Raw genomic sequence first — 64,732 nt, 5'->3', positions numbered from 1 at the left:
TTGCTAGAGGGCACAAAGAAGACGGGTGTTGATCAGGTTTGAGGAATTAGGTTAATTGAAAGGACTAGATCTCTGGAGGGAAAATGAGCCTCTGATCTAGGTCGACTCACATCTGCCAGTCCCTGGCTGCATTTAGTGGGGCCAGATCGGGGTTTGAGGGGCCAACCGTCAGCTTGTCCCCCTCCCAAACAAACGATGGTGGGTGTCGGCGCACATCCTGGTTGAAGGGTTCGGCGTTGATGGAAACCCTCTCAAGTTTATCAGCTACACACCTGAGGACCTGGTCTCCATGTGTATCTGCCTTGAGTGAGGCTGGTCCTACAGGTAAATATATTGTGATTTATTACAAATTTTGTTTTCACACAAGATGAACAATCATCTTCCCTCAGTCGCTTTATAACACCACTATGTATATAGTGACATGTGCTACAGATGATGATGATGATGCTGTTGATGATGATGAAGAACGAAGGCAAAGTGAAACAGATGTTTTAACACGTCATCACTATTCTGCAAAAGCTTTACAGTTTCATTTCTAATGGTGTGTGCAAAATAATATTTTAATTTTTTATGTGTATTTGATAAAAGTCAGTGAATAAGAATGTTTAAATATATATAATGTGGCATCTTCTGCTCTGTTGATCATGTTGATGAAGTTAAAGTGAATTAAACAAGATACAGAGAAGTTGTGCTTTGTCAATCATTGATTTTAAGTGTTTTGTTTTGTTTTTTACTGGTTGACATACAGTATAGTTATGTGCATAATGATGAGTTTCTTCTTTCCATTAAACACATTTGACATCTGTTCAGAGATTTTCTGTGAATTATCCACAGTAACGTGCAAACTGTCTGGACAGACACACTGCTGGTTAGTTTTTAAATGTGATTTTTCAATGCTGTGAGTACCACACGTTAAATCCCATCAAGATCCGGCAGCAGAAATATTAGAGAAACATTTCCAAAAACACAGCAAATAAAACCAAAATAATCTGCATGTTTACATATTCTAAGAGGTTTTCAGTGTACCAGTCCTCTAATAAACTGAACCAGTGCACATCAGCAGATGCTCTGTTAATTTTGCACTAAACTATATTATTCATTAAATTAGCAGAAGATTAAACGCTAACCTTTGAATGAAAACACATTTTCAGCACTGATTCACCATTTGAAGAGCAAAGTACAGTAATACAACACTGAACAGTTCAGCTTTTGGCCACATGAGGGCACAAGTGTCAAATCTATACTTTATTGCAGCTTGAAAATGGAAAATGAATATTGGTATTAATCCCAGTAAACCTGTGCAAAGTGTGAGACTTTCAAATGTCTTTTACTAACCTTTACAGTAGAACTTATAGTTCTAAACAGTTTGTTAATTGTGAAACTTTTAACGTTATTCAGATCAGATTGTCACATCTGTTTGTTTCACATACTGAGGCATCGTCAGCAGAGGTGTGTTTGAGTATCTGTAGTCTGCATTTACTGAACATCTCTCTCAAAAATAATAAAACATGTAACATATCCAGCTTGTTTGTTTCTGCTGTGTAAATGTACCGTCTGACATGACATCAATCAATCGATCAATCGAAGTTTATTTATATAGAACTTTTCCAACAAATCAAATGCAATTCAAGGTGCTTAACAAGAGATTGACAAACCGCAGAATTTAAAAATGAATTTAGAGTGTAATGTGCACCAAAACAACTAAAAAACAAAAAAAAGTTGATTGAATAAAACAACAATAAAAGATGGATAGTTAAGATAATACAGATAATACAAGCAATAAATAAAATTATGTAAAAAATAGATTACAGTAAAACAGTAAAATCTTGATCAAATAAAATAGAATAAAATAAATCATAATGATGATGATAAATAAGCATAAATAATAAAACAATAAAATTATAAAACACTACATGAAAGCCAGACTAAATAGATTTTAGTATTTTCAGCTGCTCTCAGATCCTCTGAAGGTTTTTGTTCTGCTTTGAGAAGCAGCTAAAAGAGAAGAACCGGAGGATCTGAGGGGCCTTCCTGGTTCATAAACATAAAGCATTTCTCAGAGGTAGTCTGGTGCGAGGCCATCAAGTGCCTTAAAAACTAATAAAAGAATTTGAAAATCAAAACCAAAACTAACAGGTAACCAGTGTAAAGACTTTAAAATAGGTATAATGTGTCCTCCTGGTCTTAATCAGCACTCCTGCAGCAGAATTTTGAATTAATTGTAGCTGATTAATTGTATTCTTCAGTAGACCAGAAAGGAGAGCGTTACAGCCGTCTAGCCTGCTGGTTATAAAGGGTCTTTCTGTGTTGCTCAGAGAGAGAAATGGCCTCACTGTGGAGAAGTTCTTCAAATGATAAAATGCTGTTTTAAAATTGATCCCTGTGGTGCCCCTCAGGTAACCTCATAGTGTTTAGAGGAGTGGTCATCTATAGAGACAAAACATTTTCTCCTGCAAAGATATGAAGTGTAAGAGAATGAGTGCCAGGTCGCTGTGACTTGTACCGATGCCAAACATGTCAGCCCACCAAACCAAACAGGAAACATCTGGAATATTGGGAAAGGGGCGAAGTATCACACACACACACACACACACACAGTGCAGAGACGTCCACTCAAATTTGGTCAAAGTCCAAGATAAGTGAAATTGAGAAATGTTCCATTCTTCTTCAGGATTTGCGATAGCCAAAGAGTCTGGTAAACAGGATGAACCTTGTCACACAACACAGACACATACACACACATACAGCCTGTCTTCAGTTTGAAAAGGCATATCATGAAAGATATCTCTGACTACGTTGTTTTTTTTTTTTTTTGTTTTGTTTTTTTTATTGGTGATATTGTTGACAAGACATAGTGGGAAGGAAAAAATAAATAAATAAAAGACAAATCAAGCAAATAGACAAACAAACAAAAATAATGACAAACAACAGCAATGATAACATCATACTACAATGAAAAAGATAGTAAAATGTAGAAAGCAACTAAGCAATATGGGTTGATTGTGGGAAAGGGGAAGGGGGGGTGAGTGAATGAAAGTGAGAGAAGAAGAGAGAGAGAGGAGGGGGAGAAAGAAAAAGTGAGAGCGTCAATAATAATAATAATAATAATAATAATAATAATAATAATAATAATAATAATAATAATAATGATAAAGATATTTAGTTTCTAAACAACAATAATTAGCCTATACATGTTGGTGATATAATAATATATAATATAATGTAATATAATATATATGTATAACTGGGATGAGGGAGGGAAAAAGTCAAACAAAGAAATAAAAACAAACGAAAAAAAAAAAAAAAACAAGGATGGAAGGAAAAGTTAATTAAATTAAAAAATAATAATAATAAAATAAGTATAAAAAAAAAAATTGTCTATTATTGGTTGGGTATGTGGTCTGATATGTGGTCATGTACGTGGCTCTGGTTTTGGTTATTGATTTTGATTGGATTCTGGGTGGAGTTTTAGGTGATTAATGAATATGGTCCATGTTTCCTCAAAGGCTGATATATTGTTTGTTTTGCAAGCTGTTATTTTTTCTATTGAGATGTGTTCTGTGACTAGATTGGTCCAGTGAGTGATATGGCAGGAATGTTTGGATTTCTAGTTTTGAAATATTATTTTCTTGGCGATAGTTAGAGAAATCAATAACGGGTTTTTGTGTTTAGTTGGGATTGTGGTATGTGTTAAGTCTCCCAGCAAGCAGAGCGATGGGGATGCTGAGATTCTGCAGCCCAAGATACTCGATAGTTTTTCTGTGACTGTTATCCAAAATGAAAGAACTGGCTGGTAAGACCAAGTGGCATGAAAATAATCATCTATGTGACCCAAGGTGCATTGTGAACAGATATCTGTATCGATCAATCCCATTTTAAACATTTTTCCTTGAGTGATGTGTATTCTGTGGATGGTTTTATATTGTATTAGTTGTAAATTTGTATTGGTTGTCATGGAGAAGATGTTTTTATTGATTTGTATCCAGAAATCGGGGTTGGGAGATAGAGCCAGGTCCTTTTCCCATTTTGAGGTTGGGAGTATTATGGAGGTGTCTGACAATGAAAGAAGTTTGTAAATTTTTGAAATTATTCTTTTGGGGTTTGTAATTTTGAGGATTTCTTCGCTTAATTTGGAAGGTTGTAATGTGTTATTGGATATGTTGATTTTGGATTTAATAATGGATTTTAGTTGTTGATATTGGAGGAATTGGTCTCTCCCAACCCCATACCTCTGGATAAGTGTATTGAATGATATGAACTGGTTATTTTCAAATAAGTGGTGGAGGTGAGTGATTCCTTTTTGGTGCCATGATGGAAAGTGAACAGAAGTGTTGTACAGTTGGAAATCCAGATTGTACCAAATCAGGGTGAACCTACATGGTGCCAGTGATGATTTGGTGATTTTGTGGGCTTTCCACCAGGCTGTCAGAGTTGAGGAGATTGTGATGTTCTTGTAGTAATCTTGTTTCTTGATTGATTGTGGTAGGAATGGGATGTCTGTGAGTGAAGTGGTTTTACATTGATTTTGTTCTATCTGTAACCATAGTGTACTGTAATTATCTTTATGGACCCATTTGAATAAATATTGTAGTCAATTTGAAAAGAAGTAATGAAGGAAGTTTGGTGCTTCTAGGCCGCCCTGTGATTTTGTGCTCTGTAAGGTTGAAAGTGAGATTCTTGGTTTTTTATTTTTCCAGTAGAATTGAGTTGTTAAAGAATTTAAAGTTTGAAACCAGTTGTCAGTGGGGGTAATGGGAAGTAATGAAAATAGGTAGTTGATTTGTGGAAGGGTTTTCATTTTAACTGTTGCAATGCGTCCAATAAGAGTAAGTGGTAACTTGGTCCAGCGTTTAAAATCATCTTCTATGTTTTTCAGCAGAGGGGTGTAGTTGAGGTTAAACAACTCTGACAGCCTGGAGGAAATATTAATGCCTAAGTATTTGATATTACCAGTGTGGAGTGGGAGAGAGGGATCTTGGGCTGCAGAATCCCAGGCATTTGCGGTCAAAGGTAGAATAGTGGATTTGTTCCAGTTTATTTTATAGTGTGAGATTGAGGAGAAGTTGTTGATTATTTTGAATGTTTCTTGTAATGATGTGAAAGGATCTTGTAGGTGTAATAATAAATCATCTGCATATAAGCTAAGCTTATGTTCTGAATCAGTATATTGTGTTCCTTTGATTTTATTGTTTTGTCATATGGCTGTGGCGAGTGGTTCAATGAAAACTGCAAATAGAGATGGAGAGAGTGGACATCCTTGTCTGGTTCCCTGGTGGAGTGTGAAGCTTGGTGAAGTGATCCCGTTTGTGGTAACTGTGGCCCTGGGTGAAGTGTATAGCGTTTTAATCCAGTGGATGAATGACTCTCCAAAGCCAAACCAGTGGAGGGTGGAAAATAGAAAAGTCCAGTTTACTCTGTCGAATGCTTTTTCTGCGTCCAGTGATACAATTACGGTTTTGTTGTGTTTTTGCTGTGATGTATTGATCAAATTAAAAAGTCTACGGATATTGTCTGAAGCGTGTCTATTTTTGATGAAACCTGTCTGGTCGGGATGGATTATAAGTGGAACGACTGTTTCTGTTCTGGTTGCCAATGTTTTTGTAATGATTTTGAGGTCTGTGTTAATTAGTGATAGGGGGCGATAACTGGAGGGGTGGGTTGGGTCCTTATTGGGTTTTAACAGTAATGTCATTACGGCGGTGTTCATGTGGGTGGGTATATTGGAGGTAGTTTTAATTTCTGTAGTTACTCTGAAGAATAGTGGTGATAATATGTTCCAGAAATGTTTGTAGAATTCTGCAGGAAAACCGTCTGGTCCAGGTGATTTATTGTTTGGCATTTTGAGTAGAGCTTTATGTAATTCTTCGAGGCTGAGTGGTGAATCTAAAAGGTGGGCTAAATCTGATGGTATTGTTGGTAGGTCCAGATTACTTAAAAAAGTGTCTATTTCTGATTGACTGGGTTTATGATTTGAGGAATAAAGGTTGCTATAAAATTTATGAAATATGTCATTGATTTCTTGTGGATTATGTGTGACTGTACCTGTGGAATTGAGTATAGATGGGATTATTGCTTTTTCTTTTTTGAGTTGTAATAGATTAGCCAAATATTTACTTGATTTATTATTGTACTGAAAGTTTTCATATTTGAGCTGTTGGATAATGAATTGTGTTTTCTTGTATATGATGCTTTCCAATTGGGTTTTAAGTTGAGCTAATTCATTTTGTTTTTGTTCACAGGGATTGCTGGTTAGTTGGTGTGTTAGGTGTTTGATTTTTGTCTCTAAGCTAGTTTCTTGTTCCTGTTGCTGTCGTTTCTTATGTGATGAATATGAAATGATTATTCCTCTGATGACTGTTTTTCCTGTTTCCCATAAGAGTGATGGTGAGATCTCTGGAGAGTCATTCATCTCCAGAAAGGATGCCCACTCTTCCTGAATTAATGTGATGAAATCTGGATCCTCCAAGAGTGATGTATTGAAACGCCATCTTGTGGGAGACTTGATATGTGTTTGAGTTTTTATTGATAAGGAAACTGGAGCGTGATCACTGATTATGATTGGATGGATTGTGTTTCCTTGGATGTGCTGGGAGAGTGAATTACTTACAAGAAAGAAGTCAATTCTGGAGGAAGACTGATGGAGAGAGGAAAAATATGAATATTGTCTGGATGATGGATTTTTCATTCTCCATCTATCGCCAAGTCCAAGTTCCTTCATGTATTGTTTAATAACTTCAGTTGAGTGCCAGGTTCTTGTGTTACCGGGTGTGCTAGAGCGGTCGGTTGTAGGATTGATAACAGTGTTGAAATCTCCGGCTATTATGATGTTTGCTGAATTGTATAGTAAGGAGAAAAAATTATGGAAAAAGGATGGATCATCATTGTTAGGGCCGTAAATGTTTGCAAATGTGTATGTTGTCTGATTAATAGATGCATTAACAATGATGAATCTTCTTTGTGGGTCAGTGATGGATGAGTTATGGATGAATGGGATGTTTTTATTGACTAAGATCGAAACTCCTCTTTGTTTTGTGTTGAGTGTGGATGAGAATATTTTATCAAATTGTTTGAGTCTAATATATTGTAATTCAGAGTTTGTAAGGTGGGTTTCTTGCATAAAGCATATATCAGCTTTTAATTTTATGAGATGATTGATGATTCTGATTCTTTTAGTCTGTGTACGAAGGCCACGTACATTCCACGTTACCAGGTTGAGTGTCTGCATGGTTATGTGTTTGGTTTATCTTGTTTTGAATGAAGCATAAAGAAGAAGCCAGTGAAGGAGTGGGGAGGAGGAGGGTTGCTATAACTGCCTTAGACTGTCTAGACATAACGGTGAATGGTGACAATAACATAACATGTGAACATTAACACACACACAAACACACACACACACACACACACACACACACACACAAACGCACACAAAAAAATGAAAATTACGAGAGAGAGGTAGATTTTTTGATTCCTCTGTAGGGGAACGCAGGCGGTTTCCTTATTACAGAGGAGCAAGGTCGGGAGTGAGGCTTTCGGTCAGATAATCAGGGTTTTTATAGTTAGATGTATGAGTCTATTTCTGTATTTTCAGAAGAGCCATGGCGTGATTTTGGATTTGCGAAATAATTGTCCGTCGATATACAGTTTGTCCACTATTATTGATGCACGTCTGTTGTTTTGTCTATTTTCTTTGAGAATGGGCTACAGTACTTTCCGGCATTCGTTTATTTCATGTGGGTATTGTTCGTTGAGTCCAAATGATGTTCCTTTAAGTTCCCTTCCTCTGCTTCTGACCAGTTCTTTTTGTTTGAAGTGTTGGGCCGGGGTCCTTTGGTTGATGGTTTTCCGAGGCGGTGTACTCTGTGGAAAGTGATGTTTTGTACAGTGTCGGGGGGGGTTTTCAGTTGACTTTTCATGAAGTTTTTTATGAGGTTTTCTGGGTTGTCGGGTGTTTGTTCGGAGATGCCAGAGAAGATGAGATTGTCGCGCATAGAACGGGTTTGTAAATCCAACATAGTTTCTTTCAGAGTCTTATTTTCTTTGGAGATGGTATGTATTTGTTCGTCGAGAGTTTTAACGGTGGTTTGTAAGTTCTGGTTGGATTTTTGTAGTGTGACGATGTTGTGGTGGGCAAACTCCAGGCTATTGTGTATGTCTTTAATCTCTTCGTGTAGTGATACTAATAAGTCCAGTTTTTTGTTTATGCTTGCTAGCACACTAACCTCAACTTCGGTGGTTTGTAGATCGTCTGTGTCCGTTGATGACTCTGTCTTTCGTCTTTTGGTGCTGGGTTTGGCTGAGTCTGGCTCCATGTTGATCTGCCGGTTGTAGTAGTCGTCGATGAATGCTTCAAGATCCGTTATGTCCTCCACTGTAAAGATGTAGTGGTCCGGGTAGGTGGTGACAGATGATCGGTGAATGTAATTTGAGTCAGGAGGTGTTTAAATCTTTTGTAAATCCTGTAAAGTTAACGTGTTTACTCAGTTCATTCAGCAACAGGTCGCCGCCATGTTAGATCTCACCTCCGATGTCCGACTATCGCGGTGTTCGCACTCACACCGCCATCCGTCTCGCCTCACCTGACCACGTTGTTAGTAGGGCCGCTGTGAATAAAGAGATTCCCCATCTGACACCTGTGTCTCGACCATCTGATTCCTCTGTTATCCTGCTCTTTCTGCCACAACAGAGTAAAACCAGTTAAAAACTATTCCAGACAACCCAACATGCTCACTTAATCTATCTAAAAGAATCTGGTGGTCCTCAGTATCAAAGGCAGCTCTCAGGTCAAGTAGCATCCAGAAACCTTTATCAGGTCTTTCTCTGTGCTGTAATGTGTCCTAAAACCTGACTGAAACATTTCTAATCTAGTGTTTGAGTTTGAAAACATACTTAATTGATTAAAAACTAGTTTCTTTTTTTCTTTGTTTTAAGACATACTTGAAAAAATATGAGACTATCATTGAATGTCAGGAGATAAAAATCACAAACTAATGTGGAAACTGAAAGGTCTTTCTGTCAGATGAATGTTTGCTAACACACCTTTGATTTTGTTCTTTTAAACGACATTGTTTCCACCAACAAGTTTCTCTTGTATTTTTTCAGTCAAGGTTGGTCTCTGGAAACTTAAGGACGTGTCAGATAAGAATAAGAATATTATGTAAAGTCAGTTTTAACCTGTTTGTTTAATCCAAATTAATGTTGTATTTTAAAGAAATAATTCCAACATATATTGGTATTAATCCCAGTAAACCTGTGCAAAGTGTGAGACTTTCAAATGTCTTTTACTAACCTTTACAGTAGAACTTATAGTTCCAAACAGTTTGTTAATGGTGAAACTTTTAATGTTATTCAGATCAGATTGTCACATCTGTTTGTTTCACATGCTGAGGCATCATCAGCAGAGGTGTGTTTGAGTATCTATGGAGTCTGCATTTACTGAACATCTCTCTCAAAAATAATAAAACATGTAACATATCCAGCTTGTTTGTTTCTGCTGTGTAAATGTACCGTCTGACATGACATCAATCAATCGATCAATCGAAGTTTATTTATATAGAACTTTTCCAACAAATCAAATGCAATTCAAGGTGCTTAACAAGAGATTGACAAACCGCAGAATTTAAAAATGAATTTAGAGTGTAATGCGCACCAAAACAACTAAAAAGCAAAAAAAAGTTAATTGAATAAAACAACAATAAAAGATGGATAGTTAAGATAATACAGATAATACAAGCAATAAATAAAATTATGTAAAAAATAGATTACAGTAAAACAGTAAAATCTTGATCAAATAAAATAGAATAAAATAAATCATAATGATGATGATAAATAAGCATAAATAATAAAACAATAAAATTATAAAACACTACATGAAAGCCAGACTAAATAGATGGATTTTAGTATTTTCAGCTGCTCTCAGATCCTCTGAAGGTTTTTGTTCTGCTTTGAGAAGCAGCTAAAAGAGAAGAACCGGAGGATCTGAGGGGCCTTCCTGGTTCATAAACATAAAGCATTTCTCAGAGGTAGTCTGGTGCGAGGCCATCAAGTGCCTTAAAAACTAATAAAAGAATTTGAAAATCAAAACCAAAACTAACAGGTAACCAGTGTAAAGACTTTAAAATAGGTATAATGTGTCCTCCTGGTCTTAATCAGCACTCCTGCAGCAGAATTTTGAATTAATTGTAGCTGATTAATTGTATTCTTCAGTAGACCAGTAAGGAGAGCGTTACAGCTGTCTAGCCTGCTGGTTATAAAGGGTCTTTCTGTGTTGCTCAGAGAGAGAAATGGCCTCGCTGTGGAGAAGTTCTTCAAATGATAAAATGCTGTTTTAAAATTGATCCCTGTGGTGCCCTTCAGGTAACCTCATAGTGTTTAGAGGAGTGGTCATCTATAGAGACAAAACATTTTCTCCTGCAAAGATATGAAGTGTAGGAGAATGAGGGCCAGGTCGCTGTGACTTGTACCGATGCCAAACATGTCAGCCCACCAAACCAAACAGGAAACATCTGGAATATTGGGAAAGGTGCGAAGTATCACACACACACACACACACACACACACACACACACACACACACACACACACACAGTGCAGAGACGTCCACTCAAATTTGGTCAAAGTCCAAGATAAGTGAAATTGAGAAATGTTCCAATCTTCTTCAGGATTTGCGATAGCCAAAGAGTCTGGTAAACAGGATGAACCTTGTCACGCAACACAAACACTTACACACACATACAGCCTGTCTTCAGTTTGAAAAGGCATGTCATGAAAGATATCTCTGACTACATTGTTAGTAGGGCCGCTGTGAATAAAGAGATTCCCCATCTGACACCTGTGTCTCGACCATCTGATTCCTCTGTTATCCTCCTCTTTCTGCCACAACAGAGTAAAACCAGTTAAAAACTATTCCAGACAACCCAACATGCTCACTTAATCTATCTAAAAGAATCTGGTGGTCCTCAGTATCAAAGGCAGCTCTCAGGTCAAGTAGCATCCAGAAACTTTTATCAGGTCTTTCTCTGTGCTGTAATGTGTCCTAAAACCTGACTGAAACATTTCTAATCTAGTGTTTGAGTTTGAAAACGTACTTAATTGATTAAAAACTAGTTTCTTTTTTTCTTTGTTTTAAGACATACTTGAAAAAATATGAGACTATCATTGAATGTCAGGAGATAAAAATCACAAACTAATGTGGAAACTGAAAGGTCTTTCTGTCAGATGAATGTGTGCTAACACACCTTTGATTTTGTTCTTTTAAACGAGTTTCTCTTGTATTTTTTCAGTCAAGGTTGGTCTCTGGAAACTTAAGGACATGTCAGATAAGAATAAGAATATTATATAAAGTCAGTTTTAGAAAAAACCTGTTTGTTTAATCCATATTAATGTTGTATTTTAAAGAAATAATTCCAACATATATTGGTATTAATCCCAGTAAACCTGTGGAAAGTGTGAGACTTTCAAATGTCTTGTACTAACCTTTACAGTAGAACTTATACTTCCAAACAGTTTGTTAATGGTGAAACTTTTAATGTTATTCAGATCAGATTGTCACATCTGTTTGTTTCACATACTGAGGCATCGTCAGCAGAGGAGAGTTTGTCAATCAGGACTTCACTTTTAATAATTCTTGCAGTATTGTAAATCACATCTTGACAGGACCATGTGATATTATGTCATCAAAACAATACGACAATATAAAACAGCAGAGTTAAGAAAAGCAGTTTAATCGTCAAGATAATTACACTTACAATAGAGTCCACGCTCATGACCATAGGCACCTGAGCAATGGAGCAAGTGGAGTAAATGCATCCCATTGTTCATTTAGGCAGAGCAAAGTTGTGGTTTTGTTGTCCCACTTTTTGTCTTTCTAAAAATAAACTCATCATCATACAGTCCACGCACAAAGTGATTATATTTAAGCAGTTTATATCATTGGTCATTTCACTATTTTCAGCAACTAACAAAAACAAGTAGAAACAGAAAACAACATACAGAAAACAAAAAGTCAAACATTTTTGGACCATTTGAGTTGGTTCAGTCCAACCTGTCACTGATTGATTGAGCAGACAGACAGAGAGGAGCTTTTCTCACAGCTTTTAAGTGTCTGAATTAACAGTCAAATGTTCAGCTGTGGATAGTGACTTATTTAGACTCCTACAGGCTACTCTGCTTTAGTTTTAGTTTTAGTCGTCAGATGAATGGAACTATTATTAACAAGGATGCATCATGTATGATCATGTAATGATCTCTCCTTTCATACAGCTGCTCTGCTCTGTGCTTCCATTATTATGATTATTTTCTCATTTTTCTCACACAGGCTAAATGAGAAGTGAAGGTTTACTCCAATCTTCTTCAGGATTTGCGATAGCCAAAGAGTCTGGTAAACAGGATGAACCTTGTCACGCAACACGAACACATACACACACATACAGCCTGTCTTCAGTTTGAAAAGGCATGTCATGAAAGATATCTCTGACTACATTGTTTTTTTTTTTTATTGGTGATATTGTTGACAAGACATAGTGGGAAGGAAAAAATAAATAAATAAAAGACAAATCAAGCAAATAGACAAACAAACAAAAATAATGACAAACAACAGCAATGATAACATCATACTACAATGAAAAAGATAGTAAAATGTAGAAAGCAACTAAGCAATATGGGTTGATTGTGGGAAAGGGGAAGGGAGGGTGAGTGAATGAAAGTGAGAGAAGAAGAGAGAGAGAGGAGGGGGAGAAAGAAAAAGTGAGAGCGTCAATAATTATAATAATAATAATAATAATAATAATAATAATAATAATAATAATAATAATGATAAAGATATTTCGTTTCTAAACAACAATAATTAGCCTATACATGTTGGTGATATAATAATATATAATATAATGTAATATAATATATATGTATAACTGGGATGAGGGAGGGAAAAAGTCAAACAAAGAAATAAAAACAAAAACGAAAAAAAAAAAAAAAACAAGGATGGAAAGGAAAAGTGAATAAAATTAAAAAATAATAATAATAAAATAAGTAAAAAAAAAAAAAATTGTCTATTATCGGTTGGGTATGTGGTCTGATATGTGGTCATGTACGTGGCTCTGGTTTTGGTTATTGATTTTGATTGGATTCTGGGTGGAGTTTTAGGTGATTAATGAATATGGTCCATGTTTCCTCAAAGGCTGATTTATTGTTTGTTTTGCAAGCTGTTATTTTTTCTATTGAGATGTGTTCTGTGACTAGATTGGTCCAGTGAGTGATATGGCAGGAATGTTTGGATTTCCAGTTTTGAAATATTATTTTCTTGGCGATAGTTAGAGAAATCAATAACGGGTTTTTGTGTTTAGTTGGGATTGTGGTATGTGTTAAGTCTCCCAGCAAGCAGAGCGATGGGGATGCTGAGATTCTGCAGCCCAAGATACTCGATACTCTGTGACTGTTATCCAAAATGAAAGAACTGGCTGGTAAGACCAAGTGGCATGAAAATAATCATCTATGTGACCCAAGGTGCATTGTGAACAGATATCTGTATCGATCAATCCCATTTTAAATATTTTTCCTTGAGTGATGTGTATTCTGTGGATGGTTTTATATTGTATTAGTTGTAAATTTGTATTGGTAGTCATGGAGAAGATGTTTTTATTGATGTGTATCCAGAAATCGGGGTTGGGAGATAGAGCCAGGTCCTTTTCCCATTTTGAGGTTGGGAGTATTATGGAGGTGTCTGACAATGAAAGAAGTTTGTAAATTTTTGAAATTATTCTTTTGGGGTTTGTAATTTTGAGGATTTCTTCGCTTAATTTGGAAGGTTGTAATGTGTTATTGGATATGTTGATTTTGGATTTAATAATGGATTTTAGTTGTTGGTATTGGAGGAATTGGTCTCTCCCAACCCCATACCTCTGGATAAGTGTATTGAATGATATGAACTGGTTATTTTCAAATAAGTGGTGGAGGTGAGTGATTCCTTTTTGGTGCCATGATGGAAAGTGAACAGAAGTGTTGTACAGTTGGAAATCCGGATTGTACCAAATCGGGGTGAACCTACATGGTGCCAGTGATGATTTGGTGATTTTGTGGGCTTTCCACCAGGCTGTCAGAGTTGAGGAGATTGTGATGTTCTTGTAGTAATCTTGTTTCTTGATTGATTGTGGTAGGAATGGGAGGTCTGTGAGTGAGGTGGTTTTACATTGATTTTGTTCTTTCTGTAACCATAGTGTACTGTAATTATCTTTATGGATCCATTTGAATAAATATTGTAGTCGATTTGATAAGAAGTAATGAAGGAAGTTTGGTGCTTCTAGGCCGCCCTGTGATTTTGTGCTCTGTAAGGTTGAAAGTGAGATTCTTGGTTTTTTATTTTTCCAGTAGAATTGAGTTGTTAAAGAATTTAAAGTTTGAAACCAGTTGTCAGTGGGGGTAATGGGAAGTAATGAAAATAGGTAGTTGATTTGTGGAAGGGTTTTCATTTTAACTGTTGCAATGCGTCCAATAAGAGTAAGTGGTAACTTGGTCCAGCGTTTAAAATCATCTTCTATGTTTTTCAGCAGAGGGGTGTAGTTGAGGTTAAACAACTCTGACAGCCTGGAGGAAATATTAATGCCTAAGTATTTGATATTACCAGTGTGGAGTGGGAGAGAGGGATCTTGGGCTGCAGAATCCCAGGCATTTGCGGTCAAAGGTAGAATAGTGGATTTGTTCCAGTTTATTTTATAGTGTGAGATTGAGGAGAAGTTGTTGATTATTTTGAATGTTTCTTGTAATGATGTGAAAGGATCTTGTAGGTGTAATAATAAATCATCTGCATATAAGCTAAGCTTATGTTCTGAATCAGTATATTGTGTTCCTTTGATTTTATTGTTTTGTCGTATGGCTGTGGCGAGTGGTTCAATGAAAACTGCAAATAGAGATGGAGAGAGTGGACATCTTTATCTGGTTCCCTGATGGAGTGTGAAGCTTGGTGAAGTGATCCCGTTTGTGGTAACTGTGGCCCTGGGTGAAGTGTATAGCGTTTTAATCCAGTGGATGAATGACTCTCCAAAGCCAAACCAGTGGAGGGTGGAAAATAGAAAAGTCCAGTTTACTCTGTCGAATGCTTTTTCTGCGTCCAGTGATACAATTACGGTTTTGTTGTGTTTTTGCTGTGATGTATTAATCAAATTAAAAAGTCTGATATATTGTCTGTAGCGTGTCTATTTTTGATGAAGCCTGTCTGGTCGGGATGGATTATAAGTGGAACGACTGTTTCTGTTCTGGTTGCCAATGTTTTTGTAATGATTTTGAGGTCTGTGTTAATTAGTGATAGGGGGCGATAACTGGAGGGGTGGGTTGGGTCCTTATTGGGTTTTAAGAGTAATGTCATTACAGCGGTGTTCATGTGGGTGGGTATAATGGAGGTAGTTTTAATTTCTGTAGTTACTCTGAAGAATAGTGGTGATAATATATTCCAGAAATGTTTGTAGAATTCTGCAGGAAAACCGTCTGGTCCAGGTGATTTATTGTTTGGCATTTTGAGTAGAGCTTTATGTAATTCTTCGAGGCTGAGTGGTGAATCTAAAAGGTGGGCTAAATCTGATGGTATTGTTGGTAGGTCCAGATTACTTAAAAAAGTGTCTATTTCTGATTGACTGGGTTTGTAATTTGAGGAGTAAAGGTTGCTATAAAATTTATGAAATATGTCATTGATTTCTTGTGGATTATGTGTGACTGTACCTGTGGAATTGAGTATAGATGGGATTATTGCTTTTTCTTTTTTGAGTTGTAATAGATTAGCCAAATATTTACTTGATTTATTATTGTACTGAAAGTTTTCATATTTGAGCTGTTGGATAATGAATTGTGTTTTCTTGTATATGATGCTTTCCAATTGGGTTTTAAGTTGAGCTAATTCATTTTGTTTTTGTTCACAGGGATTGCTGGTTAGTTGGTGTGTTAGGTGTTTGATTTTTGTCTCTAAGCTAGTTTCTTGTTCCTGTTGCTGTCGTTTCTTATGTGATGAATATGAAATGATTATTCCTCTGATGACTGTTTTTCCTGTTTCCAATAAGAGTGATGCTGAGATCTCTGGAGAGTCATTCATCTCCAGAAAGGATGCCCACTCTTTCTGAATTAATGTGATGAAATCTGGATCCTCCAAGAGTGATGTATTGAAACGCCATCTTGTGGGAGACTTGATATGTGTTTGAGTTTTTATTGATAAGGAAACTGGAGCGTGATCACTGATTATGATTGGATGGATTGTGTTTCCTTGGATGTGCTGGGAGAGTGAATTACTTACAAGAAAGAAGTCAATTCTAGAGGAAGACTGATGGAGAGAGGAAAAATATGAATATTGTCTGGATGATGGGTTTTTCATTCTCCATCTATCGCCAAGTCCAAGTTCCTTCATGTATTGTTTAATAACTTCAGTTGAGTGCCAGGTTCTTGTGTTACCGGGTGTGCTAGAGCGGTCGGTTGTAGGATTGATAACAGTGTTGAAATCTCCGGCTATTATGATGTTTGCTGAATTGTATAGTAAGGAGAAAAAATTATGGGAAAAGGATGGATCATCATTGTTAGGGCCGTAAATGTCTGCAAATGTGTATGTTGTCTGATTAATAGATGCATTAACAATGATGAATCTTCCTTGTGGGTCAGTGATGGATGAGTTATGGATGAATGGGATGTTTTTATCGACTAAGATCGAAACTCCTCTTTGTTTTGTGTTGAGTGTGGATGAGAATATTTTATCAAATTGTTTGAGTCTAATATATTGTAATTCAGAGTTTGTAAGGTGGGTTTCTTGCATAAAACGTATATCAGCCTTTAATTTTATGAGATGATTGATGATTTTGATTCTTTTAGTCTGTGCACGAAAGCCACGTACATTCCACTTTACCAGGTTGAGTGTCCGCATGGTTATGTGTTTGGTTTATCTTGTTTTGAATGAAGCATAAAGAAGAAGCCAGTGAAGGAGGGGGGAGGAGGAGGGTTGCTATAACTGCCTTAGACTGTCTAGACATAACGGTGAATGGTGACAACAACATAACATGTGAACATTAACACACAGACACACACACACACACACACACACACACACACACAAACGCACACAAAAAAATGAAAATTACGAGAGAGAGGTAGATTTTTTGATTCCTCTGTAGGGGAACGCAGGCGGTTTCCTTATTACAGAGGAGCGAGGTCGGGAGTGAGGCTTTCGGTCAGATAATCAGGGTTGTTACAGTTAGATGTATGAGTCTATTTCTGTATTTTCAGAAGAGCCATGGCGTGATTTTGGAGTTGCGAAATAATTGTCCGTCGATATACAGTTTGTCCACTATGATTGATGCACGTCTGTTGTTTTGTCTGTTTTCTTTGAGAATGGGCTACAATACTTTCCGGCATTCGTTTATTTCATGTGGATATTGCTCATTGAGTCTAAATGATGTTCCTTTGAGTTCCCTTCCTCTGCTTCTGACCAGTTCTTTTTGTTTGAAGTGTTGGGCCAGGGTCCTTTAGTTGATGGTTTTCCGAGGCGGTGTACTCTGTGGAAAGTGATGTTTTGTACAGTGTCGGGGGGGATTTTCAGTTGAGTTTTCATGAAGTTTTTTATGAGGTTTTCTGGGTTGTCAGGTGTTTGTTCGGAGATGCCAGAGAAGATGAGATTGTCGCGCATAGAACGGGTTTGTAAATCCAACATAGTTTCTTTCAGAGTCTTATTTTCTTTGGAGATGGCATGTATTTGTTCGTCGAGAGTTTTAACGGTGGTTTGTAAGTCCTGGTTGGTTTTTTGTAGTGTGACCATGTTGTGGTGGGCAAACTCCAGGCTATTGTGTATGTCTTTAATCTCTTCGTGTAGTGATACTAATAAGTCCAGTTTTTTGTTTATGCTTGCTAGCACACTAACCTCAACTTCGGTGGTTTGTAGATCGTCTGTGTCCGTTGATGACTCTGTCTTTCGTCTTTTGGTGCTGGGTTTGGCTGAGTCTGGCTCCATGTTGATCTGCCGGTTGTAGTAGTCGTCGATGAATGCTTCAAGATCCGTTATGTCCTCCACTGTAAAGATGTAGTGGTCCGGGTAGGTGGTGACAGATGATCGGTGAATGTAATTTGAATCAGGAGGTGTTTAAATCTTCTCAGTTCATTCAGCAACAGGTCGCCGCCATGTTAGATCTCGCCTCCGATGTCCGACTATCGCGGTGTTCGCACTCACACCGCCATCCGTCTCGCCTCACCTGACCACTTTGTTAGTAGGGCCGCTGTGAATAAAGAGATTCCCCATCTGACACCTGTGTCTCGACCATCTGATTCCTCTGTTATCCTGCTCTTTCTGCCACAACAGAGTAAAATCAGTTAAAAACTATTCCAGACAACCCAACATGCTCACTTAATCTATCTAAAAGAATCTGGTGGTCCTCAGTATCAAAGGCAGCTCTCAGGTCAAGTAGCATCCAGAAACTTTTATCAGGTCTTTCTCTGTGCTGTAATGTGTCCTAAAACCTGACTGAAACATTTCTAATCTAGTGTTTGAGTTTGAAAACGTACTTAATTGATTAAAAACTAGTTTCTTTTTTTCTTTGTTTTAAGACATACTTGAAAAAATATGAGACTATCATTGAATGTCAGGAGATAAAAATCACAAACTAATGTGGAAACTGAAAGGTCTTTCTGTCAGATGAATGTTTGCTAACACACCTTTGATTTTGTTCTTTTAAACCACATTGTTTCCACCAACAAGTTTCTCTTGTATTTTTTCAGTCAAGGTTGGTCTCTGGAAACTTAAGGACATATCAGATAAGAATAAGAATATTATGTAAAGTCAGTTTTAGAAAAAACCCTGTTTGTTTAATCCAAATTATTGTTGTATTTTAAAGAAATAATTCCAACATATATTGGTATTAATCCCAGTAAACCTGTGGAAAGTGTGAGACTTTCAAATGTCTTGTACTAACCTTTACAGTAGAACTTATAGTTCCAAACAGTTTGTTAATGGTGAAACTTTTAATGTTATTCAGATCAGATTGTCACATCTGTTTGTTTCACATGCTGAGGCATCATCAGCAGAGGTGTGTTTGAAGTATCTGTGGAGTCTGCATTTACTGAACATCTCTCTCAAAAATAATAAAACATGTAACATATCCAGCTTGTTTGTTTCTGCTGTGTAAATGTACCGTCTGACATGACATCAATCAATCGATCAATCGAAGTTTATTTATATAGAACTTTTCCAACAAATCAAATGCAATTCAAGGTGCTTAACAAGAGATTGACAAACCGCAGAATTTAAAAATGAATTTAGAGTGTAATGTGCACCAAAACAACTAAAAAACAAAAAAAAGTTAATTGAATAAAACAACAATAAAAGATGGATAGTTAAGATAATACAGATAATACAAGCAATAAATAAAATTATGTAAAAAATAGATTACAGTAAAACAGTAAAATCTTGATCAAATAAAATAGAATAAAATAAATCATAATGATGATGATAAATAAGCATAAATAATAAAACAATAAAATTATAAAACACTACATGAAAGCCAGACTAAATAGATGGATTTTAGTATTTTCAGCTGCTCTCAGATCCTCTGAAGGTTTTTGTTCTGCTTTGAGAAGCAGCTAAAAGAGAAGAACCGGAGGATCTGAGGGGCCTTCCTGGTTCATAAACATAAAGCATTTCTCAGAGGTAGTCTGGTGCGAGGCCATCAAGTGCCTTAAAAACTAATAAAAGAATTTGAAAATCAAAACCAAAACTAACAGGTAACCAGTGTAAAGACTTTAAAATAGGTATAATGTGTCCTCCTGGTCTTAATCAGCACTCCTGCAGCAGAATTTTGAATTAATTGTAGCTGATTAATTGTATTCTTCAGTAGACCAGTAAGGAGAGCGTTACAGCCGTCTAGCCTGCTGGTTATAAAGGGTCTTTCTGTGTTGCTCAGAGAGAGAAATGGCCTCACTGTGGAGAAGTTCTTCAAATGATAAAATGCTGTTTTAAAATTGATCCCTGTGGTGCCCCTCAGGTAACCTCATAGTGTTTAGAGGAGTGGTCATCTATAGAGACAAAACATTTTCTCCTGCAAAGATATGAAGTGTAGGAGAATGAGTGCCAGGTCGCTGTGACTTGTACTGATGCCAAACATGTCAGCCCACCAAACCAAACAGGAGACATCTGGAATATTGGGAAAGGGGCGAAGTATCACACACACACACACACACACACACACACACACAGTGCAGAGACGTCCACTCAAATTTGGTCAAAGTCCAAGATAAGTGAAATTGAGAGATGTTCCATTCTTCTTCAGGATTTGCGATAGCCAAAGAGTCTGGTAAACAGGATGAGCCTTGTCACGCAACACCAACACATACACACACATACAGCCTGTCTTCAGTTTAAAAAGGCATGTCACGTAAGATATCTCTGACTACGTTGTTAGTAGGGCCGCTGTGAATAAAGAGATTCCCCATCTGACACCTGTGTCTCGACCATCTGATTCCTCTGTTATCCTGCTCTTTCTGCCACAACAGAGTAAAACCAGTTAAAAACTATTCCAGACAACCCAACATGCTCACTTAATCTATCTAAAAGAATCTGGTGGTCCTCAGTATCAAAGGCAGCTCTCAGGTCAAGTAGCATCCAGAAACTTTTATCAGGTCTTTCTCTGTGCTGTAATGTGTCCTAAAACCTGACTGAAACATTTCTAATCTAGTGTTTGAGTTTGAAAACGTACTTAATTGATTAAAAACTAGTTTCTTTTTTTCTTTGTTTTAAGACATACTTGAAAAAATATGAGACTATCATTGAATGTCAGGAGATAAAAATCACAAACTAATGTGGAAACTGAAAGGTCTTTCTGTCAGATGAATGTTTGCTAACACACCTTTGATTTTGTTCTTTTAAACCACATTGTTTCCACCAACAAGTTTCTCTTGTATTTTTTCAGTCAAGGTTGGTCTCTGGAAACTTAAGGACGTGTCAGATAAGAATAAGAATATTATGTAAAGTCAGTTTTAACCTGTTTGTTTAATCCAAATTAATGTTGTATTTTAAAGAAATAATTCCAACCTATATTGGTATTAATCCCAGTAAACCTGTGGAAAGTGTGAGACTTTCAAATGTCTTGTACTAACCTTTACAGTAGAACTTATAGTTCCAAACAGTTTGTTAATGGTGAAACTTTTAAAGTTATTCAGATCAGATTGATTTATCTGTTTGTTTCACATACTGAGGCATCGTCAGCAGAGGAGAGTTTGTCAATCAGGACTTCACTTTTAATAATTCTTGCAGTATTGTAAATCACATCTTGACAGGACCATGTGAGTTAAGAAAAGCAGTTTAATCATCAAGATAATTACACTGACAACAGAGTCCACGCTCATGACCATAGGCACCTGAGCAATGGAGCAAGTGGAGTAAATGCATCCCATTGTTCATTTAGGCAGAGCAAAGTTGTGGTTTTGTTGTCCCACTTTTTGTCTTTCTAAAAATAAACTCATCATCATACAGTCCACGCACAAAGTGATTATATTTAAGCAGTTTATATCATTGATCATTTCACTATTTTCAGCAACTAACAAAAACAAGTAGAAACAGAAAACAACATACAGAAAACAAAAACTCAAACATTTTTGGACCATTTGAGTTGGTTCAGTCCAACCTGTCACTGATTGATTGAGCAGACAGACAGAGAGGAGCTTTTCTCACAGCTTTTAAGTGTCTGAATTAACAGTCAAATGTTCAGCTGTGGATAGTGACTTATTTAGACTCCTACAGGCTACTCTGCTTTAGTTTTAGTTTTAGTCGTCAGATGAATGGAACTATTATTAACAAGGATGCATCATGTATGATCATGTAATGATCTCTCCTTTCATCCAGCTGCTCTGCTCTGTGCTTCCATTATTATGATTATTTTCTCATTTTCTCACACAGGCTAAATGAGAAGTGAAGGTTTACTCTAAGGGGGGGTTTACAGTAAGGTCTGGTCCTCAACTAAAATGGCCCTTTTCAGTCTTGAGGAGCAACCATCACCTTCTTAGTTGGGCATTAAAATAGTCCTTGATTTGAGATAATATCGGTTAAATTAATCTGCTTTTGAAGTTATGATTATTCATTCCTGTATAATGTCACAACCACATCAGCTAGTGGTGCTAATAGCTCCCACTAGAACCTGTGCGTAAAATAAACTGGTGGGACTGGAATTAGACAGTTGCTATGAGTCCATATCATTTGGGTTTTTTTTGCAGTTGTTAGATTTTGAAGATGCCTCGTGAGTTTTGAGAACAGCAGCTGTCAGGTTTAACATTGTTTAACCAGGTTTAATTATCCAAATCATATCATGATGTGTTGTAAGACTGTTTCATTTATATTAATTGTTTGTCCTTGTTTGACCTTGAAGATGGCCTAGTAGCCTGCAACCTGCTAACATTTTAGGCTACATAATGTTTTTATAAATATAATTTCAAATATGAAATAGTCATTCTTTTAATAATCATTTCCTGATCCACCAAATTATAAACTGTTCTTGATGTATTCTTGGTTTGCATAGCAGCCTCAATCTAACTAATCTAGACTAGTGCAGGTGGCTGTTTCTGGACTTCATCCAAGAGGTTAGGTGGTATAGAAATGCAGGAAATTTGTTTTAAAAATTTTCATTTTAAAATTACAGTTTTTTCTCAAACTCCCCTGCTGAATATGTCTCTTTTCGAGTTTGCTCCCCCATTTTAACACATAACCAGGCGGCCATGTCTCTGACCACAGTTGAGAGCTCTGGGAACATAACAGGACAAAAGCTGCTCTAAAATGAGAAATAATGAATGGAAAACACAAACTATTAAAACATTTAGATCAACTCTGCTGCTCAAAATCTGATCCTGCTCAGTGTGTGATTTAAAAATTCATCATAAGCTTGTGAAGTCAGTGGCCACATTTTCAATCAGCTTTTATACTGGGCTCATGTGTGATGAGTAATAAACAAGAAACTGTATATTAGTGTAGTTACTTTTTGAATACAAATCATTACACCAAGAAATAAAATAAAACATTGCAGGTTTTGGTTCATGTTGCAGTAAAATGTGATTCCTGACAAACACATTGAGCCTCTAAAATTAGAAAGACTTTCTGATTCATTGCTGAATTTTCTTTTTACTTGTCAGCAGCAGATGTGATGTCGTGTGGGAAAATGTCCCAAGTGTCCATCCCAGGACGGTGATTCTCCCAGTCCGGGTGAAGAGGAGGATTGTTTAAAGCCATCAAACAACCCAACCAGCAGCACTCAGAGGCCAGATGTGTGAAATCCACCCTCACATGCTGGGGGACTTGATCTTCATATGCAGGGAAATAAGTCTATGTGGGAGAAAGTGTAACTTTAAATGTTGAGTCCTGCAAGTTAAAGATCAGACATCTCGTTGTCCCATTGTATCTACAGATGTACTTGTGTACTGTCTTGTTTCAGAAGATGTAACATCTATCAAACATACCTTCAGAACATCTTCTTTCCTGCTGTGGAACAGAGCCATTTGAAGGTTCTGAACTGTTAATTGTCTGTATTCTTTAACCTGGAACAAAAGAAAAATGCTGCTTACACAAGAACAGTAGCACAAGCTTAATGATCCACTTTTAGACAAAAGTCTTCCAGTCCAATACCTGCTGAGGTGTCCGTCCACTGCTGGGCTCAATCAGTCCAAACACTTCATCTATCTGCTTCTTCTTTTGCTCCATTTGGTTTGATGCATCTTCAAACACTTTCTATAATTATCAGTTTAAATTTTAGCCACGTAAATACACAGAACAACCAAAGGAACTTGAATTCCAAGTTTGTGAAATTGAACAGGAACTGAGTAAGTAGACTACAGAGTGATGTCACTTCAACAGACTGCACTGTACCTGAATCAGAGCTTTGGTAGACCCTGACCTCTCATCTTCGATCTTAGGCCACTGCTGCACTCTCAGCTCGTTATACGTCTCTGTCAGTCTGGTTTTACTAACTGGGTTGTTCATGCTCTCTGTGTCTCCTGTTTTTATTGAAACAGCCAGATCTCCTGCCGTTCTGTACAAAGATTAAATGTGATTTTCAATCTTTCTAAGTCAACATAAACAGCATATTAGAATCATTGATTTCAGCTCTTTGCATGTACAGTACCTGTCTTTGAATGACTTCAGTTCTTCCTCTTTTTGTTTCAGAGCAGATCTGTGGGGTAAAAATGCAGCATGTGAAAAGCCTCATGTTATTATTCAACAAATAATGAAGCATCAACTGCAGTGACGTTTGCATTAATGATTTAACAGTCTGAATCACCAGGAATAGTCAAACTACAGTGAATTTAAAGGACCAATGTGTAGGATTTAGTGGCATCTAGCAGTGAGGTTGCAGATTGAAACCAACTGAATACCCCTCCCTCCCCTTCCAAGCATGTAGGAGAACCTACGGTGGCTGTGAAACTCACAAAAAAATGCAAAAGTCCCTCTCTAGAGCCAGTGTTTAGTTTGTGTGTTCTGGGCTACTGTAGTAACATGTCAGGCTCTGTGGAAGAGGATCTGCTCCCTCTGTAGATATAAAGTCTCATTCTAAGGTAACAAGAACACAATGATTCTTATTTCAGGTGATTATACACCAATTAAAACATAAGTATGAATATTATATTCCATTTCTGCCAATAGAGCCACCTAAGTTATACATATTGGTCCTTTAAAGCCTGTTTCATGTGTGAATAAAAGGAAGTTCAGAAAAATACTTTAAGTAGTGCTGTTGGTTGAAAAGTGCGTTTGAACTTTATGAGGTTCATGTTGGAGAGACTGAACTGAACTTTTCTGTCACAACAGCTCAATACTGACAAATTACTGTAGAACACTATAAAAAAGATGGTAGGAGATCATATGTGTTATGTTTTATCTATTGCTATTAGAACAAAAGATAATGCAGGTGACAGACACTGGGAGAGGTGGGGTGTAACACGACAGAAGGAAACAAATACAAATGTATCTCAGCTGCACCCTCACCCCCCCAAAGCAGCTGATCCTTGTGTTGTGTTTATCACCACAATTGAGAAATAAATCTATGGTTACGACAGTGTCTCTCCACAGACATCATTAAAGACTTAACATTACCAGTATGTTACCGTAAGCTAGGCTAAGTTAGCTTCAACCCAAAGGTCTCTGACCACAGTTGAGAGCTCTGGGAACACAACAGGACAAAAGCTGCTCTAAAATGAGAAATAATGAATGGAAAACACAAACTATTAAAACATTTAGATCAACTCTGCTGCTCAAAATCTGATCCTGCTCAGTGTGTGATTTAAAAATTCATCATAAGCTTGTGAAGTCAGTGGCCACATTTTCAATCAGCTTTTATACTGGGCTCATGTGTGATGAGTAATAAACAAGAAACTGTATATTAGTGTAGTTACTTTTTGAATACAAATCATTACACCAAGAAATAAAATAAAACATTGCAGGTTTTGGTTCATGTTGCAGTAAAATGTGATTCCTGACAAACACATTGAGCCTCTAAAATTAGAAAGACTTTCTGATTCATTGCTGAATTTTCTTTTTACTTGTCAGCAGCAGATGTGATGTCGTGTGGGAAAATGTCCCAAGCGTCCATCCCAGGACGGTGATTCTCCCAGTCCGGGTGAAGAGGAGGATTGTTTAAAGCCATCAAACAACCCAACCAGCAGCACTCAGAGGCCAGATGTGTGAAATCCACCCTCACATGCTGGGGGACTTGATCTTCATATGCAGGGAAATAAGTCTATGTGGGAGAAAGTGTAACTTTAAATGTTGAGTCCTGCAAGTTAAAGATCAGACATCTCGTTGTCCCATTGTATCTACAGATGTACTTGTGTACTGTCTTGTTTCAGAAGATGTAACATCTATCAAACATACCTTCAGAACATCTTCTTTCTTGCTGTGGTACAGAGCCATTTGAAGGTTCTGAATTGCTAATTGTCTGTATTCTTTAACCTGGAACAAAAGAAAAATGCTGCTTACACAAGAACAGTAGCACAAGCTTAATGATCCACTTTTAGACAAAAGTCTTCCAGTCCAATACCTGCTGAGGTGTCCGTCCACTGCTGGGCTCAATCAGTCCAAACACTTCATCTAACTGCTTCTTCTTTTGCTCCATTTGGTTTGATGCATCTTCAAACACTTTCTATAATTATCAGTTTAAATTTTAGCCACGTAAATACACAGAACAACCAAAGGAACTTGAATTCCAAGTTTGTGAAATTGAACAGGAACTGAGTAAGTAGACTACAGAGTGATGTCACTTCAACAGACTGCACTGTACCTGAATCAGAGCTTTGGTAGACCCTGACCTCTCATCTTCGATCTTAGGCCACTGCTGCACTCTCAGCTCGTTATACGTCTCTGTCAGTCTGGTTTTACTAACTGGGTTGTTCATGCTCTCTGTGTCTCCTGTTTTTATTGAAACAGCCAGATCTCCTGCCGTTCTGTACAAAGATTAAATGTGATTTTCAATCTTTCTAAGTCAACATAAACAGCATATTAGAATCATTGATTTCAGCTCTTTGCATGTACAGTACCTGTCTTTGAATGACTTCAGTTCTTCCTCTTTTTGTTTCAGAGCAGATCTGTGGGGTAAAAATGCAGCATGTGAAAAGCCTCATGTTATTATTCAACAAATAATGAAGCATCAACTGCAGTGACGTTTGCATTAATGATTTAACAGTCTGAATCACCAGGAATAGTCAAACTACAGTGAATTTAAAGGACCAATGTGTAGGATTTAGTGGCATCTAGCAGTGAGGTTGCAGATTGAAACCAACTGAATACCCCTCCCTCCCCTTCCAAGCATGTAGGAGAACCTACGGTGGCTGTGAAACTCACAAAAAAATGCAAAAGTCCCTCTCTAGAGCCAGTGTTTAGTTTGTGTGTTCTGGGCTACTGTAGTAACATGTCAGGCTCTGTGGAAGAGGATCTGCTCCCTCTGTAGATATAAAGTCTCATTCTAAGGTAACAAGAACACAATGATTCTTATTTCAGGTGATTATACACCAATTAAAACATAAGTATGAATATTATATTCCATTTCTGCCAATAGAGCCACCTAAGTTATACATATTGGTCCTTTAAAGCCTGTTTCATGTGTGAATAAAAGGAAGTTCAGAAAAATACTTTAAGTAGTGCTGTTGGTTGAAAAGTGCGTTTGAACTTTATGAGGTTCATGTTGGAGAGACTGAACTGAACTTTTCTGTCACAACAGCTCAATACTGACAAATTACTGTAGAACACTATAAAAAAGATGGTAGGAGATCATATGTGTTATGTTTTATCTATTGCTATTAGAACAAAAGATAATGCAGGTGACAGACACTGGGAGAGGTGGGGTGTAACACGACAGAAGGAAACAAATACAAATGTATCTCAGCTGCACCCTCACCCCCCCAAAGCAGCTGATCCTTGTGTTGTGTTTATCACCACAATTGAGAAATAAATCTATGGTTACGACAGTGTCTCTCCACAGACATCATTAAAGACTTAACATTACCAGTATGTTACCGTAAGCTAGGCTAAGTTAGCTTCAACCCAAAGGTCTCTGACCACAGTTGAGAGCTCTGGGAACACAACAGGACAAAAGCTGCTCTAAAATGAGAAATAATGAATGGAAAACACAAACTATTAAAACATTTAGATCAACTCTGCTGCTCAAAATCTGATCCTGCTCAGTGTGTGATTTAAAAATTCATCATAAGCTTGTGAAGTCAGTGGCCACATTTTCAATCAGCTTTTATACTGGGCTCATGTGTGATGAGTAATAAACAAGAAACTGTATATTAGTGTAGTTACTTTTTGAATACAAATCATTACACCAAGAAATAAAATAAAACATTGCAGGTTTTGGTTCATGTTGCAGTAAAATGTGATTCCTGACAAACACATTGAGCCTCTAAAATTAGAAAGACTTTCTGATTCATTGCTGAATTTTCTTTTTACTTGTCAGCAGCAGATGTGATGTCGTGTGGGAAAATGTCCCAAGCGTCCATCCCAGGACGGTGATTCTCCCAGTCCGGGTGAAGAGGAGGATTGTTTAAAGCCATCAAACAACCCAACCAGCAGCACTCAGAGGCCAGATGTGTGAAATCCACCCTCACATGCTGGGGGACTTGATCTTCATATGCAGGGAAATAAGTCTATGTGGGAGAAAGTGTAACTTTAAATGTTGAGTCCTGCAAGTTAAAGATCAGACATCTCGTTGTCCCATTGTATCTACAGATGTACTTGTGTACTGTCTTGTTTCAGAAGATGTAACATCTATCAAACATACCTTCAGAACATCTTCTTTCTTGCTGTGGTACAGAGCCATTTGAAGGTTCTGAATTGCTAATTGTCTGTATTCTTTAACCTGGAACAAAAGAAAAATGCTGCTTACACAAGAACAGTAGCACAAGCTTAATGATCCACTTTTAGACAAAAGTCTTCCAGTCCAATACCTGCTGAGGTGTCCGTCCACTGCTGGGCTCAATCAGTCCAAACACTTCATCTAACTGCTTCTTCTTTTGCTCCATTTGGTTTGATGCATCTTCAAACACTTTCTATAATTATCAGTTTAAATTTTAGCCACGTAAATACACAGAACAACCAAAGGAACTTGAATTCCAAGTTTGTGAAATTGAACAGGAACTGAGTAAGTAGACTACAGAGTGATGTCACTTCAACAGACTGCACTGTACCTGAATCAGAGCTTTGGTAGACCCTGACCTCTCATCTTCGATCTTAGGCCACTGCTGCACTCTCAGCTCGTTATACGTCTCTGTCAGTCTGGTTTTACTAACTGGGTTGTTCATGCTCTCTGTGTCTCCTGTTTTTATTGAAACAGCCAGATCTCCTGCCGTTCTGTACAAAGATTAAATGTGATTTTCAATCTTTCTAAGTCAACATAAACAGCATATTAGAATCATTGATTTCAGCTCTTTGCATGTACAGTACCTGTCTTTGAATGACTTCAGTTCTTCCTCTTTTTGTTTCAGAGCAGATCTGTGGGGTAAAAATGCAGCATGTGAAAAGCCTCATGTTATTATTCAACAAATAATGAAGCATCAACTGCAGTGACGTTTGCATTAATGATTTAACAGTCTGAATCACCAGGAATAGTCAAACTACAGTGAATTTAAAGGACCAATGTGTAGGATTTAGTGGCATCTAGCAGTGAGGTTGCAGATTGAAACCAACTGAATACCCCTCCCTCCCCTTCCAAGCATGTAGGAGAACCTACGGTGGCTGTGAAACTCACAAAAAAATGCAAAAGTCCCTCTCTAGAGCCAGTGTTTAGTTTGTGTGTTCTGGGCTACTGTAGTAACATGTCAGGCTCTGTGGAAGAGGATCTGCTCCCTCTGTAGATATAAAGTCTCATTCTAAGGTAACAAGAACACAATGATTCTTATTTCAGGTGATTATACACCAATTAAAACATAAGTATGAATATTATATTCCATTTCTGCCAATAGAGCCACCTAAGTTATACATATTGGTCCTTTAAAGCCTGTTTCATGTGTGAATAAAAGGAAGTTCAGAAAAATACTTTAAGTAGTGCTGTTGGTTGAAAAGTGCGTTTGAACTTTATGAGGTTCATGTTGGAGAGACTGAACTGAACTTTTCTGTCACAACAGCTCAATACTGACAAATTACTGTAGAACACTATAAAAAAGATGGTAGGAGATCATATGTGTTATGTTTTATCTATTGCTATTAGAACAAAAGATAATGCAGGTGACAGACACTGGGAGAGGTGGGGTGTAACACGACAGAAGGAAACAAATACAAATGTATCTCAGCTGCACCCTCACCCCCCCAAAGCAGCTGATCCTTGTGTTGTGTTTATCACCACAATTGAGAAATAAATCTATGGTTACGACAGTGTCTCTCCACAGACATCATTAAAGACTTAACATTACCAGTATGTTACCGTAAGCTAGGCTAAGTTAGCTTCAACCCAAAGGTCTCTGACCACAGTTGAGAGCTCTGGGAACACAACAGGACAAAAGCTGCTCTAAAATGAGAAATAATGAATGGAAAACACAAACTATTAAAACATTTAGATCAACTCTGCTGCTCAAAATCTGATCCTGCTCAGTGTGTGATTTAAAAATTCATCATAAGCTTGTGAAGTCAGTGGCCACATTTTCAATCAGCTTTTATACTGGGCTCATGTGTGATGAGTAATAAACAAGAAACTGTATATTAGTGTAGTTACTTTTTGAATACAAATCATTACACCAAGAAATAAAATAAAACATTGCAGGTTTTGGTTCATGTTGCAGTAAAATGTGATTCCTGACAAACACATTGAGCCTCTAAAATTAGAAAGACTTTCTGATTCATTGCTGAATTTTCTTTTTACTTGTCAGCAGCAGATGTGATGTCGTGTGGGAAAATGTCCCAAGCGTCCATCCCAGGACGGTGATTCTCCCAGTCCGGGTGAAGAGGAGGATTGTTTAAAGCCATCAAACAACCCAACCAGCAGCACTCAGAGGCCAGATGTGTGAAATCCACCCTCACATGCTGGGGGACTTGATCTTCATATGCAGGGAAATAAGTCTATGTGGGAGAAAGTGTAACTTTAAATGTTGAGTCCTGCAAGTTAAAGATCAGACATCTCGTTGTCCCATTGTATCTACAGATGTACTTGTGTACTGTCTTGTTTCAGAAGATGTAACATCTATCAAACATACCTTCAGAACATCTTCTTTCCTGCTGTGGAACAGAGTCATTTGAAGGTTCTGAATTGTTAATTGTCTGTATTCTTTAACCTGGAACAAAAGAAAAATGTTGCTTACAGAAGTATAGTAGCACAAGCTTAATGATCCAGTTTTAGACAAAAGTCTTCCAGTCCAATACCTGCTGAGGTGTCCATCCACTGCTGGGCTCAATCAGTCCAAACACTTCATCTATCTGCTTCTTCTTTTGTTCCATTTGGTTTGATGCATCTTCAAACATTTTCTATAATAATCAGTTTAAATTTTAGCCATGTAAATAAATGAAACAACAACAAGAAATTAAAGTCTGCAACTTTGAGCAGGAATTGAGTAACTAGACTTCAGAGTAATGTCACTTCAATAGACTGCACTGTACCTGAATCCAAGTTTCGGTACACGTTGCGTTCCCATCATGTGATTTCAGATGATCTTTGATTGTAGGCCACTGCAGCAGTCTCAGATCGTTATACGTCTCTGTCAGTCTGGTTTTACTAACTGGGTTGTTCATGCTCTCCGTGTCTCCTGTTTTTATTGAAACAGCCAGACCTCCTGCCACTCTGTACAAAGATTAAATGTGATTTTCAATCTTTCTAAGTCAACATAAACAGCATATTAGAATCATTGATTTCAGCTCTTTGCATGTTCAGTACCTGTCTTTGAATGACTTCAGTTCTTCCTCTTTTTGTTTCAGAGCAGATCTGTGGGGTAAAAATGCAGCATGTGAAAAGCCTCATGTTATTATTCAACAAATAATGAAGCATCAACTGCAGTAACGTTTGCATTAATGATTTAACAGTCTGAATCACCAGGAATAGTCAAACTACAGTGAATTTAAAGGACCAATGTGTAGGATTTAGTGGCATCTAGCAGTGAGGTTGCAGATTGAAACCAACTGAATACCCCTCCCTCCCCTTCCAAGCATGTAGGAGAACCTACGGTGGCTGTGAAACTCACAAAAAAATGCAAAAGTCCCTCTCTAGAGCCAGTGTTTGGTTTGTCTGTTCTGGGCTACTGTAGTAACATGGCGGTGCGACATGGTGGGCTCCGTGGTAGAGGACTCACTCCCTCTGTAGATTGTTAAGACCGGCTCGCAGGCCACAACAAAGGAAGGAGACGCACGCCCAATCTCAGCAATAATAAACTGAAGTGTATTAAAGTAAATAACAATAATTGGAATGGGGTCAGTATCAGTGGTGTTTGAAAGTGTCTGGATGTGTTGTAAAATGTGAGGCGCGTGCTGTCAGTGCAGAACAAAACCAAAAAGGCAACGCAAAAAAACAACCACAGCGTGGTGAGTGGAGAAGGGATCAGAGAGAGACTGGAATCAGGGCAGGTGGGTTTAAATACTTTCTGGGGCACTGGCCAGGTGTTCCCAGTTAGTACTCGAGTGACATCGGCTCCACCCATCCAAGGACCTACAAACACACACAAACCACAGGACCAAAGGCAACAGGCTCTGGGGCCGTCACAAGATATAGAGGCTCATTCTAACAGAGGAGGTTTGTCAGGACCTTCTCTGCAGGGTCTACCATTTTTGGGAGGTGTAATTTTTAGTTCATAAAATATTAGGAATAATTAGACTGTTATTGCTAAAATAATTTTATGTAATTAGTTATTAAAATTATTTATGTGATTTTTAAAAATAGTTTTGTTTTGATTTCAGTTACTATCATAACTATAAACCTATTTGGAGCTGGAACTGGATGTGTCTGCCTGTGCTTCTCCATACGGCTATCTCTCAGGGCCTGCTGGGTCCTTGGCTGCAGGCTCTGCTCATAGAAAGCATACATGGCACACATATAGAGTGACATCAAAATTAACCAATCAAAATTTAATTTGTAGTGACTGGGACACCCCTAGGGCCTGCTAGCAGGCCCCAGGTGATGTCATCATATCAACTAATAAGCGCAGGTGTGTCTTTGTGCCGTGGGGCATGCAGCGCTCACGCAGGCAGCCATTACAGAAAGGAATGAAGGATGGATTTTGTTTTCCAGTGACTGTTGAGTCCTGCTGGATTAATTATCTATAGAGTTGATTAAGATTGTTGTTGGTGATGCTGGACTTTGCTGCTGTGAGAAATATGACCCAATGTCTATCTTCCAGAAAATCTTTCCTTTAGTGTTGATGGATAGTTGAGCAACATGAGTGAACGTTTACCATCGGAAGACCAGGTTGGCAGTTTAGCTAATGCATGTGTGGGAGAAATAACGAGGTTAGCATAGTTTCAGCTTGTTGAGCCGGTGGTTTGAATACATGAGTTAACACGTGTTGGAGGGTGATTTTGTGATGGACTTATTTTTGATGATGTAGTTATAATACTGTTTTGATTTTAGTCGTTGGCGATGAGTGCACTTTAGCCCCTTTTACACAGTCTGTTCAAAGCGGGAATACTGCGCCTGTAATCCGCCTCTCTGTTCTGTGTGACAGCTGGCACGGCGAGACCGGGAGCTAACGCTGTTTTTTAGCCCGTATTCAGACCACATCAGGCGGTGCAGCATACAGCTGCAGGGTTGAGGAGGTGTGTGGGGATGTGGGTGTGTTGGTGCTTTAGAACGTAACCGCTGTGACACAATCAGAAAACAGCCTTTTAATGATCTGATTCATCAGCTTCCTCACTAACTTTACTAGCAATCCCGCTCTTCATTCACTCTCTAGCTCACTCGACCACAGCTGCTCTCTCTCTCTCTCTCTCTCTTTCTCTCACCTTCTTTAAAATGAGTTGGGAAGTCAACAGAAAAGTCTTACTTAACTCTTGACATTATCAAATGAAGAGAAATGTCCTCCGCTTGTCCTAGTAACACCTTTGTACTCGCTCATGGCTCCATCACACCTCTGAATCAGGAACGCCAGCATGCTGTTAAAGCACACAGGGAGGCGGCTTTATGCCAGCTTTGTGTGGTTCAGTATATAAAAACAAAGGCGGATCCTCTTTGTGGCCATAATGCAGGTTCTCTGTATAAAAGAGGCTTGTGTGTGTGTGTGTAACCATTGAAGGCCCAGTACAAGACCCCATGGTCCGCTACTGCATTGTAAGGTAACAAAAACAAAACGATTCTTATTTCAATGGATTGTACACTAATTAAAACAGACGTATGAATATTTTATTCCATTTCTACCAATAGATCCACCTAAATTCTACATACTGGTCCTTTAAAGCCTGTTTCATGTATCATTAAAAGTAAGTTCAGAAAAATACTTACCCTGCCTCATGAAGTTTCTTTTTGTAAAATGCATCCATCTTAGTCATACTGTGTTAAAAACATCATAAATGAGTGTGTGGTTAAAACACTTCAGAACAAAGATTAATGATTAAAAACACATTGGGTGAACATTCCTGACTAATTGGATGACTGATTTTCAAGCTGTCTGTCAGGTCCATTCATCCAATATTTTTAGAAACAAACCTTTGTGTTCAAATTCATGTTCACACAGCTGGCAGCTGGATTTGAATAAACAGTAATAATAAAAATAATAAAAATGTTAGATAGACTGATAATGTAATAACTAAATAATGTATGAAAAATGTGTTGTTAGCTGTGTGTGTTTCTTAGCACCTGTGTTGACCAGTTAGCATGTTAGCACGTATTCCCAGGCCTATACCCATAGTAGTAGCGGTACCCCGGGGGCCTAGTGTAGACAATGAGCCCCTTTGAGGGAGCCCCTGTAGCTCATGTTGAAGGTTTGTGACTTGTTTATTAAGAAATATGGTGTATAATATGCAAACATAATTTGTATTGAGATATTGAAGGCTGAATAACCTCAAATGAATGGTTGAGAACATGGTTTGGTATCTCCGTGACTGCCCTCTAGTGGTTCCCTTCATACTTTTCCAGAAGAATATTCATTGTGTCTACTGATGCTTTACCTCCTCTCAAGCATTGTCTATGTATGGGGTGCCACAGGGCTCCACTCTAGGACCAGTTTAATTTCTCTTCATTTACTCCCTTTGGGCCACATTATCAAACAGCATGATGTTTCATTTCATTGCTATGCTGATGATACTCAGCTGTATTTATCCTGCACAATCTCTGAATCAGCTAAGTTATCTTTCCTACATAATTGTCTAGTTGCGGTTAAGGATTGGATGGCAGAAAATTTAATTCCTCCAAAACAGAAATCTTCATTATAGGCCATGAGCACACTGACGGCCAAGTTGTGCCTGCTCTTGGCTCTCTAGCTCAGCATGCTGTACCCACTGTTAAAACCCTTGGAGTTATTTTGGATCAGAAGCTCACTCTACAGTCTCATGTTACCAGTCTAACTCAGTCCTGCTTCTCCCAGTTGAGAAATATCGGTAGAATTAGATCTTTCATGTCTTTTAATGATCTTTAAAGAGTGATTCATGCATTTATCACTTCTCGTCTGGATTATTGTAATGCAGTGTTTACATGCCTCGGCCAAAACATGACTGCACAGCTTCAGGGTGTCCAAAATCAGCCGTCAGACTTTTAACCAAATCACGAAAGCATGATCATATCTGCCCTATGTTAGCGTCTCTTCACTGGCTGCCTGTCCGTTTTAGAATTGATTTTAAAATTTTACTCTTGACTTTTAAGGCCTTGAATGGTATGACACCGAACTATTTGGCTCAGATTCTAAATCATTACTCACCAGCCCATAGCTTGAGATCCTCTGATAAGGCCCTGTTCACTTTTCCCTAGTTGAGGGTGAAGATGAAGAGTGACAGGGCCTCTGCTGTCAGGGCTCCAACCCTTTCAACAGCTTACCAGAGGAAATTAGACTAGTAAATTCACTGCCTTCTTTTAAATCGTCTCTCAAAACTTACTTCTACCATACGGCGTTTTCTTAATTATTTTATCTGTTACTTATTTCATGTTACTTTCATGTGTCACTTTTATCCATTATTTTTAACTTTACTTGAACTGTTTCATTTGTCATTTAGTTTGTTGACTGCAATTTTGTATTTGATTGTTTTCCTGTTTTCTTTTATTTGTTCTTGTTCGTGAAACACAATGGTTGTTTTGACAGGTGCTATATAAATAAAGTTTATTATTAATGTTATTCATATTATTATTATATTTTGCTGTATAATGAAATATATTTGCTGTCATTTTTTATAGTTTGGGGTGACCTAATTATTCAGTCGAGAAACACACTGGGATTATTTCACAAATGTCTGTTTTTAATGAGAATGAGATCTCTCACCATCCAAACAAAGAAAAAACATTTTTTGAAAAACTGTGCATTAATAAAATTCTACACCCTAATTTGATTGTTTGATTTTTCTGTGTCAACATATAAAGCTAATTAGAATAAGTAGATTCAGCTCTTTGCATGTACAGTACCTGTCTTTGAATGACTTCAGTTCTTCCTCTTTTTGTTTCAGAGCAGATCTGTGGGGTAAAAATGCAGCATGTGAAAAGCCTCATGCTATTATTCAACAAATAATGAAGCATCAACTGCAGTAACGTTTGCATCAATGATTTAACAGTCTGAATCACCAGGAATAGTCAAACTACAGTGAATTTAAAGGACCAGTGTGTTGGATTTAGTGGCATCTAGCAGTGAGGTTGCAGATTGAAACCAACTGAATACCCCTCCCTTCCCTTCCAAGCATGTAGGAGAACCTACGGTGGCTGTGAAACTCACAAAAAAATGTGAAAGTCCCTCTCTAGAGCCAGTGTTTGGTTTGTGTGTTCTGGGCTACTGTAGTAACATGGCGGTGCAACATGGTGGGCTCCGTGGTTTGAATACATGAGTTAACACGTGTTGGAGGGTGATTTTGTAATGGACTTATTTTTGATGACATAGTTATAATACTGTTTTGATTTTAGTCGTTGGCGATGAGTGCACTTTAGCCCCTTTTACACAGTCTGTTCAAAGCGGGAATACTGCGCCTGTAATCCGCCTCTCTGTTCTGTGTGACAGCCGGCACGGCGAGACCGGGAGCTGACGTTGTTTTTTAGCCCGTATTCAGACCACATCAGGCGGTGCAGCATACAGCTGCAGGGTTGAGGAGGTGTGTGGGGATGTGGGTGTGTTGGTGCTTTAGAACGTAACCGCTGTGAAACAATCAGAAAACAGCGTTTTAATGATCTGATTCATCAGCTTCCTCACTAACTTTACTAGCAATCCCGCTCTTCATTCACTCTCTAGCTCACTCGACCACAGCTGCTCTCTCTCTCTCTCTCTCTCTTTCTCTCACCTTCTTTAAAATGAGTTGGGAAGCCGTCAGAAAATGTAATGTGGGTTCTCTGTATAAAAGAGGCTTGTCTGTGTGTGTGTAACCATTGAAGGCCCAGTAGAAGACCCCATGGTCCGCTACTGCATTGTAAGGTAACAAAACCACAATGATTCTTATTTCAGTGGATTATACACTAATTAAAACAGACGTATGAATATTTTATTCCATTTCTACCAATAGATCCACCTAAATTCTACATACTGGTCCTTTAAAGCCTGTTTCATTTATCATTAAAAGTAAGTTCAGAAAAATACTTACCTTGCCTCATGAAGTTCCTTTTTGTAAGATGCTCCCATCTCAGGCATACTGTGTTAAAAACATCATAAATGAGTGTGTGGTGAAAACACTTCAGAACAAAGATTAATGATTAAAAACACATTGGGTGAACATTCCTGACTAATTGGATGACTGATTTTCAAACTGTCTGTCAGGTCCATTCATCCAATATTTTTAGAAACAAACCTTTGTGTTCAAATTCATGTTCACACAGCTGGCAGCTGGATTTGAATAAACAGTAATAATAAAAATAATAAAAATGTTAGATAGACTGATAATGTAATAACTAAATAATGTATGAAAAATGTGTTGTTAGCTGTGTGTGTTTCTTAGCGCCTGTGTTGACCAGTTAGCATGTTAGCACGTATTCCCAGGCCTATACCCATAGTAGTAGTAGCAGTACCCCGGGGGCCTAGTGTAGACAATGAGCCCCTTTGAGGGAGCCCCTGTAGCTCATGTTAAAGGTTTGTGACTTGTTTATTAAGAAATATGGTGTATAATATGCAAACATAATTTGTATTGAGATATTGAAGGCTGAATAACCTCAATTGAGTCTGAGAGGAGGTGTAATATTTTATTTTGGAGTATCTGTGATATTTTGATATTGTTTAATGTGCATTAATCAGACAACAAGAATATCTGTGTAGGAATTGGAAGCAGAAAATACTGTGTAGTGATTGTCAATTTAAAGTACTATTTTCACATTTTGCAGGATAACTTTATCAAATATGTAGCCACATATTGAGTCTACAAGAAATCATTCTGTTGATCGCTACACTAGCCTGGTTTTAGACTCTTAGTTTGATGCAAATTTAGTCACACTGGATGGTACATATATAGTTCATATAGTTCATTTGATTCTAAAAAGAATCTTTTGAAACATATTTTTCAAACATGAGATATTTTGAAGTTAGACCAACAAAACCAAATGTAAATTATAAGCAGTGATGCTGAGTGAAGACAGACTGCAGTCTGTGTGTGAAGATATTTGTTCAAATGGTGAACTGTGAATCTAAAATGTTGATGAACCAAACCTTTTCTTTGACTTGCAAGGCTTCAGGTGGCTAGACCTCACTTGAGAGCAGTAGGGAGCTGACCGCCGAGCTGAGGGGCCAGAGGAATGTCGTGCCCCCTTGCCTGGCTCCGGTTGATTTGGTTCAGATTGAGGCCCACTGATGTTGGGGGAAGAAGAAACATTGATATCAAAGGTGTTAGGATACTGTAGAGACTAACAATATAACAGTGGATAGATCATAAAAATAATATAATAACTGTGGATAATGTAAGAAAACTGTGATATTAACTGATAATGTAATAACTGGGGAAAATGTATAAAAAATGTAGTAAATGCTCAAAAACTCACCAAATTCGGCACGCATATCACATTTGGTGAAAAAATGTGATAACATGTAAAAATTAACCCCCAAAGTGCCAAAATGTGCTCTCTAGTGCCACCTATGTAGCTAAGATGGCCGCGAAGGCCTGTAGGAATGTCGTAGAGAGATCAAAGCAAAACGGACTTATTCATCTCATCAAGACTTACAAATCATATTCTGACACCCCTGACCTGAATCCAACAGGAAGTCCGCAATTAGCCTTTATAAATAAGGCTTTTCCTCAATTTTGACCTCCGAACAAACGCTATCTCCTCCGAGGGCGTTAATGGTATCGGCTTCAAACTTTAATAGATGACTTATGACACTGTGCTGAAAAAAAGTTGTTAAAAACTTTGTAATAACTTGAATGGTTTAGATTTTATAAGCCCTGAAAGTTGCAGTGCCACATCACATCAGATGTACCCCTTACAATGTAAAACAATGGAGGAGGCCTGAACATTGTGTGTCAAACAGAGGCTTCTGATGTCTAAACCATATTTACATGTGTTTTCTATCTTTTATTGTTTTTGAGATATTAGAGTGTGAGTTTTAAAGTATCTTCTTTCTCCTCCTGTGATTTTATAATGATTGTGTATTGCGAAATGTGTCAGCACTGACGAGGAGCAGTTGGAGAGGAGTACACTTCTAGTGAAATATCCTCATAAATCACATTACTTTGGCCAAATCTTACATTAAAAATCATATTTAAAAAAAAATATTCATGGCGAATCCATTGATACAGGTTTGAAAGTGGTCAGACTTATAGTTTAGACATCAGAAGCCTCTGTTTGACACAAAGTCCATGCCTCCTCCATTGTTTTACATTATAAGGGGTACATTTGATGTGATGTGGCACTGCAACTTTCAGGGCTTATAAAATCCTAACAAAGTTTAGTTATTATTGGTCAGTGGAAGTGTTATTACAAGAGTTATTACAAAATGATGATGTGTGGCAGTAAAACTGCTGTTTTACCATCAGTGAGTTCTGTGACATGTTATGATTTAAATTTATTAATGCATAAGTCACAACTTATGTTATTATAACTAAGTTTGAACTTACACATAGCTGGTGCAACAGGCTGCAGCAGTTATTTGTCCTACTCTGCACACTCTATAACTGTCCAGATGCTCTCAGGAAACATTTGCAGAAGCCTCCAGCTGCTGGAGAAGTTACTCCTGATCTCCCATCTACACCACCCTCTGAAGCAGGTCAGTTCAGACAATTATTTGTGGTCTCTGTGTAATTGATAATACACTGCTATGTTGTCATTATTTTTAGAATTGTTGTTGTTGTTATTGAATGTCACAGTTACACCTTGTTACTATTTAAATGTAGGTCTTAGTCAAATGAAATAAAGTTTATTTGTACGGTGCTACTTTACATGCAGTAGAATGACACAAAAGACTTGGTGCAGTGGTGTAACAGTCTGGATGTTCTGTATGTTTGAATCATATAACATCATATCAAGCACTGTAGCTACCTGCAGTGAAACACAGCCTACAGTAGGTGAGTTCTGTTCATTGTATGTTACAGCTGCAGTTATGTAACTAATGTCAATATGGACAAATCCAGACACATTTTACTATAATTCTATCAAATATTCACAATCAGTTATGAACATCTGTAACTCATCCTGTACATCTGCAATGTTTTTTCCATTTGTCCACAAATGGATGTTAGAGAGTCTATTTTTATTATGTCAGTACTTTGGCCAAACCAAAAACCATTTTCTAACCCTTCACAATGACAGAAATCTATGAAAACTGCAGCTCGCACACACACATTTCATTTCTTTCATTTTCATTTCTTTTTCATTTTTATTATCTATTATTAAATGGTTTCTTACATACTTGCATTATCATGGTGACACTGGTGCAATAAAATATAATGAATCACAAATATAATATCTATATTAATAAAGGGAACATAGTAACTTAAATACTAATCAATATTGGACTGCAACCATCTATACTTATTCACGTTGTCTACAGGACACATTAAAGCTAGAATAACTTATTCCCATCAAAAAATAATTTAAACCTGGATTCTTGACCTTTTTTCACTCATGTAATTGAACAGTTCTGGTCAACCGTTATCTATAATTTATGCTTCAGGTGTGTTTATTGCCTGATGTGTAATTTATGAATCATCGTGTGTTCTTACTAACTATAACTAACTATATTTGCATGTATATTTAGACTTGTCTGCAGGTGAAAGAACAACAGACACAACAACCACTGCTATTCTACAGCCTGCAGACACCATCAACTGGAACATATCCTGAAGTATGTGAGTCCATTAAGGCAGCAGCTATAGATCCTGTCTGACATGGTGATGATGCAGTTAGTCAGCAGAGGCCATATGAGGTAAAATAAGACTCTACATTTCCAAAAGGAGAGGATGGGAGAAGTTCCCATCACCACCACTTTTACGGAAAATTAGTGAATGGAGAGAAAATCAAGAGAAGATGGGTGGTATATTCCAAGCAAACAAACTAATCAGTAATGGACTCAATGACTGGAAACATTGCAGTAAAAACTCAAAAGCCATGAGAACAGTCCAGAACATTTTAGACACATGACATCATGGAAGGAGTCATCTATCGAGTGTAATCTATGAATAACCAAGTGCCAGTGTCTTATATGTTACTAAAAGGTAAAGTTTGTTGGTAAATTTTAATATTTCAATCCCCATAGACCCCCATGTTAAAATGCCCAACTTTACAGCAGAAATAAACATGTTTACAGCCTGGTACAAAAAACGGTTTTGGTCTCTGTAGCTAATTTCCTCTTTCATGACAACTGGACGGGGGTGAATTTTTTTTATAACTCACCCGTTTAAGTTTTATTAAGCCATAAAGTTATGCATAATGAAGGACATGGCTGCTTTGAGTGACAGGTCTGCCAGCCGCAAGGTGGCTTGTTTCAGCCATTTGGCCCGCCTCTTTGCCCATTTTTGATTGGCTGGGAGTTAGGCAGCGTCACTCACTGCCAAGGTGGCGACTGCCGGAGCAGCTCACTTTGAGCTTCAAAACCTACGGGCCGTGGTGGCCATTTTAGTGACATAGGTGGCGCTCTCAAGCACATTTTGGCACTTTGGGGGATAATTTTTACATTTTATCAAATTTTTCACCAGACCTGATGTGCGTGCCAAATTTGGTGCATGTTTAGGGGGTCAAATTCAGGGTTTAAGTGGCGTAATAATAAGAAAGAAAGAAACAAACAGAACAGATACAAGAGGGTCTTCGCCCCTTTGGGGCTCAGGCCCTAATAAAAGATGGCCGATGTCTCACTAAAAGCACCCGGTTTTCTCGCCAGAAAAACAGCTGCAAATGTCCTGACGTCTCACCAAAAAAACTTGCTTTTGTCAGTTGCAAGGGGTGAAGACCCTCTTGTGTTACATGTGAGATTTGATCTCTGACCTCACCGTTACTTTTTCACTGTACCAGATCAAACCTGCCTTGCTCTAAAAACTATGTACTGTGTTTATTTGTGGGAAATGTTGTATTGATGGTTTTGGCATTAATAAGGGACCAAGCCTAAAAGGCCTCGTCTAAGGCAAACAAACAAACACACAAAAACAATAGGGTCTTTCTTCCTTTCTTCCTTCCTTCACTTCAGACCTAAATTTGACCCCTTAAACATGCTCAAAAATTCACCAAATTTGGCACGCACATCAGGTCTGGTGAAAAATTTGATAAAATGTAAAAATTAACCCCCAAAGTGCCAAAATGTGCTCTCTAGCGCCACCTATGTAACTAAAATGGCCGCCACGGCCCGTAGGAATGTCGTAGAGAGATCAAACCAAAACTCAGTTATTCGTCTCATCTCAAGACCTACAAATCACACACTGACACCCCTAAACTAAATCCAACAGGAAGTCCGCAATTAGCCTTTCAAAATAAGACTTTGCCCCAATTTTGGCCCAATGGATTCACCATGAAATTTCCTATTAGTATGACTTTTTAATGTAAGATTTGGCCAAAGTAATGGGATTTAAGTGTTCTCTAAAATCCTCCTCTCCAACTGCTCCTGGTGATGTCACTCCCTCAGTGCTGTGAAACATTCCGCAATACACACTCATTATAAAATCACAGGAGGAGCAAGAAAAGACTTTAAAACTCACACTCTAATATCTCAAAAACAGCAAAATGATCTGATCCTGACGGGCCAGAGTGCGAGTTCCCGACCAACGCTGCTTGCAGCTTTAATTCAAATTGTGATGTGTGAATACAAAATGTTGATGAACTAAACATTTGCTCTTGATGTTGCTTCAAGTTGTTCTTTACAGACAGAGAGTTGTCAAGCTCACTTAAAAACAATGCAATGGCAATGATAAAATCTGCAGGCAGTATTGCACTACATTCAACATTCCTCCTTCTACAATATAGAATATTAAAAATCAAAGTTGTTTTTTTTCTTACCTCCAGTCGTCCCCCATTTTTGCTCTTCTCCCTTGTCTTGTCAAAAGTGAAAATGTTTTGTCAGTCTGGCAGCAGGACTCATATAACACTCAACAGACCAGGAGGCGGGACTTACTGAGAGAGAACAAATGAATGCACCGTGACTGCTGCTCATTGGCTCTTCTTCACCCAAACTAACAGAACCTGTCTGTACAATGAGTGACTCATACATCATCAAAGTAGTAGTTTTCTTTATTCAGGAAGTCTCATTGAGATCAAGATCTTTCTACAAGACAGACCTGAGAACACATGACATATTACAAAACAGTTCAGTCATACATAAACACTCATACAGTCACAGGTGTGTTTATAAACTGAATATTAATTAATTCCTTTTGTGTGATCATTTTTATCATCATTTAAATGACATAGGATGCATCATTTTATTTCCCTGTTATATTATTTTCATGTTATCCTTAATTGTGACACCTTATAAAGTTGGTTTAGATATGAGTTACATTTCTGATGTTAAATAATGATGATGAGAAATCACAGCCAATGTTGGTTACAGTTACATGTGATGAATTAATGATATGGACATTATGTGTAATGACAGCTCAACTTCTTTTGTTGTAAGGTGTAAAGACTGGTGGAGCAGGCAGCATATTGATATGAAAACAGCTGATTTAAGGAGTGTCATCCATTCCAAATTTCATTCTACTATTGTCAGCATGTTTGGAGTGATGTATATTAATATCTGGGGTGTCTTGAATTTGTGTTTGTGCTTTTCTTTCCCTTCTCTCTCCCCCGTTGTTGTTGTGTTTAAAGGGGATGAGAGGAGCTCATGTGATCAATGATCCTCATTACTGAAATTTGCTACAACTTCATCTGCTGATGCTGTATTCCTCCCACTAATGATGTATTTAGCCTTTCCTCCACGGTGCACCTGGTTGCACTTCGTTTGTGCCAACACTCATGGTCCGGAAAATTGCAACGACAGGTGTTGGTCATACCCACATGCACCATGCGGCAAGAATTAAGACTTAAGACTCTGTGCCTATTTCAGATAATAGTGCCCTCAGTGCATAATAAAGGGGACAGCCATGTGTTTAAAGTGAATGAAAATAGCGAATGTCATTGGCTGTGATTGTCAAATAATCTTTGATCTCAATTTACCACGTATTCCTCTTGTCCACCCTGCTCTTCTCTGCTCCTGCATCCTAAATTCGTCCACTGTCAGTAGATTTGCAGAAGCTTTTAGAGAGATCTCCTCTATGAAGACCTCTGTTGTGGATATTTTTGAGCGATGGTCAGCACCTCAGTGGAGAGAAGCACACACAAGCTTTTGATGTCTTAAAGCTAAAAATGTTTATTGAAATACTTGATCAAGGAGAACTGAAATAGCGTACATCGAAGCCATGTGCAACTCGGATACTGTCTCTTTCCATTCTGTCCTCTGAAGGTCTGAGTCCTAGTCTTCATCAGCCTACAATATGAAAAATTAGTCTAATCGGTTCACTAGTTTCTAAACAAGGAACTACATTTTACCCGTCACAGTTTAGGTCATGTTGTGTGGTAATCATGGCAATGCTGATATACCCTCTATCACAGAGGTTCCTGCTATCCCCAAAACATCACAGACAGCTGGAGTCTCAAGGAGAGGAGACAATGGGTACGTCTCAAGTCTCTTATTTTATGGCTCCTCGCTCCTCACCTGAACCAGAGGTTGTTCCTGATGCGCCATTTTGACGAGGAAACACGAGAGCGGCCTTCACGGAAGTCTTTTACCAGCTGACATGCCCCCTTATTGGATATCAGTTATTGATTGGACGCTGCAGCTGATCAGACTGATCTGATACATCACTGCAGTTTCATACCGAAGTGGAGACAGATTATAGATTCAATTTAAATGTATCACTCCTAAGTTTTATGCTTTACTTGTTTTCTGATTCATCATATAGTATATCGTCATTTCCATTCAGTCACATGTGAGGCTGAAAATTCCTGAGCGTCGGGTTTGATATGAGTTACATCATTTCCATTTTCCCTGAAACATTTAGCCTAATACATATTTCCCAGTGTTCAGAAGAAATGATCATATTCTGGGTTATTGAATGATGAATTCACTATCAGGATTATCAAAAAATGCAGATACAAATAATCAATAAATAGTATAAACGTATTCCGTGAGTAGAAATGGTTCCTGTGCATCTGAGCAGGACACAGTATAAATGCAGAATGCAGGTTTTTATTTAGGTGTTTGTTAAACAGGTAACAAGCTGCAGAAAGAAAACAGCTGCTCTAGCGGTGATAACTGTGAACCTTTATTAGTGTCAGCACACTGCACACGTGTGCAGACAGAAACTCCATCAGAAGTTTCTACAGCTGTTAAAGCTGAATGACAGCTGATCCAGCTGTGATCAGCTGTCGCCGTCATCAGAAACGGACGTCGCTTCACGTGACGCTTCAGAGGAGAGGACGTCTCATGTCTCTTAAAACAAATTTCCTCGTTTCCTCTCCTCGCTTGGTTTCCTTGCGTCTCTCCTTGCATCCACGGTGGGAGGGACTAAGACGCAAGGAAAAGACACCAGTGAGGGAAACGTGGATGCAATTTAAGAGACTTGGGATGCAGCCAATGTCTCCTTCCTGCTTAAGAATTACATTGTGACCTCAAGGCCCAGGCTTGACCCAGTGTAACCCAATTTGTAACCCCTAAAGACGGAAAATTCCATAACAACCTACACCTGCTCTCTCACTATATTTCCAACTAAACTCTTTAAAGAAGTTATTGGCAGTGTTGGCTCCAGCTTTCTTTCAATCATTGATAACTCTCTGGTTACCAGCCATGTTCCCCCATGTTCTCTTTCAAACATGCAGTTGTCCAGTTTAAAAAAACAGAACCTAGATCCTTCAGTCCTCAATAATTACAGACCAATCTCCAAACTCCCATTTATTTCTAAATTTTTTCTAAATTTTATATTTACACAACTGTTGTCCCACTCAGGTCAAAACTGTACTTTCGTTTTTGAATTTTGAATTTTCCAATGTAGTTTCTGAGCTCTGCAGTACTGACAGTAACTAATGGTCTCCTGGCTGCTGACTCGGGTAACTGCTCTGTCCTCTTGCTTTTTAGACCAGTCCAGCCTTAAACCAGTGGGTGGAGGTCTCCAGTTCTGCCATAAACAAGTTCTCCTCATATTTATCCAACAGATCCTTCAGTGTTTCAATTGGCAACTCTGTCATTAATCTAAAGAGTGCTTATATATTGATCTGACTTTAAAAAACCTGTTTGGACCTTTATATTTCAGTTTGATTAAAAGCAAATAGCAATTCCACCAGTAAAAATCAAATTAATCCTTTCATTCAAAAGATATTTCCACCTTGATCCAGAGGTTTGGTTATCACGTGACCTTGTGACACAACATCAGACTGCTCTGATTCGGTGTTGCTAACCACCATTACAGTTTCCCTCACCTTCAATGGGAACTCCATGCTTAAATGTATGATTATTAGCAGGAACGACAATTTTGTAGTTTGTCTCTTTTGTGTCTCTGTTTGTTCTGTCTGCTTGCTAGCACAAGCTAACATTAAATCACGTTATTTTAAAAAACTTCTGAATCTGTAAGTTGGCTAAAATTGTTATGCTGAACTGCCTAATGATTTTACATTTAAAGCAATGTTGGTCAGTGAAGCAAATGCTAATGCGATTTAAATGCAACACAAACTAACTTTAGTGGAGTAATATGCTTTTTTCCGCAGTGGAGCTGCAGGCTTAAGTCCTGTGGGGCTCACTATATTTCTGATATTTTAATGAGAATATTAAGGCCAGTTTTACTATAGTGCTTGAACAAGGGATGGAGTGACCCTCTGTTCTTTATTTGTGTTTTCCTGAATTCCTCCACCAAACGCACACCAACACAGAGCAGCAGAGCAGAGAGACCACTACAGTGCTGGTGGATAAGTTGCATTTTCTCGAGTTGACGACAACTATACATGTTACTGTAACTGCAAGAAACCCGTTGAGTAACAAGGAAACAATATGGATGTAGTAACACCTGTTGAACAAGAATTTATTGACAGAGGTGCCTCATGTTCGTCTCCTATGCTCACAGTTTCCCATCCATACCACATGTATGTTTCATATAGTCACCCTACTGGCCATGAAGACCACCGGCTAGTGATCAGTTGACAGCTCTGCTCCTCTCTTTACCCAAGTGTCCAAGACATGCGGCTGTCAGTCAGTCTATGTTCCAACCCTCACCTATTGTCACAAGCTTTGGGTAGTGACTGAAAGAATGAGATCATGGATACAAGCAGCTGAATTGAGTTTCCTCCAGAGAGTGTCTGGGCTCAGCCTTAGAGATAGGTTGAGGAGCTCAGACATCCGGGGAGAGTGAAGAGTAGAGCCGCTGCTACTTTGCATCGAAAGGAGTCAGCTGAGGTGGTTTGGGCACCTGGTTAGGATGCCTCCTGGACGCCTCCCTCTGGAGGTGTTCCAGGCATGTCCAACTTTTAGAATTGAGGGCAGAACCAGAACATGCTGGAGGTATTACCTATCTCTCCTGTCCTGAGAATGTCTAGGGATCCCCCAAGGGGAGCTGGTTGTTGTTGCCATGGAGAAGGATGTCTGGGTTTCCATACCTGGTCTGATGCCACCGTGACCCGCTCCCGGATAAGTGGCAGAAAATGAATGGATGGATAGATTCAACTGTGGAGCTGTGTGGAAACACAAACTGATTGTTGAGTGTGTTGAGTATTGGCATATTTGCAAAACATTTAATAGTTAAAAACAGACTGGGACTCGTAGAGAAACAGAAAAGTAAAAAGATTATTCATAGCCACCATTGGACTGGCCATTATGATGACAATGAAATTTACCCTCACCAATCCAATAAGAAAATATTTCTCTCTATATTAAGTTACACTTCATCTCTGAAAAACCAGCCAGTTTCACACTCTCAAGTGTGTTGTTTCAATAATTACATAGTTTGAGGATCAGCTTGCATCAGTGAAACTGTGTGTGTTGATTAAATAAATGTCTGTACAGTACACACACATCAATAGCGATGGGCAGAGAGAGGGCATAACAATATAATATATCCTTTTCCTTTCTCTCTTGCTTTCCTTCCAGAGTCCACAGAGGTTATTATTGACTGAGTGGTCACATGTGCTATGACAGAGCCCACTCCTTGGCTATGATCCTCACTATCTTCAGCTCCTGCCAGGAAATGTTCACGGCTTGGTTTTTATGACCTTTATTGTCAACAGTAAATGAGCAATGAATTTATTGTGTGTCATTTGGTTTGTAGCAGTGTGATTAACTGCAATTTTGCTGGGGAATATCCACCACCAAAGCACAATGTCAACTAAAAAGTTAAGCACCTGCATCTGGGTCCTGTACCTACTGTATTTTGAGAACTAGGGTCCTGTACCAGAAATAGTGCTTTTATCAAAAAGAGCAGCTCTAAACCTCCGTTTATGTTGTGGAATATCTCTTACTGCCAAGAATGTGGACACAGCTCTCACTGCAGTTATATATAGGGTTTTTTATTTTTCCAATTTTATCTCCACCAGTAAGCGCAACCCAAAAGTCCTGTTTGATTCTATTAACGTCACTCCAGCACCTCCGGATGTGCCGGTCAAATAAGGACTGCAGCAATTTTCTTTCCTTCTTTGTTGATAAAATTAGAGATGTCAGAGCTAGCATTATCCCCTCATCTCTTCCCTTCTCCACTTATGCTTTCGGCCATCAATTTTGGACAGCTTCTCTCTTATTTCCATGCAAGAACTCACAGATCTGGTGAGTAGTATGAGATCCTTCTCCTCCCCTGTTGACATTTTACCCACTTCCGTGCTCAAAAATGCACTTGACTAAATTGGGCCATGCCTGGTTTCTATTATAAACAGCTCCCTGCAATCTGGTTGTGTCCCAGCTTACTTCAAATATGCAGTTGTTCAGCTCTTCCTGAAAAAAACTAACCTTGATCCATACAGTCCCCATAACTACAGGCCTATATCCAAGCTGCCTTTTATTTCTAAAATTTTAGAGAAGGTTGTCACCGAACAGCTCACTGCTGTCTTGACTGCACACAACATTGTTGATATGTTCCAATCAAGTTTCCGTCAGAAGCATTCCACCGAAACTGCTCTTCTCAGAGTTTCCAATGACATATTGATGTCATCAGATGTGGGTGAGTGCTCCATTTTAGTGCTGCTGGATCTTAGCACGGCTTTTGGCACTGTGGATCACAGAATAATGACTGAAAGTCTCAGGCAATGTGTGGGTGTCTCAGGGAGCGCCATGGACTGGTTCTCCTCCTACCTCACAGATAGGAGTTTTTCTGTGTCTCTTGGTCCTTACACATCCGAAACTGCTTCTCTTTCCTGTGGTGTGCCGCAAGGTTCCATTTTGGATTCCATTCTCTTTGCTTTATATATGCTCCCCCTAGGTCAGGTTATCAGCAAATTTAGTGATGTTTCTTATCATTGTTACACTAATGATATTCAGCTCTTGTTGGTTCATAACCCTGATAAACTGTCTGTGCTGCACAACTGTCTGACTGCTATTAAGGACTGGATGTCAAACAACTTCCTACAGCTTAATACCGACAAGACAGAGGTTCTCATTATTGCTTCTGACAGTATAGCTCCCAAGGTAGCTAAGAGTATTGGGTCCCTTTCATCAGCTGCTAGGTCAAACTTAAGAAATCTTGGTGTCATATTTGACCAGGCTTTGCATTTTGATCAGCATATTAAATCATTGACCCATACATATTTTTTCCATCTATGAAATATCGCTAAACTCAAGTCCATCATATCACAACCGGAACTAGAAATGATCATCCATGCATTCATTTCATCCCGTTTGGACTATTGTAATTCTATTTTCACTTGTCTCAGCAAAGCATCTGTGAACCGGCTACAAACGGTCCAAAATGCAGCTGCAAGACTGCTAACCAGGTCCAGCAGGATGACTCACATCTCTCCTATTTTAAGTTCTTTGCACTGGCTGCCCATTCATTTTAGGATTCATTTTAAGGTTCTTGCTATTACATACAGAGCCATGCAGGGACAGGCTCCCGAGTACATCATGGACTTATCCATCCCTACGTTGCCAGTAGGTCACTTAAGTCATCCAACCAGGACCTACTGGCTGTCCCTCGCTCGCAGCTGAAAACTAAAGGTGATTGTGCCTTTGCATTTGTGGCTCCAATGCTATTGAACTCTCTTTCTGTATATATATGGTCAGCAGTCTCTATAGAAGGTTTTTAAAAAACTATTGAAGACCCATCTTTTTAAATTGGATTTTGTGTCTTCTTGAGTTGTCTGATTGGTGTGTGTGATGTGTAATGATCATTTGTTCATGTGTTTCTACTAAATAAACTTATTAGGGCCTTCACACCGCTTGGTGCGAAGAAGAGAATTATTATTTCTCTTCTCTATTATTATTCTTCCAAAACAAATGCATTTTGAAGGGCCTAAACATGTACGAAAAGTTGTTAAACTTTGCACATACATCAGAAGTGGTGAAAAATTTAATATTTTATGGGTCTTACAAAATGTCTCGACAGTGCCCCCTAGAAAATTAAGAAAATTGAGCCCCTGGACACAGATTGTCGTAGAAGAACAAAATTCCGTATGCATATGTATCATGACCAGACACACCAAAAAGTCTCTTGGAGACATAACCTAAATTCAAGTCAGCCATTTTGGATCAATTCTGTGATTTTGACGCCGATTTTGCCATTTCCAGGCCGCATACTTTAACAAACTCCTCCTAGAGATTTGACCCCAGTGACCCCAGTCAGTATCATCTACAGGCCTTGGATATTGAAAGTTATCAAAACGGTGAGTTTTCGACATTGCTAAGGGGGTGTGGCCGGGTGGTGAATTTCGATCCTTCACCATGAAAATTGAAACGGCCATAATTCCGGCATACATGATCCTAAGAGACCCAGTTGCATTACGTAACTGAGGAAAACCTCAACCCTATCTTGTTGGGTTTTTTCAGAGATGCCTGTGATCTTCCTCCCAGTGAAACGGGACGCAGTAAGTGCATATAATTCTTGGTGGATTATAGAGATTTAATTGGCATGTTAAATTTTTGGAAATTGTATTTTGATATATTTTCAAATTCTAAAATTGGATCGGTGTAGTTTAAAGCACACACTGATTGTGTTTTTTTTCCGTTGATGTTGTTTGTCTTGGTTCTAAGCTTAGAAAGGGAATTCCTTGGGGGAATTTGCCTGGGGAGAGAATTGGTTTCTCTTGCCTGCAGGGTCCCTTTGGGCAAAGCCCAATAAAAGTGCTAAGTGTGTTGGGTACACACTGCTGCGGCACCAGTCCTCGTTAATATCTTGAAAGTAGGCCTGTGTTCTATGTGTTTGTATGTTGTTGTGCTCTTGAGCTGAATTGGTGTGTGTGTGAATGCCCCCCCTTGAAAAAAAAAGTGAGCTAGATGTGTGTGTGTGTGGAGTGCAGCCCACACCCTTCCCTTTTTTGTCTGCTGTGTCCAAGCTCCCTGTGTCTCTTATGTCTGTGTATGCTGGCTGCTGTTGTGTTTTAAATTAGATATATGTATGTATGTATGTTTATGTGCAAGCTCATCTGAGCTCTGGTGGTAGCTATGCTTTTCTGGTTTGTTATCCTCCACAGCTCCTCATTTGTGGTTTTGGTGGGCCAGCACAGCTTGAGGATGTAGCGCAGGCATTTGTTAACAAACACTTGGATCTTGCTTGTGAGGCCCTCGGTAGCCTTCCACGTTTCGGAGCCATAGAGCAGGACTGTCTTCACATTGGTATTGAAGATCCGTAGCTTGGTGTTGTTGGAGAGTTGTTTGGACAACCAGATTGGCCTGAGTATCTTGAATGCTACCTGTGCTTTGCTGATGCGTGCCTCAATGTCCCTGTCTGCTCCTCCATCCTTGCTGATGTTACTCCCCAGGTAGGTAAAATGCTCCACGTCCTCTATGGTCTCTCCCCTGAGTGTGATTGGATCATGTGTTTTCGGATTTAACCTCATGGTCTTGGTTTTACCACTGTTGATCTTGAGTCCAAGCTGGTCACTATTAGTCTGTAGCCTATCTGTCTTCTGTTGCATGTGTGTGTGGTTTTCACAGACTAGTGCAGGGTCGTCTGCGAAATCAAGGTCCTCGAGCTGTGTAAACAAGGTCCACTGGATTCCTGTCCGTTGATTTTCAGTTGTTCTTCTCACGATCCAGTCAATGGCAATGAGGAAAATCAGAGGAGAAAGAAGACAACCCTGCCTCACCCCTGTTGTGATGGCAAAGGTGTCTGACAGTTTCCCCTTGCAGATCACCCGGCCATTGAAATTGATCTTAGAGGGTAGGCCATAGTGACCTAAGAGCTTCCAGAGCACTTCCCTATCTAAGCTGTCAAAGGCTTTTTCAAAATCTATAAAATTTATGTACAGAGGGCCCTGCCACTCCACACACTGCTCAATGATAATTCTTAAAGTAGCAATATGGTCTGTGCATGACTTATCCTTCCTAAAACCTGCTTGCTCTTTCCTCAGCTGATGCTGCTTGTATCCTATCTAGGATAATCCGACAGAGAACCTTGCTAGGGATGGACAGGAGCATTATGCCTCTCCAGTTGTTGCATTCACTAAGGTTTCCCCTTTTAGGAATGGTGACCATTAAGCCTGTTTTCCACTCTGTTGGGATTACCTCTGTATCCCAGATCTTGTTGAGGAGGTGTTACATAACCTCTGTGGTCGCTTTGGGATCAGCTTTCAGAATATCAGGGGGGATGTTGTCAACTCCTGCTGCTTTTCCAGCTTTCATCTTTTTGATGGCTCTGGTTATTTCTTCCTTAGAGATCCTCCTACAATTGACCTTCGGGGTTTCCAATGATACACTGTTGATCTCTGTTGTTGTTTCTGGGGGAGGTCTATTTAGGAGCTCCTGGAAGTGTTCCCTCCAGCAGTCCAGCTGTTGGGCTTCCTGTGTAATGAGTTGTCCTTGTTTATTCTTCACTGGTCGGCTGGTGGTTCTGTTCTTCCCCGCTAGTTGTCTTGTTATTCTATAAAGGTCTTTCATGTTCCTCTGTCCGGCTGCAACCTCTGCCTCACATGCTAGATTGTCAACATATCTCTTCTTGTCCCTTCTCGTCTTCTTCTTCACTACCCTGCTCTTTTGACGGTATTCTTGCCTACATTCTTCTTTCTTTGTCAAATCTGAGTCCCTATTGCACTTGTTTTTAAGGTTCCTCCTCTCCTCAATGTCTTGCCAGGCGTCATCCGCAATCTAGTCCCTTCTTTCCCCTTTCCTATAACCCAAAACCTGTTCACAAGTGTCAATTAGGGCCTTCCTGCAGCTTCCCCACTGTTCCTCAACATCTCCTTTTCCTGCTAGTACTTGAAATCTGTTTCTAAGTGTAAGCCTTGCTTCCTGTCTAACCTGGTTTTCTGATGTTGAATATTCTCTGTGCCCTACTTTCTTCCTTTGTCCTTACAGTTAGTTTAAGTCTAAACTCTCCTATCAGCAGGTGGTGGTCAGAGTCAATGTCTGCTCCCCTCTTTACCCTAACATCTAAGAGTGGTTTTCTCCATTTTCTTGTTATTGCTATATGGTTGATCTGGTTCTCTGTGTTTAGATCAGGGGAGATCCACGTAGCTTTGTGTGTGGGCTTGTGTGGGAATAAAGTCCCTCTGATGATCAGTTCATTGAAAGTGGAGAAGTCTGCAAAGAGGGTTCCGTTCTCGTTCATCTCTCCGAGACCCTCTGTTCCCATGGAGTTCTTCCAGTGCTTGTTGTCCCCTCCAACCTTGGCATTCATATCTCCTATGACCATCTGGATATCTCTCCTTGGGGTCTTCTGTACTTGTGCTTGCAGTTGGTGGTAAAACTTCTCCTTTTCTTCAGTTTCAGCCGCGTTTGTCGGTGCATAGCACTGAATGATGGTGATGTTACGACCCTTAAATAAGAACCTGGCGCTGATTATCCGTTCCGAAACTGGTTCCCATTCAAGGAGGCTTCTTGCAGCAGCTTTAGAGAGAATTAGGCCCACACCCTGCCTATGTGGATCCTCTTCGTTTTCCGTCCCTGAATACAGAAACCTCTCGTCTGTGGCTGTGGTGACTTCCCCAAAGGTGTTCCATCTGCACTGACTCCTATTACACTGACATTGTACCTTCTCATCTCTTTTGCTAGTTGTGCTAGCTTTCCTGCCTGGTGTAAGGTTCACACGTTCCAACATCCAATTCTGGTTTTTGTCTTGAACTGGAGCAGGCCTTTCCTCCCTTGGGCTTCCCTCAGGGTTTGGCCTGGTGTCGGTTTCTATAATCGATTTTTACAGCTGGGTGGGCGATTGGCCCAAGCAGTTGGTGGAGTTGGTCTGTTAGTCCCCTTCCCCTGCTTAAGTCTTCCAGGCAAAGGATTACAGCCCCACGCCACATGTGGCCAGACAATTCTTAGCAATGAGTCGAGTACAAGCTTTCCCGGCACGTCAAGCCTGGCCAACTCCTGCCACTGTATGATGAAGGCATGAATGCCAACACCACCAGCGCACAAGACGAGTCATATGGAGACTGTTCTTATTGCTTGTTTGTGAAGTGCTCTCTTCGATACCCCAAGAAGCACTGGCTCTGTTAAGTGAGGACAGTAGGTGTCCTTTGGTGGGCGGAGCTGAAACGCCCCAGTGTTTGATTTCTGGAGCACTTTACTCTATGTGTGAAGTACAGCACATACAGTACAGTGTCCTCACTGCTTGCTTTGGTTAATTGAATCTGATTGATACTTTTTTACAGTATTCATATTATTTCAGGTCTTCTATTTTAAGTGAAAATAATTTATTATTTTTGGTTTTATTTTTTTATGAATAATTATATTATTCATTTTGATCAAGTTTTAATTTTATCTTCTTCTTTTCACCTTAGTCCTACAACAAGCCGTTGTGCTGTAAGAACAGTTTGTTGATATTGCAGGATTATTATTATTATAAAATAATGATTAATATATATTCAGTTGGTATAACAATAATTAGTTTGTTGATATTGTAAGACTGTTATTAAACAAATAAAATAAGTTATTACTTAAAGAACTTAAAAATTATATATTTGATTGTGATAGGTTTGCCATGGGTGCCAATAACAGCGTAAGAAAAATCTTCAGGGCCCAGCTGAAGTTATGTATGAAAAACATGGCAGTACAGCCATACAGTTCTTGCCAAAGTGGCATGAACATTTAGAGTTTCCTCAATGTCGGAGTTTCAATCATACCTCACTCCAAACTTTGAGAAAAAAGATGGTGCTATGCCCCACCCTTAGTCGGCCCTATGAGGCGAACAACAATCCTCCATTTACCCAATTTAAAACTCCAACACCTTTTTAAGAAAAAAACCCCAAGCCATGGGATTTATGAACAAAATGATACAAAACAACAAGGACACTAAATAAGTGCAATAAACAATCAAAATACAACAGAAAAACAGAATAACACAAAATCCTGGGCTGAGAGGCAAGACCAGCAGTCCACAATCCAAGAGCTTCTCACTGCCACAGGAACATGGAACATTTAAGCTCTTCCTCCCTGAAAAGGTGCAACTTGTTGTAAGCTGATGGTTGACAACCTGGGTGGAGCAACAGACAAATGAATGAAGGAGACAAAAAATACACAGGCAACACATACAGCCGTAACAGATGGGGAAAAAGGTTTGAAGTTAAAATTAAGAAAGTACGTGCTTGCAAGAAAATTAATAACAAGTGGTCGAAGCAACTTAACAGCCTGAAGTTGTGGGAGAAAGAAGCAGATACCTTGGTGAGGTAGTTGGGCAGGGGATCGTGCATCTGGTACAAGCAAAAGTGACTGCAATCGAGAAGTATCCAGTGCCCACAACCAAGAAGGAACTGCAGCGGTTCCTGGGTCTTGTGGGTTATTACCGCAGTTTTTGTAAAAACTTCTCGACGGTGGTAGCTCCTTAGACAGATTTGCTAAAAGGAAAGGCAAAGTTCGTTTGGTCAGCTTCTTGTCAAAAAGCTTTTGAAAATGTTAAATCTGTTCTTGCAGCTCCATGCATGGAGCTTTAAGCTGCATGTGGATGCGAGTGATGTAGGAATCGGTGCTGTTTTGTTTCAGTGCAATGACAGTGGTGTTGAACGTCCCGTGAGTTTTACTTGAAAAAATTTAACTCTTTTCAGTTAAATTATTCTGTTATCGAGAAGGAGACGCTTGCGCTTATTTGGGCATTTCAACATTTTGAACTCCACAGCAAACAACCCAATAACTTTTTTGAGTTCTTTGCGTTGCCCGAACCGCAGCCTTTGTTTTTACAGTCTTATTGTTTGGACATCCACCACATTAAAGGCTTTGAAAATATTGTGGCAGATGCCTTATCCAGAGCACCTTGCTCCTCTTAAATGCTTATCCACGCGATGGAGTTGCTGGGTTGCAGGGTGGAGTTTGGTTGGCTGGCTGGGGGAGACTCTTTAGGAAACGGTCAGTACAGAACATGTACACAGTTAGGGAGTTAAAGTTAAGTTAAAGCAGTTAAGCTATATTATTAAACTATGTAGCTGCCTATGTATGCCTAGTTAAGTAGAAGTACACAGTTGCATTAAATGGAAACATTGAAGTACATGTACCTCATAACTGTTAATATAATACTTGAGTAAATGTACTTGGTTATTTTTTACCATATGGTATTCAGGAGGTTGATGATTTCTATAACTTGCAGTCATTTCCTCTGCTTCTCTGACATGAACTGCTCAGTGAACCAGCCAGTGAAAAGTGATGAAATTTATTTACTCAACTGAGGAAGGCTGCTTGTACTTTAGACTCCTCAAAGTAATATTATCATAATATAATATAATTATCAAACAAATATTATAATTTTAGGCTGCTTTATATTTCTACTCCACTACATCTGCAGATTAAGACTTTTGATACAAAATATATGAACTGATAAAATATGATTCATCGTTACAGATTAACCCTCTGGGCTCTTTGCTGGTCATTTGTGGCCACTTCGCTTTTTTTGGGACCATTTTAGCTGTGTTAATGTATGTTACATAAAATGTCCCATGGGTGTGGATTTTTTTTCTGATTTTTCTATCTTTAACTTCAGCTCTTTAAATATGTCTATAATATGTTGTATACATCCAATACTACTATACTACTTTTGGCCAATTGAAACCCATTAAAACTGCACTTTTTAATTCCATGTTATTTACAGCATAAAATCATGCAATTTAGGTAAAATGGGTTTTCATTCTGAACTCAACACTTGAAATTGATCATTTTTAATGTTCTTCATTAGATAGTGTCATTGGTCAATTTTTGGCCCAGGGAGCAAATTCATGTAATATATTAGTTTCCACTAGGGCTGTACGATGGCTTACTGCACTCCACTGAAGCAAATGAATGACACAATTTTGACATAGGTGTATTTTTAAGGATGTCAGATAATGATTTTTGTGTGTGAAACTGCAGCGCAAATATGTATTTACAAGACAGAGTGAAATCAATTATGATGCATCCTTCCTCCAAGTTGCAGTGAATTTCTGTTGATGCAGGCTATTCAGCTTTGAGGGTTTCCCAGGTAAACTTGCCTTTGATGTACATGTTGAAAGCACCTGTAGCTTTGTTCCTGCCACATGCAACTACACAATATCCCTTACACACCCAAATACCCCCCCCCCCCCAAAAAAAACAACAACATAGGAGGTCATGCAAAGATGCTGTGAGGGAAACAAAAATAAACTCTGGAAAAGTTCATAAACCTTTCCCAGAGTTTATGTACTAATGCTATAAGTAAGCCTAACAGCTCCCAGATCATTTTTTCTCTGTCAGGCAAGAAGGTCATATTCAGTGCTTCAAGCACAAAATTATGTTATGTGCTCAGCAAGCAAGGATGAGGAGAAATCTTCGGCCCTTGATGAAGAGACATCGTCCACCCATGGTGAGGACACATCCTCGTCAGAGGATGACAGCATCACAGGTGATGTTGAAGAGTACCAGTGCCCAATTCCTCTTCCTCAGGGGGTGAAGAGGATACAGACATAGCAGTGGAGGCCAAACAGCTAATGGCGGAAACAGAAGGAGCAGTGGCGGAGCAGCCTGGTTACCAGAATAAAATGTTGGCTGTTTACGTTTTGATACGTTACGTATCATATCAACATTTTTACAAAACGTATCATCTCAACATTTCAACAAAATGTAGCATATTAATATTTTAACAAAATGTATTATGTCAATATTTCCAAAATACAAACCATCTCAACATTTATAAAGTGACATAATTCACACGAGATCTATATGAGTTGATCTTTCGGTTTGAGACCACCTCGAGACCAATGTCCGCTCCTTGTTGCAACCGACAAAAGCAAGTTTTTTTAGTGAGACGTCAGGACATTTGCAGCTGTTTTTCTGGCGAGAAAACTGGGTGTTTTTAGTGAGACATCGGCCATTTTTATTAGGGTCCAAGCCCCAAAGGGGCGGAGACCCTCTTGTATTTCCTGTGTTTGTTTGTTTGTTTGTTTGTTTCTTTCTTTATTATTCCGCCACTTAAAGCCTAAATTTGACCCCCTAAACATGTTCAAAAACTTTTTTTACCAGACCTGATGTGCGTGCCAAAACAAATTTGGCATGCACATCAGGTCTGGTAAAAAAATTTGATAAAATGTAAAAATTAACCCCTAAAGTGCCAAATTGTGCTCTAGAGCGCCACCTATGTAACTAATATAGCTGTCACAGCCCGTAGGAATGTCGTAGAGAGATCGAACCAAAACTCAATTATTCATCTCATCAAGACCTACAAATCATACACTGAAATCCCTGACCTAAATCCAACAGGAACTCTGCAATTAGCCTTTCAAAATAAGACTTTGCCCCAATTTCTGCCCCCGAACAAACGCTATCTCCTCTTAGGGCGTTAATGGTATCGGCTTCAAACTTTGATACATGACTTATCACACTGTGCTGAAAAAAAGTTGTTAAAACTTTGTAATAACTCGAACAGTTTAGATTTTATAAGCCCTGAAAGTTGCAGTGCCACATCACCCTTACAATGTAAAGCAATGGGGAGGCATGAACTTTGTGTCAAACAGAGGCTTCTGACGTCTAAACTATTAGTCTGACCACTTTCAAACCTATATCAATGGATTCTCAATGAAATTTCCTACAAAATTATGTGATTTTTAATGTAAGATTTGGCCAAAGTCATGGGATTTATGAGGATATTTCACAAGAAATGTTCTCTAAAATCCTCCTCTCCAACTGCTCCTGGTGATGTCACTCCCTCAGTGCTGTGAAACATTCCGCAATACACACTCATTATAAAATCACAGGAGGAGCAAGAAAAGACTTTAAAACTCACACTCTAATATCTCAAAAACAATAAAAGACAGAAAACACATGTAAATTCAAGATTTGTAGGTCAGAGTCTCGTGACTCATTTAAAGTTCAATTGAAGTTTGTATCTAAAACTATGTGGAAGCAGTAAATGTTCAAAATGTGTGGGTTCTCTCACACTCTATTATAGTATTTTTCTGTGTCCAGCTGCAGTTACTTATTGTCTCTACACACCTGACAGTACACATTTCAATCAAACTTTGACCAGGTCATGTGGGTTAAAAGTCTTTACTTTTCTAAAAATAGACATGATGAAAATTAGGAAATTAATTTCTTTTACACACAAACTCATCAAGAGTTTTCAATTTACTAATTGAAATTCAAGTGAATGGGCCCAAAACCTGCATAATTTTGATGACACAGGTGTGAGCAAGGTAGACATGTCTCACCCTGCAGAAAATTCTCATCCTCACACCGTTGAGATTTGATGTTTCGCCATGACAGAGGAAGTTGCTATTACTTGCTCCAGTTTGCACCGAACTTTACATGTTTGTAAAGTCAGACCTGTCCGCCCAGGTCTGAAAACATCTACATGCCTGTGATAGAAGACCTTCGACTGCGCCACGCCCCGACGTGCGCAAGGGTGCGAGGGCCCGTTCATCGCTGTTTGCAGCTTCGATTTTATTTTTTATTTTAACCCAAACCATGATCTTTCCCTAACCCTAACCAAGTGGTCTTTGTGCTTAAACCTAACCAGACCTTAACCACAGCGTTGTCACACCATAAAACATCAGTATTCAATGGGTAGAAATGTTAGTATGGTACGTTTGTAGAAATGTTGATATGATATGTATTACACGTGTTGAAACGTATATATTCAACATTTCTGTGGTTTGCAGAAATGTTCAATGCCAACATTTTCTTCAGGTGATCTGGTTGCGTGGAAACTGGGGAGCTTTCGGCTGGGTGGATGTCTCATAATGGGAAAATTGTGTGGGGAGACCCTGCGCTACAATCCAGTACCTATTGGTACCACCCCAGGGCCCACCCTGCATGCAGTTGCCCGCATCAGCAGCCTGAGGTCTGCTTTTGACCTGTTTTATAACAGAGGAGATGGTTCAGCTACTGTGCACCCACACAAACCTGCATCGGAGGCGAAGGTATGAGGAGTGGATGGATGTGGATGTGGTATTTCAAGGGTTAAAATTCTGGCATTGATAAAATTTTGGATTCCATGATCAGGAATAATGCCAATAGAAAAAAAATAACCAGTGAAAGTAGAAAATAATATTAATATGTAGTGTTTCTATAGCATTTTGGGAATGTAAACAAGAAGTGGCCATTTGAGTGGGAGTTTTAACCTTTTTTTGTCGCTGCTCATAAGAAGTAATTATGCAAAAAAATCATTTTTACTGCTACTTATTGATAGGTATTGACCTGCGCTGATTGAAAAAAATATCCATGTGCATCAATTATATGGTAAAAAATGACAATTTTCTGTTGTTTTTACTTGAAAGGTAAGTGACAATATGTTATCTAACAGGTATTTAAAGGGTTAAAATTCTGGCATTGATAAAATTTTGGATTTCATGATCAGGACTGATGCCGATTAAAGAAAAATAACAAGTGAAAGAAGAAAATAATATTAATACATAGTGTTTCTATAGCATTTTCAGAATGTAAACAAGAGGTGGCCTTTTTTGGCCACGGACAAGCTGAGTGGGAGTTTTGTCTATTTTGCTTTCCCTGCACAAAAATAACAACGCATAATTAAAGCTGCAAGCACATTGAACGGGCCCTTGCCCCTCCGTGCACGTCAGGCCACAACACAATCGAAGGGCTTTTGTCACGGGCATGTAGATGTCTTCAGACCCGGCTGTTTTCAGACAGTGCAAGAAGGAGATAAACATCACTTCCTTTGTCCACTATTTTGCCTGCTGCTGGGGCTGCTTCGCTGAAATTTTGTAGGGGGCGCTATTCAGCCAGTTTGCATCACTGATGGAATATTGTCATGTAGACGTGTTCAGGCCGGGACTCTTATCAAACATGTAAAGTGTTGGATTTGAAATTTAGTACATTTAGTTATTAGCAATAATTCCTAATTACCTGAGAAAATTATGAATTATGAAATTGAGAAATTATTAAATTTAATCAATAATGTGGGGCACCACCTGGAAACCGGGACCAATAACTAAACTGCAGAGTAGTCTCATAAACAAGTTGTTCAATTAGAGGATCTAATACCTGAAATATCAGTATCACTAAGTCAACAGTAAAGGTGAAAGTCCGAGCTCTGACTCTCAATCAGCCACTTATCACAATAAAATATGCACAACAATGACAGAAAGACTTCTCTTTAAAGCTATAAACAGTATTTATTAATCTCCACAAGAACCAACAAAGTCAACAATTGTTTCAATTAATAAACACTATGCTACCAACTAATACTAAGTGAAAACACACATAAAACAGCAGCGGTGTAAATTCAAACAGGTAAACAAAGCGTGTGGGAGTAAGTGTGTGTGTGTGTGTTTGAGTGTGAGAGAGTGTGTGTGTGTGTGAGTCACAAGATGGCCGTCGTGATCGAGCCAGGTGACGATGCACATGATTCAAGATAGTGCGGCTTCTGGGGGAAGTCACGTCACGCGAGAAATACCCGGCGGAAGACGCCGCAGAGTTCCCATTAACAATAGCAGATAGTGCCGACCGGTGGTCGGTGGCGTTTCTGCACACACGTGTCTGATGGCGGATAACACAGAAACAAAGGAGGTGATAGTTCTACGTTATCTGACCATCAGATGTGTAGAAAACGTGTGTAATTGGGTGGATGTGTAGGTGTGTGAGTGTGTGTTTATGTTAGTAAAAGAGAGAGGGAAAGAGAAGGGGGAAGACAGACTCTCCATCCCGCGACCGTGAGAGGAGTGCAGTGGTTGCTTTATCTACAGAGAACATGCGTACGGACGGTAGTCTGTACAAACGTTGTCTGGTTGTGAACTGACAAAGCAACACTCGCGGTGGCACAAACACAAAAATCCCGAATGGGATAACACAAACAGTCTGGTGTGGTGAACACAACAAAACAGACAACAAATTAAAATATACTCCTCAGAGTATATCAGCAATATATATATATATATATATATATATATATATATATATATATACACACATATATATATAATGAGTTGTGGGTAGTTTGCTTGTTGAAGTCACAGTAGTCACTGTCTGGACTCATTCATGTGGAATTGATCTCGTTTTTAATTGAGTGGTTGTTCAGTCACTTGTTGATGTTCTATGATTAGTGTGCAGGAGGTCTGGCTGCTTGCTTCTGACAGTTTCTTTAGTTTGTTTTTAAGCTGAGCCGTATATTGAGTAATAAGCTTAAAGTAACTAGAATAACAAGTGTTAACTAGTGCTGTAACTGATAGTAGTTGATCCGTGATCCATACGGATCGCCCCCCCACGGTTCAGCAGGCATATGAACTGCAGATTAATTGCAAAATTTAATGTCTCATTTAAGACAAAGTAAACCAACTGCTGTAAGTACAAGTCATGGACAGACAGTGTGTCACTAACAGGGACTTTGAAGGGTAACGATCAAACCAGCATCTAACGGGTCTGAAGTGACATCTGTAGGTATGTTTACACGCTGTTTAATGTGCTGCAGCTGAGCAGATAATTAGCATCTAGCTGCTAACTGACATTAGCGGTGAATGTTTGTTTGGTGGCTCGTTCAACAAGCTGCAGGAAAAGACGTGTGTTCATGTTTCTAAGTTATCATTAAGTTTTGATGATGTGGACAGAGGCTGTTTCATTCACTACCGTCTTTAAAAGAGGAAGGTATCATGCCTCATATTGCAATAATTGAGCATTGAATATTTCATATATTTTATTTTATTTTATTTAAACATTGGACATCTTAAATGTTGTTTTCATTTAAGACCATGGGCAAAAGTTCCTTGCTGTTTCTTGCTGTAAGTGTGTTATAGAATAAATGGAAAACATTTTTTTGACTGAAATTCGTGATACGATCCAAACCGAGTTTTGTGATTCATTGCACCCCTAGTGTTAACATATCAGCTTTGTAAACTATATTTTGTATGTCGTGCACATAGATCAGAGTGTGTAAGTCAAGTATTTGATACATGCATTCATACTTTCTGATGTGAACCTACACTTTTAGATCTGTGAATGTTTTTAGTGTTCAGTCTTTCTAGTATTCAGCACTGATCTGTTCCTGTATCACATTATAAGCTCTGTGGTTTCTGTATACTAAGAAAATACATAGGAAACACATGTAAATCATGTGATATCTTGTCTGTTTTTGATGAGAACATAAATCTGTTGGCACAATAGAACAATACTATAAATTTGAATTTCACTTTGTTGGTAAAATCACACATCTGAACCACTCCACGGCTAAAATGAGCTCTTCTTTGTTTAGAAACAATATGTATATGCTAAATGTCTTTAAAGAAGCAGCCTTTACACCACTCAGAGGTTTTTGTTTTTAAAAGCAAATTGTTTTATTGGCATATAAAATTGCCCCCCACCTCCGATTTCATCAGATGGGGGACAATGATATAGTTTGATGCGGTATGTTGGTTTTCCTCCTGTCCTCCCCAATTTTTTGAGTCACCAGCCGCCACTGGTGTGGGGGTTGAATGCAGCTCATTTTTGTAGGATACAGCAGAAAGGCCTATATACATACAGTACATGATATACAAACTTTGTATGAAGTTTGGTGTTATTATCATTTATTTTACAATAATTATAGGTCTTATATTTATAATTCAGTAGTGGGATGACCTATGAGGGAAAAGGAGAAAATGGAGTGAGGGTGACAGTTTAGTGATAAAGTGCTGTAGAAAAATACCATAAAAACTAAAATTTGTAGCTCTGTACTGCAGTTTTTCCTTTATTAGGGCCCGAGCACCTAGCAGTTCGCTCACACTCTCCATTCAAATATATGAGTATTTTTCTGTGTCCAGCTGCAGTTACTTATTGTCTCTACACACCTGACAGTACACATGTCAATCAAACTTTGACCAGGTCATGTGGGTTAAAAGTCTTTACTTTTCTAAAAATAGACTTGATGAAAATTAGGAAATTAATTTGTTTTAGACACAAACTCACTATGCTTCCATATTGTCTGTTTCTCATAGTGCCATCTACTGTGCACAGGAAGTCTACCTTACAACACACATCATCAGGTTTGCATTATTTTGCATAGTATGTTCTCAACAATATAAACTACAACATGCCTTTATTTTGCTAGTGTGTTTGTTACTTTTTGGATGTTTTCTAGCTCCAAATAGCTTCAACACTTCATGCACTGTCCAAAAAACGCCTGCGTATGAAGAAGTCCACATGCAGACCCACCGACCACGTCACGGTCCAACATGCATGGGGCACAAGGGCCCGTTCATCGCTGCTTGCAGCTTTAATTTTGAAATGTTTTCTCCTTGCGTTTGTTACCTTT

The 64,732-nt window shown here is 38.7% G+C and overlaps 1 protein-coding gene across 1 annotated transcript; it reads right to left on the bottom strand.

Annotated features, from left to right (window-relative positions):
- Positions 1-21,289: 21,289 nt before the first annotated feature.
- Positions 21,290-43,011, bottom strand: si:dkey-61p9.7 (uncharacterized protein LOC559161 homolog). The gene is made up of 25 exons (XM_067602769.1): positions 42,963-43,011; positions 38,197-38,334; positions 37,145-37,192; positions 35,988-36,035; positions 33,882-33,929; positions 31,332-31,379; positions 31,058-31,238; positions 30,824-30,925; positions 30,658-30,735; positions 30,327-30,523; positions 28,916-28,963; positions 28,660-28,822; positions 28,420-28,521; positions 28,254-28,331; positions 27,923-28,119; positions 26,512-26,559; positions 26,256-26,418; positions 26,016-26,117; positions 25,850-25,927; positions 25,519-25,715; positions 24,108-24,155; positions 23,852-24,014; positions 23,612-23,713; positions 23,446-23,523; positions 21,290-23,311 (listed from the first exon to the last, which is right to left on the bottom strand). The coding sequence occupies exons 1-25, from the start codon at positions 42,977-42,979 to the stop codon at positions 23,111-23,113; spliced, it is 2,673 nt and encodes an 890-aa protein (XP_067458870.1). The 5' UTR covers positions 42,980-43,011; the 3' UTR covers positions 21,290-23,110.
- Between the last annotated feature and the right edge of the window lie 21,721 nt (positions 43,012-64,732).

The sequence above is a fragment of the Thunnus thynnus genome, chromosome 11, assembly GCF_963924715.1.
Source record: "Thunnus thynnus chromosome 11, fThuThy2.1, whole genome shotgun sequence".
Taxonomy (NCBI): Eukaryota; Metazoa; Chordata; class Actinopteri; order Scombriformes; family Scombridae; genus Thunnus; species Thunnus thynnus.
Note: the sequence above shows the minus strand (reverse complement) of the source record. Positions and strands in the feature narration are given on the sequence as shown.

Bases quoted from the DNA above. Each gene is read 5' to 3' on its own strand.
- si:dkey-61p9.7 (XM_067602769.1), bottom strand. The intron at 28,823-28,915 runs GTACTGTACATG...ATCTTTGTACAG, and splicing joins CTGAAGTCATTCAAAGACAG to AACGGCAGGAGATCTGGCTG. The intron at 24,015-24,107 runs GTACTGTACATG...ATCTTTGTACAG, and splicing joins CTGAAGTCATTCAAAGACAG to AACGGCAGGAGATCTGGCTG.